This window comes from Podarcis vaucheri (genome assembly GCF_965113315.1).
Source record: "Podarcis vaucheri genome assembly, chromosome: 6".
NCBI classification, from domain to species: domain Eukaryota; kingdom Metazoa; phylum Chordata; class Lepidosauria; order Squamata; family Lacertidae; genus Podarcis; species Podarcis vaucheri.
Window position 1 is genome coordinate 39,771,180 of NC_138764.1, and position 72,089 is coordinate 39,843,268.

A 72,089-nucleotide genomic window follows, 5' to 3' on the forward strand; every position below is an offset into this window, starting at 1 on the left:
GTGGGAAACAGATATTAACTGAGTGTATGGGCTCCTGAGTTACCATTCATTTTATATTAATAGTCTAGGATGGCCGTTTAATGCTTTCTAAATAAAAGCTAATTAGGACATAGTTAGAAATTCCTCTCCATTGGAAAGCCATCAGAGCTTGGAGAAAGCAACACAATTGGAGCATTAGGAAAGGTGTGTGCAGGAAGAAACAGGAAATTGACAGGTTGCACAAAGTCAGATAGGGGGAGAAAGTCTCTCTCTCATAAAGAGAGAGAATGGAGACAGTTACATCCCTATTTTTATTTTTAATCTACACTTAGGAATTAATTATAAAGCAATAAAATAAGCATAAGAGTATTACAGAACACCACTAAAAGAGCAGAAAATCAGTAAAAGGCAAAATAATATTGCAGCAATGAAACAATACAACTGTAATTTTCAGCAGAGGCAATAAAAATCATTATCACTGTTCATTAAAAGCATGAGCAAATGAAAGTGTTTACATTTGCCACCTACAAGGCAATGAGGCTGATGCCAGGGAAACCATTGTGTTGTGTTGTGTTGTGTTGTGTTGTGTTGTTTTCAGACTGACCATGGACTCTTTAAAGAAAACAAAACCAATCTGTCTAACAGGAGAAGTGAAAGAAATCATAAAAACATTTATGAAGCTAGCTCAAAGCTATGCAAACATTAGTGGCTTAAAATGCAGTGAGGTTGTCCCTCTACCTTCGCCCCCACTGGGTTTCAGGTCATGTCACTGTACACACCAAAGGAGGGTTGTCTTCACCCATTACCTGTTTGGTTTCCATGCACATGCAGCATCCCCAACTCTGATTCATGATGCTGTCATCTGTCCATGAGCAATGGATGTGTCAAGATGGATTCCTATCCAGGAAGATGGATTCCTGGATAGTTGTGGTTCACAGGGACATTTAGAAGCAAGATCTGCAAAATTATCGAGCATATTCCAACACACAAATGAGAAATAATTGGGTAACCTGAGTAAATTTCCTTTGAGAGATTACAGCAAAAGCCTTCATCTGATTCATATTGGGTGTTTAGCAACATTCCCTATAATTCGCAACATTATATTTGTGGAGGAGGTAATTAATCTGCTGTGATTTCCTACCCTTGCTGTACACCAAGATAAATAAAGGCTGGGAGCTTTGTCTTGACCCCAAACATGGTAGCTGAGCTGTGTACAGTGCAAAAACTAGAGCAATCCACCAAGTGCACATTTTCTTGAACTTCTGTCACCTTTCCAACCCACAGAGAGACCATCACCACTTGAAACCATTCCTAAAAGAAATAAATGAAATCTGCCACAATGGAGACATTGGGTAAAACACATTATATGATTCCCCCGTTAATAAATTAAGCAATTCCGCTTCCTTTTTTAAAACTGAGGCTCATTGTTCCCAGAAACTGCCCTGGTGATTTCACCACCTTCTGATATTCAGGTCATGTGGTTGTGTTTTTCAAAAGCCAGTTGTGAATGGTCACTGGGGCTTACTGTAAAAGTTAACTTTGTGTAGTTGTATGAATGATATCTTCCCTGGAATGCTATTAGATCAGTTATGAGAATGGGACTACTGGGAAATTTGAAAACTTCTACTCAAGGTCCAGTACACTGAATGAAGGATTGTACCAAGCACAATCTTTCTTGAGTCTTCCTTGTTTGGAAACGTGACAAAGGTAGATGTACACAGGGGGAAAGAAGAGCAGAAATGATGATTAGGTGTTCCAGTAAAACAATTCAAGGATCGCTAAGTACTTAAAATCAGCTGTTCTTGTTACTATTACCTTTTTTCTTTATTCATTAACCTGATCGTGTTCTAATGCAGATAATAGTATTATAATTACCTTACAGATTTCTTATTTCACCAAGGACAATCTGAGCCTCATCAGTGTGATTTGTCTCCAACCATGGAATCAGTCAAGTTATCTTTTTAAATCCATAAAGAATACAATTGTTGGCTCTCTACCATTTCCCCATCTGGTTTCACTCCACACGGAAAATATGTAGATGAGATTTGTCAGAGAGAAGAGCTTTTGCTATTAGCCAGTTTTCATCAAATCCAGCTGCCCTCCCCTCCCCCCACCCAGATGTTTTGTGATATTGGTTTCAAGAACTTTTCTCATATGCAGTCAAGCCAGACATGCTGTATTACCATTGTTAAGTTCGACGTCCATGAGGGGAACCTCAGCTGTTGAAGCATCTTGGTTGCAATAACAAAATGTTGAGGTAAACAGTTAGGCAGGCAGGCACATTAAGCATGTGTGTGAGTTCAGCAACAGAGCAAGAAATAAGTTCAGCAACTGTGAAACTTCCTACCCTTGGTCTTCATAACTTAGCTTTGCAAGTAAAGATTTCTGAATAATAAAACTGTTATGAAGGTAGGAAGTCAGCAAAGATGTGAGGCTTAGCCAGTGTATTCTACTGTCCTATGTATGTCTATCTGCCAGCCAGACAAAATCATAGATGAGTATTCAGTTAAATGGGTTCCTGACTCTCGGGTAATCTTAACACCAAGGACTTGGAGAAGCTGAGAGGTTTCTTACAAGGCCTTCAAACTGTCATAGCAGCATCCAACTCCCAGGGTGATGATGGGTCTTCTGCCATGGAGAATGAGGCTCTCAGGGAAGAACAGTATCCCGCTGAGGAAAAGAATACTTCATGAGAAAGAACCTCTTGAGGGACAACATGGTGTTGTGTACCAAGGATACACTTCCAGTAGGGAGCTCTGAGGAGTAGATGATTCAGTCACAAGAAACACAACGAGAAGTGGGATATGGTTCTCTCTGAATACACACTGAATATGCAGATTGGGCTCCTTGCAGGGAGGTAGAGTTTCCCTCTGCAGTGGTACTGATCCATACTGGGCTTCCTATTTGCATCAGGAAAATGTCCATAGGAATGAATGGGAAATTTTCTTCCAATCGCAAACCAAGTGTAGGGGTCCAGATACAGATCTGGGTCCTGCCAGGGTCCCAATCTGGAGCAGGCCCCCATACACTTGCTGTTACTTTCAAAAAGCCTCTCGCACAATAGCTAATTCTGTCGATGGCATCTCAGCTAATTTTGCCCTGAGTGATATACGGAAGTGTATATAAAACACTTGATTATATTTACTCAATCTTTCATGGAACTACTACAGAGAATATTTTTTAACACATGTGTTTTCTGACTTTCTTTCTTTTGATGAGATTTATAGCAGATTCACTGGTTGTTTTTGGCTGTAGACAAGTCACCATGAATTGATTACGCATTAGTTTCATATGGCAAACATGAGTCTCGACTAGAGTTTGTTATGCAAAGAGCTATCATTCACTGTGCTAAAATGAAGCAAGTTGTTTCGCTTTCAACTAGTGACCTTTTTCTTTAGCTTGATGTGCACCTGTAGTTTAGCATTGTCCTGTCACAGTACATATCCATGCAGACAGTCCCAGGTTTAAGCACTAGTATTTCCAGTTAAAAGCATCAGTTGGCTGGTGATAGGAAAGAACTCTGCCAGAGAAATGCTTCTAGTCATTCTGCAGCTATTGAAATAGACCCTAATCAATGACAGGTTAAGTCATAATGCATTTTTTAAAGTGCTTGTTGGTTTTGCTGCAATAGGCTAACAGAGTTGCCTCTCTGACAGAAAGATGACAAACACATACATACTTCTTGCACAAAATGCACATGAAATAGTGGCAGTGGAGTCAATGGGAGAATCTAAACCAGTCTCACACTGATTTAAATTTAGGGAGGTGGGTGTACAGTGAGGAAAGCCCAAGACCCACTGAATCCAAACTTTTTCATAGATCTTGAGCTTTGATTGTGCTGCAAAGCTGTAGCTTCAGAAAACCTGCATGTCATTTCATTTGACCCATAAACTGAAAGCACATCACTTGGGAAGGCAGGTGAACTAATGTCAGTGTACTGGAAGAAGCAAAGATCACCAGTGTTGAAGCAATGAATCTTCAACATCAACTCCATTGGACTGGTAATGTTGCTCAGATGCCTGATTATCGTCTTCCAAAGCAACTATTCTATTCCCAACTCAAGAATGGAAATACCAGTGGACAACAAAAGAGGTTTAAAGATGCTCTCAAGGCAAATCTTTAAAAATGTAACATAAGCACTGATAACTGATAAACATTGGCCTGAGAGTACACCAGCTGGAGAATAGCCTTTACAAAAGGCATCAATGGACTTTGAAGAAGCAGAACTCAGGGCGAAAAGGAGAAACGAGCTAAGAGGAATGCATGTGTGGCAAACCCTCTCTGTGATCTACTCCCACCCAGAAACCTATGTCCCCACTGTGGAAGGATGTGTGGATTCAGTACTGGCCTCCACAGTCACTTACAGACTCACCGTTAAGACCATGTTCATGGAAGACAATCTTACTTGGCTGCAAGTGATTGCCAAAGAAGAAGAAACTTAAAGCAAGAGAGGTTACTGTGCATAACTATGCCAAATTCCCATTAAAGCAAGTGGTGCTTCAGAGCACCAAATTGTCCTCCATGTGAAATAAATTCCTGTGCACAGGAAACTAGTAAATCAAGGGAAAATGCTAGGCTCTAGTATGTGAAGTTTCCTATATGAGAATTATTTGCATAAAGGAGCATTGTAAGATTCCACAAGTGGTCTGAGGTGATATATTCCAAACACGGTATTTCCTATCAATGCCCACGAAGACAAATTTCTTCAGAATACAGGATTGTATACATAGACTAGGAAGATACAGAAACAAATTTCAGTGACAGATGAGATAGCATTCTACCTAGATACATAGGAACACACAGGAGAATGGTGTGTTTAAAGGCATTTAGTTACATTACTGAAAATGTAAAATGATGGTGGTGGCTGGTAGTACTGTAGTATGGTTTTGAATGTGAAAGCTGTATTGTATTTCTTATAGTGATTTTGTAGAATGCTTAGAGAGTTCTCTTGAAATGTGAAACGGTACATAAATTAAATACTACTCTCTCTTTTTTTGTCCAAGGACAAAGCTTCAAAAGAAGCAAACTTTATTTACAAGCACATAGTGAACAACTTTAAATCTGTAAACCATACAAGCTACCCAGACTGTTTCTAATACTTATGACTTTCACAGCACAGACTTTTCTCAGCACTTGAGAACCACTCCAAAAGAATCATTGCTCTAGTCACATGGCAATAAGTTTAAATGAGGCACTGCATCTTACATTCATTCTGTATCAATACATAGAAGAAAACAAATATACATACATTTTTTAAAAACCATTAGCCACAAAGAAAAATATCTACATAACATTTATTCACATGGCAAAATAATGCTCTCTTTTTTTTTGTTAGTCAAGCATTTCTACAATTGTATGGTTGAACACCAGTCTGCTGTCATTGAAGCAAACTTCTTGCCCAGAAGGATGAAAAACTGAAGGAAGTTATTAAATGCCGACATTGTGACCTGTACAATAAAATGTCCAATTTTACATTTTACTCACCAAGTTATTTCAGTGGCACCATACAGAGTGCTAGCATTGATTTGGTATTAAGGCCCTATTGTAATCTATCAAAAAATAAAGCCTAGTGTGTCCCAGGGCCTGTGATAGAAGTGCTAATGACCCCTTCATATGACAATTCAATGGTGTGTGTTTTTTTACAAAATGCTATTTTCTCCACCTTCTATTAACCCTGTCAATCCATCTTTACTATGCCTGCACAACTTGTAGGAGCCACCAAGGCAGGTGTCTAACCAGAGCAAATACAACCCACCAGCATTCAGAGATAAAAGGTAATTAAAGCTCCTGGTCACATCAGTTATGCTGCCTGTTTGGATACAAAAACAGGAAGTCACCTGACAAGGACACAATAAATGGTTGGTGGGCTCCATTTGATATTACAAGTCTTAAATTGTTTGGCCCTAAGCTCTGCAAAACTCGTTTCGTTTGTCTAGTGTAGTCTATAAGCCTTTTGCAGGATGCTATTTCTGTACAGCACTGTGCAAGGTTCAAGAGCAGGCGGAGTAATAGTGATAGCAGCAGTAGCATCAAGTGGTACTATTTCAGGCATATTTTCTTTTTCTTTTACAAAAAAGGAGAGAGAAGCTATGACAGGCCTGGCTTGTGACTTCTGTAGGAATACCCACAAATGTTTCTGAGTATTCTACTCACAAATTACTTTTGCTTACAGACAAATGGTGGGAACAGATTTAACATCTCTGCTTTACCCATCACTACTCTTTTTCCATTAAAAAACAAACAAACCTGTGAAAGCATATACAAGGCAGGAAAAATCCTAGGCACTTAGTTGCCTGAGATCCTAGGAATGTTATGGGGCTTGAAATATTTATGCAGTACTGCATGGGCCTGGTATCTTAAACAATATGATACTAGATCTCAGAAATTTAAGGCTGATTATTAAGCAGACAGGTTATTACATTCTTAATAAAACCTTTCCCAAGTCTCTGTAAAATATTTTGCTTATGGAATGGAAACCACACTCCCTTCATCCTATCTAGTTTCTCTTCCAACCACTTGCTGAAACATTGGCTAATCAAAGGATTTGCCAAGCTCAGTATGCTCTGCACCACTATTTTCTTTTAAATTCAATCTACATAATTCTGTGCTACAATTATTACTATTTTAGCTCAACCCAAGTGTGCTGCAATTCTCATATTTGTATCAACCACTTTTTGTTTTTTTAAGAAACATCAACCCACACCTGAATATTGCTACATACTTGATTCTGACCTCAGTTTGAATGATCAAAATTAACATTTGGCACATATGTCACAAGAGGTGTTTTTTTTAATATGTAAATACATTTTTGAAGTTTCACCATACTTAAGAAGTTGTTTTCATAATCACGTGGTTATAATTGAAAGGTAAATGTGCTGTAATATCTGGTGAATTATTAGCCTTTAATGTAGCAGGGTAGATTTCCTGGATTGTAACAGTTAAATAAGTGTATCGACTCTTGTAGGTTTGTTTCTAGCTCCTTTTATATGTGGACTTCTTTTTTTAAGTTGTGAGAAGTTCAGCTTGCAAGGTCTTGAGTCCCTTCCTGAAGAAATTGACCTTCTACAACGCATGCGTTTCAGATTTGAGTGCTACATTTTCAAGAAAATGTGGAACAGTTATACTTGCAAGGCAAGGTGCATCTTCAAAGTTACGCTTAACAAACAAATTCAGTGCCACTTTCAACAATAAGGTGTTTGTTTGCTTCTTTTCTTTTTCCTAAGAACATTGAACAATATTCTTTCATTCAAAAGTATTTCCAAAGCTGCCAGCATCATCTTATATGCTTAACGTTCTGTTATGTTATAGAGTCACAAGTCTTCAGCCCCAGGTTTGATGGGCCGGTCACATAAATAGCAGTCTTTGGAAGGTAACCAGCAGCTCCATATTGTTACATTTCCAGAAATGGGCCAGCTTTCCTGTTTTGAAGAGGTGAAAAAACCCCAGCCCATTCACACTGTACCAATTTTTGAGCAGCTTAATTACCATTGCCCATTCATTTCATCGTTCTACGTGCTTCATTTTACTGCACTGCTGAACTGAGTAGCTGCTGATTTGTTTTCTTGGAACTGCTTGGTGAATCAGAAACTGCAGCAACTTTCAAAGAATTTTTAATGGAGCTAAGTTCCCATGTATGCAAGTTAATAAAATGCACACCACAAAATCTCCTGGCAATCTTGTAGAGTTTTTTAAGAACAGCTTTTCTCAGGAGAATGTATACCCATGGATCTAAAATTTGATTCCACGTTGCCATTCGGAGAGCAAATAGGATTGTTTCACAGGATTCCTGGGAATGATTTTCATTTATTCCAATATTGGCCATGGTCACCTGCAAATGGAAATAAATTCTATTAGATATCAGAACACATCATCTAATATAGCCGTATTAATCATCTTTCATTCTAAAGACTTTGTTATAATTTGCTTTCAGAATAATGAAAACTGCTGAATATCTGAAAACTAATGAGTTAGGTGGAATACAAACAGGTCGAAACAAAATAAATAGACTCACTAGATCTTCCTGGAAGTTGGTGGAGGGATGGAAAAGCATGATGTTAAAGGAGTGAACAATCACATACCAATGAATTTCGATGCAAACAGAAATAGGCCAGAGAATTAGGCAGAATGGGAGGAGGTTGGCTGGGTACTGGCATTAGAGAAAGGACCAAGCTGTGTGCTAGCATAAACAGCTTTCCCAGTTTCCCCAAACTTGCTTTTCTCCAAACCTGCATCTACTAGGTACCTTCTTTGACCCACCTAAAATTCACTAACTCCTTTGATTTCTGCATGCTACCTTTCTTAGTGGAGCATTTCCCATTTTATTTACTCAAAATTCCATGCTACAAACCTCATTTTACCAATTAGTACTTAATCATGCAAAACCTAATTACTCTTACTAAGAGTTAAAATTAGTATACAATTCAAAAATGATATCATTTGAAATGATATCCTGAACAGATATTGCCAACGTAATATAGGAATGGCTAGGCATTCCATTCTATGTATAACCATCTGTGTACATGAGAATCTCTTACATCCTAATATGGCTCCAAATGAAGATTTGTGATTTGAGATGTCACATAAAGAAGCAGAAGCTGATTTATTTATTGCATAAAGATTTATAACCTTCCCGTGAACCACTCAACTCCTTGTTTATTCAACTAATCTTAAAATTCATCTGTTTCCATTAAAGTGAGGAATCTTATGTGTTCAACCATTTAGAATTAATTGGAATTCAATATATCATGTTTAATGCTTCTCTTGGACATGGGTTCAGGTATGTTCTGGTCAGCGGCGTAGCGTGAGTTGACAGCACCCGGGGCAAGGCAAGTAATTTGCGCCCCCCCTAACCCCTAACCTGCGAGTTGCCGCTGGCGCTGCCGCCCAAACGACGCCGCTTGCCCGGAGGAGGGGGGGCAGAGAGGCGAGGAAAATGCAACGGCCCAGCAGCTGCAGCAGCACCGGCGGAGGCGGGGCTGTGAGGAGGGGCTGCCTGGCGCGTCCTCCGCGGCGAGCGCTGAGAGCCGCTGCCTGCCGGGCGCCTTCAGCCCGGACGCGCGCACAGCTCGTCGGTTCCGCGAGACATGCGGCTCCGCTACAGCCTGCGCCCGAGGCTCTTCGGCGACTCCGGAGGCAGCGAGCGCGCCCCCCCCAGATGTTGCGCCCGGTGCGGACGGCACCCCTGGCACCCCCCACGCTACGCCACTGGTTCTGGTTATCTTAAAAAGCAACATGCTTTTTCCCTGAAATCCAAGAATTTTAAATTAAAATTACACCAGTAATAATAGTCTCTTTTAATTGAATTACGTTTCCATTCCATTAGTGCTGAAGAAAATAGATTTGTACTAATTTGCATCCTATGATTATTAGGAAAGGCATATTAATATATGCCGTAAACGGCCTCGGCCCAGTATAGCTGAGGGAGCGGCTCCACCCCCATTGTTCTGCACAGACCCTGAGGTCCAGCACCAAGGGCCTTCTGGCGGTTCCCTCATTGCGAGAAGCAAAGCTACAGGGAACCAGGCAGAGGGCCTTCTCGGTAGTGGTGCCCGTCCTGTGGAACGCCCTCCCATCAGATGTCAAAGAGATAAACAACTACCTGACATTTAGAAGACATCTGAAGGCAGCCCTGTTCAGGGAAGTTTTTAATGTGTGACATTTTAATGTATTTTTAATATTTGTTGGAAGCTGCCCAGAGTGGCTGGGGAAACCCAGGCAGATGGGAGGGTACAAATAATAAATTTATTTTATGATGATGATGATGATGATGATGATGATGATGATGATGTTTGGCTCTTCTCAAATAATGAGCTCCATTGCCATGGTCTTATCTGACAAGAATTGTGGGTAGTGCCAAGTGGCCACATTAAATTCCCCTCAGTGACACCTACATTGGGTGTTCTGTGTTTGTCACTGAGCACAGACGTGCCAAGACACCTATCAATTCCAGGGGACCTTGCCATGGTGCCAGGTGTTGATGCCACATCTTTCAAAAAATATTGCTGAGGACCAATGCATTTAAGTGGGAACAGAAAATGGGTTGATGTACTATTACTACAATCAATAAATTCATAGCATTAGAAAGTGATTCCCAAAGTAAATTACAAAAGTGATGATTTTTTTTCTAGCCACTGACAAATGCAAAACTCTCTTAAATCAACTCTTCTCATGTGGTGAAGACATTTAATATTCTCTCCTACCAATGTAAGAATGTTCAAGAAGGTGCTTAGAGAGAAAGGAAAACAAGGCTATGTTTGCAAAGTCTCCCATCAGCAATATATTTTCCCATAACCAATGCCTGCAGTGGCACAAAAAGATAATGAGTCAGAACACATTTATAGTTCATGGCTGAGTAACTCAAATCCTTGGAACACAATGAAGTGATGTAGAGATCTATCCAGGTGGATTTCAAAAGAATAAGGAGATGGGATTCAAATTAAAATCCATATAACTATTTGAAAATTGAAAGCCTGCTTTGGATAACCTTTCTGGGCACTTAAATTAGCCCAATCCATCTAGAATCCCATTAATCATGATTAGCTTATTCCATTAGTTTTAAAAGCAGCTCATCATGACTAACTTCAGCTACAGTCCATGCAGAACAGTTAGATTAGCCACACACCAGCTTTGATCACATCAGATCAAAATCAATTTGAAAAAAGACAAACAGATAAACACAGGCTATTGGCTTTGAAATCCCATTACTTCTACTAAATGCAACGAAATAGCAGGGCCTTTAGAGTTAAGAGTTATAATTTCATTAGGGTATAACTGCTTAAATCATTGAAGCATTGCATCTGAGAAAAATATTTATGTTTAGTCTTAGGCAATAAGGACTGATTGAGACCAAGGGAAAATAGCTGGCAAATCTGTGTGCAAGTTTCATCAAGATGCTAGCACAGTGAATCAGTTTGACGTGATGGCTCTGAGCTGACTGCCAGATTTGTGAGAGTGCAAAGTTGAGATTTCCAAAAAGACTGCAAGGCAAACTACAAATCATTCCTTAGAGTATGCACACGTCTATGGCCACATCCTGTTTAGTCATGAAAGTTCAGAAGTCAGTGCATAAAACACCCCTGAATGTGTTGCCCCATACTTGAGAGTAGCTTTGAATAGGAATCACATCCAAACCATGATTCCATATGCATGTTCTTATGGATCAGCTCATGTTTTCTGGCACTGACATACAGATAGTATGCAATTATCTAAGTCCACTCCTGCCAGCTGTGAAACTCTGTGTCTGGGAGCATTTTTCTGGATGGAGAGACTATCGTCTGGGGGCAGGGATCATTGGCTTTATAAGCTTTGACCAGGCCCCTAAATTGCCTCTTTGGGACATTTGTCTTACCCAACCCATCCTCTTTTTTAATATAGGATAACCAGTGCTTTATTTTCAGCCAGAACCTCTCAGGTGGGCGCCATTGCCATTCTAAGAGAACAAAGGAGGTGTTCATGGTGAGTTCCAGCTCCTCTTTTTCTAGAAAAATAGTACTGAAGATAGCCAATCACTTTGTAGCTGAGTAGGAGTGTTTTGCAACCCTCCACAGGTAAGCAGGTTTTTTCACCTAGTCTGTATTGGGTTCAGAGGGGGTTGGTGTTTAGGTTGAATTATTATTATTGTTGTTGTTGTTGTTTTAAAAAAATTAATCCAACCTATCTAAGTTTCTCCAGCCACTCTGGGTAGCTTACAGCATATATAAAAAAGTAATAAAACATCAAACATTGAAAAACAGAATATCTTATACAGATTATAAATAAACCAATAAATTAATAGAGGAGAAGAAGAAGGAGAAGAAGAAGAAGACATTTACAGTTATACCCAAATTAAAATAACCACCAACACCAACTAAACATTTAACCAAACCCAACCCAACAAAAACAAAACAGAGGGACCAAAATTACAACCATTTAAAACATGTTAAAATATGATAGCCAGTTGCCCCAACCCAATAGGTTGGTTTGGTTAAGTTGGTTTCATGGTTAAGTTGGTCACATGGTTGGCAGGCAGATGCAGGAAAGGCTGTGGTGAGGTGTGGCATGTGAGCAGCCTTATGCACCTTTGAAAGTGAAGGGCATTTTCAGAGACAAGTTGCTTTGGGTTTTGAGGCCCTTAGCCTGGAAATGGAATGTTATTGAGACTAATCTGGCACACCTGCCCAGAGTTGTGGGATCCAGGAGGGGGTGGGACAGGAAAGGCTCCCTATTCACCATAAGGTTTTGGGTCTATGATATAGCATATGCCTTAGAAGGGCACAGCTTGGCTCACCAAGGTTGAAATTAAGTTAGGTTCCCAATCTTCTCTTTGTTTATTTATTAAATCTGTATACTGCCCTTCATTTGAAGATCACAACATAAAAATACAAAATGAGAACATAAAAAGACAAAAACCAAGCCAATAGCTCCCACACCCTCTCACAAACACATTTAAAATGACATTGAATGTTAATCAGATAAGACCTGGTGATAGAGAAACATTTTCGCCTGCACCTGAAGATATATAATGAAGACACCAACCAAATCTCCCTGGGAAGAGCATACCACAGATGGGGAGCCACTGCAGAAAAGGCCCAATCTCATGTTGCCACCCGCCGGACCTCTCATTTCTGCTGCAGATGTAGTTTAAATAAAATGTGGTCCTACCTATTCATTGTACAGTTGTACCTTGGATCTCAAATGCCTTGGCTCCTGATGATCGAAACCTGGAAGTGAGTGTTCTGGTTTTCGAACGATTTACGGAAGCCGAATGTCCAATGTGACTTCCGCAGCTTCTGATTGGCTGCAGGATGCTCCTGCAACCAATCAGAAGCTGCACCTTGGTTTTCAAACAGTTCCTGGAGTAAAACAGACTCCCGTAATACGTTCTGTTCGAGAACCAAGGTATGGCTGGATTTATATCATGCCTTTTTCTCCAAGGAGCTCAAGGTGGAATACAGTACATGGTTCTCCCAAATCCCATTTAATTCCCACAACAACTCTGTAGGGATAAAACTCTCAGATTAGTCTGAGGGGCAGTGAGCTTCATGGCCGAGTGCATATTTGAACCCTAGTCTCCCAAGTTCTAATTGGACACTAACTCCTACACCATACAGTGGTACCTTGTGTTATGTACCATCCCCCTTACGAATGCTTCGGGTTATGCGCTCCACTAACCCAGTAGTAGATGCCCCTTGTTGCGAACTTTGCCCTGGGATGCGAGCGGAAGTCACACTCCAGCGGCGTAGCAGCAGCAGGAGGCACCATTAGTGAAAGCCCGCCTCATGTTATGAGCGGTTTCCAGTTATGAACGGACCTCCGGAACAGATTAAGTACATAACACAAGGTACCACTGCATTTCAAACTCATTCCTTGTGTCTTACTTCTTTACTCCTGTGTCCAGTAACTTATTACAGTGTAGCTTAGTGGCACAAGAATAGACTCAAATTGTACAGAAAAACACTAAGTAGCCTTAGTGTTTTTCTACACTACGTTATTTGATACTAAGTAGTATCATCCAAAATATGAGCAACCTTGTGCCTGCATACACACAGCCCCTTCCCTCTTCCCTTCAGATAACACTATAACAAAGCCTGGAAGCCTTCAATTAACCAGGAAGGTTAATTATAAGAAAGCACAACTGGAACAGTAAAGCAAAATCCGACTACCCTAGTCTTCATAATTTAAAGTCATTTTGGTGAGCACATGAACGAACGAACAAAATAATCTGGAAGCTCTCAACCTGGAAGGAAAAGCTAACAAGAGATAAGAGTCCTTACAACCCTTTCGGCAAATGGCTAATTTGCAATGCCCAGAACTAAGGCTACAACATTGTCCAAAACTGGACTTCTCGTTTCCCACTATCCCAAATATAGATGCTCCAAATATTCATAGATAGGAATAAGTCATGTGTCTTCCCACCAGAGGCATGCCTTAGTGCAACAAATACACATAACTCGTATAAACAGTATGTTACTCATGTTTCTTCCATTCAGTTTTTACTTCCTAGTGCAGGGAGAGCTAACTAGCAATGGCAAGAAATTACAGTAATAATATATTTCTACTGGTAAACTTTCAGTTGTATATAGGCCAGCTGTAGCATGCTGGTAAATTGATAACTGGGAAGTGCAAAAAAAAATGTGCAATTTTATTTATTCCTCATGCAGGCACTCGCAGTAAAATCAACTATTTTGCTCCATTGGCTATCTAAAATTACTGGTGGGAATATAGCTAGCATTTTAATTGTCTCATTAAAAATAGCATAATTTAACATTTCTACTCTCTGAGGAGAAATAGTATAAAATATCCAATTTACATTCTTTCAGATTACACAAGCTGGTGAAAGAAAGTTTGGTCTAGGAAAAAAATTAAACCTAATCAGACAACATCTTAACCTTCATTTCAGAGACTGAGACATCCCATGAGCCAGGGCATGAATTCTTTGGCACTAGTGGAATATCTATGCCCATCAGGTAACACTTATTTAGGGTGCAATCCTACCTAGCAGAGCAATAAACTAGCAGAGCAAAAATTATGGCAGTGGGGTCGAGCTCAGGATCAGCTCAGCCAATCCCCCCACCCAGAATGTGTTGTGTTAGGTCTTTCCACTGACTGGCACATTAGTCATCCCAGCAGCAGCATTTCTGCCCGCCCACATGTTCAGTGAACATAATGTGGGTGGGAGTGGTGTTTCGCATCAGTAGAATAATGCCAACTTCACTTTGCAGGCAGGGCCCAGAAGGTTGGGCAGAGCGATACCTCCAAATCCAGCACAGAGGGGTTTGAACCACACCCTTAGGATACCAGCTAAAGTTAAGCACATTTAAATCTCATAGGTTTCAGTGGGATATATTGGGTGATGTCCAACTAAATTCTACTCACAGCTGATCTATTGAAAATAATAAAATAATGAACTAAGTTAGGTCCATAAATTTCAATTAAGCCCATGAATTCCCAAGTATTCTTCATTGCGGAATTTTATTCTACCCAAAAAACAAAATTTTGGAAGGAAATTGCATATAAATAGGACTACAAAGGTCATTAGTCCACAACTGTTGGAGCTGTCTACCTATCCACAGTCATTTGTAGTTTAAGAAGAGGAGGAGGGGTGAACTAGTAAGTCACCTGATTTACAATTATTACTAGTCCAAAGCCATCAGATATTAACAAGACAGGACCATACAAAAAATAAAATAATATTCCATAACTAATGCCAAATTATCCATTATTAAGAATTGTAAAGAAATTCTCCTTCTGTTAGGAAATGTATTCCAAGTACCATTTATCTTCACTTTCCAGTGAGACTAGGAATTATTAATAACAACAAATGGGACCATTTCTCTTTTTCTAAAAAGTTGGGAAGAAACAAGGCGTGAAAAAGTAATAAGAGAACATGAGTGATAGTAATCTTTGAAAACCACAAGTAGAAAGTGTCAGACCCTGCAGAGTTTTGACATAAAAGATTCCCTCCTTTGGTCAGAAATAAAGTTCACTTCCTAATAGGCAGCACATAATTAGGATTTTGTTAGAAATATTAATCTAAACCACATAGTAGAAATGATAGTAGTAATTACTTTTGGGGTTTTCTCATCTCAAATTAATGGGTTTTTCCCTTTTTAAAAATAGGTCCTCTCACAAAAGAGCAATGTTGAATAGTTGAATAAGATCTTTCCTCAAATGCATTCTTTTCCATTCCACCACCATATTATTCTGTCTCTCTCTCTTTCTCTCTCTGCAATCCCAACTAAATAACTGCTGATGCACAAGAGCTCTTGGGACACTTCAAAATAACAAAGTAAGAAAAGACTTGTAATGAGAAGGTTTCTTCTTCTTCTTCTGATTATATTTTCTACACAGAATTCAAAAGAAATAGAAATCTCCATTTCTTGTGACTTCGGGGCATTTTCATTCTCTTAACTTTGTTACAGGAATATCTCCCATGAAAAAAACACCAAAACACTAAAGTATTAGTCAACGAGCTCTCCAGTCTTCCTACAAATGGAGGTATTAGTTCCCAAAAAAAATGAGTCAGATGGAACCATATCGTGAAATAAAACTGCTTTTAACAGATCAGTGGGAAAGAGAAATAAAACAGGAACAGGGCTGTTTAGATAACAAAACAGTACTATTATAAACATTATGGAATTCTGCATGTGACATTTCAAAATAACACAAGAAAATAAATCAGCTCACATATGAATCTGGAAGAGAACCTTTCAGGATTACATGACAATATATGAAGTCCAGTTCCAAGCACTAAGCCACCAAACACATGCACAAATCCCAATTAATGGACCTCTTTGAGTGGGTATGTCACTACATTTCCTTCAACTGATGGCCAGCAGTGATTGCAGGATGGTTTACATGGACAAATACAACAATCCCATAACTGGAAATGAATCAACATAAAATATACCTAACACACATTTACTGGGGAGACCTTCTGATTTCAACAAAACATCCATATAAGACTTGCTTAGGACCTCTACTTTAAATGAATCCTTCAGCTGAAACCCCATTTTACTCCTATCCTACACAGATAGCATATTAAAAACGAATGTCATTCCCAATGACTTCACAGTCAAAAGAAATACCGAAATATTAAATAAAAGTAACAACATTTGACAATTAGCTCATATAACATTGTTTGCAAATTCATTTCTGTTTTGTTTTAAAACCTAGATGCGCAGATTTGAAGTTGCCAGACAACATGATGGTACACAAAGCATTTTTTTAAAATATCTTAGCTGGAAGACATCTGTTTGGAGTTCATTGAACTTTGCTTTTAATTTGAAAATCACAATGAATGTCTAATACCCTTGTAGTTAAGGAGAAAGTATTGAAAACATCACTGCTGTGCTCATTCTAAGCAGCTGAAGACTACTGCTAGGTACATTTTCAATTCTGCTATGCACCCCTAATAAGCTGGCCAGCGGCAGAAGACCCCAAAAGTAAGCAAATTTAGACTTTCAGCTTTAAATCTTGATTCCCCTTTCAAAAAAAAAAAGTTTTATCAGCATTGGCATTATTGTCACATTAGCATGTCAACATTAACAGAAAAGCAAAAACAAATATAGAACCCAGATCTTTCTGACTTGTCTAATATTGCAATGTGCAAGCTTCACCAGGTTCTATTTCTTATCATTGGAGATTACATTATTTATTATAGACGTTAGTTTGATTCAATAACCTTCATTGTACAAAACCACCAACCAATGTGTGCTAAAGGCAAGATTGCAATCCTGCTTGGCTTTGTCGCACCCATTCTCCCAGGGTAGGAAAAAGGCTATGTTCATGAGTTCAACCCATGTGTGTCATGTTGTCAAGAAAAGGTACCTATATAAGGAAGGTAAGAGAAAATAAGTAGAACAAACCAGGTTCCAAGGGGGTAAAAAATAAAAATAAACCTATCATTTAATACAAGTCCCTTTTGTGTATCAACAGACTCAGGGCTGCCAAAGAGGTTCCTGTTCCTTTTAAGTGGTTTGGTTAATGGTACAATTCCTTTTTATAGATAGCTCTTAAGTGACCGTATTTCTATCTTAGCTTAGTAAACTCTGTGAAGCCTGAAGAACTGCTGCCTGTCAGTGTTAACAGCACTGAGCTAGTGCTAGCATCTTGTGTTCCTATGTGAAGCCTCTAAGGGTTTGTCTACACCTGGGTTTACTGTGTATTTGTGTTTCCCTTTTAAGTAGTGTCGTCCATGTGACATCCCCCTCAAACAGCTCCTATCAAGCTGTAGATTCAACTTCCCCAATCCAGGGATAATCCTATAACTTCTGAAAAATATGGCCCCAAACCAATCCACTTAAGACAGCAGGTGCATGGACTGCTTTTTAAAGAGAGTGGATCAAGCACTACTAATTTCACTACTCCCCTTTCCACACACACTACATCCCACCAACTGTGCTTATGCTGATTTCCAATGAGCTCCACAGACATGTTAAAAAAGTGCAATACAGGAAAACTGAATAATGATTATTTCTGCAGATCTCCCTGCACCTAGACTCAGTAACTGTATCAGCTACTTTGCTCATGAACCCATCAAGAAAAGTCAGCAAATCCCACCCTAGGAGGAGCAACTTGCAAAGTAACTGCGTACTTAGAAGTAGGAAAGAACCTAAACGAACCTTGTTACTCAAGTAATTTGCATCTCACCAAAATATTCCTGCATGCAGTTATACCCATAGAGAAAACTAACAATGGTGCACGGTTGGAATTGTAAAAAGACTTAGAGGACTTTCTTTCCTCTTGGGTTCCTTTGTTCTTGCTTCCTAAACACTGAATTATTTGCCCCTCACCAATTCTATTTTCCTGACAGAAGATTATTTGAAGTTATGGTGTGTTATCATCCAGCACAAAAGTTCCTATTTCTGATATGGTCTAGTCTCCTTCGGTTCAGTAATGCTGAATTCTCAGTAACTTTTGACAGTATTTTTATTTTCATTGTCTACACACACCTCATTACTCCCCAACTAAAGTTAAAGTAATACAGCGATGGGAAATGGTGTGGTGCCTTTTGAGTTGTTTGAAATAGAGCAAATGTGACTCACAATTCAAGATAATAACTTCCAAAAGAAAAATACAAATAGGATCACAATCCTCTATAGATTTATGCAGGTGTGTGTGAGTCTGCATTCACAAGTATTCCCACTCACTTCTGTGAAAATAATTATGGGCATAAATCTAGATTATCATTTTCATGTGCTCAAAATAAGACTGTCATAGCCATCCATGGAGGATACAGACTATGAATTTCAAACTGTTTAAAATGAGAATTTGTCCTTAATAGTTTTAATCCCCTTTGAAATCAATAGAATGAAGCCAGTTGATGTGATTTGTAGTTTGTAGCTGCAGTGATTTGTAGTTTGTAGCCATAAATAAGTAAAGGCGGCAGCTGCCACCCTAGCCCAAATGTTAAGCATTCTAGCATTAAATAGAAAGCTGCTTAGGTGCATGCATTACTAAAGTCCGTCACCATCACAATAAATTGAACTGAAATTAAGAACCAGTTCACACAATAAGCCTTGCAGACTGAAGAGTCATCATCACCATGACTCCATGCACAGTAAATATAATGTGTTAATTGTGAATACATGAGGACAGGCCTTGAAAAATAACCAGCCCGATTTCATAGCAAGGCAGATCTGCCAGTTCTTCTAATTTAAAATATATACAGAAAGGACTATTTGCAAAACGTGATATATGAACAGCTTCCAAAAGAAAAACTGCAACTGCTTAAGATGTACATAATTCCACAACTTCTAGCACCATAGGTCACTGAAATTTGGTCCATAGCTCTCTTGGTTCTCTTTGACCCTGGAGAATCAAATTGTTTGGGTGATTTCATACCTGGGTTGGAAGAATCCCATGCCTGTCGTGACCCTAAGCAGTTGTGGCACTGAGAAGCTTTTGCGGCCGTTCAGGAAATGAAGGGGACTGGCAAGTAGCTTCAGCATACAGATTAATGCTGCAGCAATGCTGGGAAGGGGGCAGGATTGATGTGAGGGCTATTTAACCCCTGCCCTCCTTTCCCTTCCTCCCCCACAACAAACACTCTGTGAGGTGAGTGGGGCTGAGAGACTTCAGAGAAGTGTGACTGGCCCAAGGTCACCCAGCAGCTGCATGTGGAGGAGCGGAGACGCGAACCCAGTTCCCCAGATTACGTGACTACTGCTCTTAACCACTACACCACACTGGCTCTCTGTAATCTTTGTATCTCTCTTTATAAAATCGAATAAAACTTTTTTTAAAAAAAGAAACAAGTCCATTAAATTAGGCTAGCTGCTTTACTGTGTGATATATTACAGCTATTCTCATTTTGCATATAAAAGGAGGCACAGAAGCCTTACTCAAAGCCAGTGTGTAAGAAGTTGCTTGAACAGACTCCATCCTATTATGCTAAATTGCATTTTAATAATAATAAAAAAGTCTCATATAATGGTTAAATTCTAATCCTTAAGAGTATCTACTGTCTCTTTTCAGAATCAGTTCAGAAAAATTGGAATCAGTTCAAGAAAAAAAAGAGACAAAGAAGGGGTGACTAGTGCATATTAACTCAGACCATAGCATTCCAGGAGAAATACGCATAGCTAAATGAAAAACAGGCTTCTGTTACATCACATTTATTGTTTTGTTCGCAGCCTTAGCTTCATTTTGATTTCTTGTTGAATGTACACTGTAATTAATGAAATGTTTCTGCTTTGAACTATAATAAGAGGGGGCCTTTTTCATATCAGTTTAATTTTCGCGTCCACGTTGATCCTGCTTATATCATTCCCAAGCCAGGTACGCAACATGAATATTTGTAAGTCAGATTTGACTATGGTTGTCTTGCTCTTGTTGACACTCCAGCACTGTAAAGCACAGCTAAATGTGATATGAATTAGTAAACACTGAATTTCTGCAACAACCAAAAAGCACTAAAGTATTGCAAAATTCACACATATAAAAAAGAGTATAATGTAACCTATATCTGTCTATCACTCATACGTATACAAAGAAAAGTAAATGAAGGCACTCTATAAATAAACATTGTAACCAGTCCCATTATGCATTCTTACACCATTCTGTTTTAGTCATAGTGATATGGATTACCAAACTATTCACACAACTTTAACTTACTGCATTGCTGCAATATCAGTCTTTATGTTTTCGTGCATTCTGCAGCTACTTTTGTTTCTTGGATCCCTTTAAATACAGTATTTTCATCTAAAAAAAATATTGCTAATCTGATGCTAGTCTACCGAATGATGCAGTCCTATAACCAAGTTGTTGAATTTAATGTGCACTGACTGTTTCTGTTGTACCTATGTATTTTACCAGTTTTCCTTCTGCCAAAAACCTCAGCGGTAATAAATAAAGCAGGCATGCAATCCACAGACTTGTGCAGCTGTTTGACATTTAGTCTTTAACACCCTTTTGAGACATTGCCTGCTTTGAGAGAACACACTGCAGTGGGATGAGACTGTGGCAGCAGAACCCACACCCGACCTATATTCATTTGAAGTTCGTAGTACAGCCTCATGGAATACAACTGAAAAAGCAAGGTGAAGGGAAGCCTAACACAAGTACAGCTGTATGATGATGGCTTCTCCCACTATTCAAATGAGCATGAGTAGGTTTAGCCAGAGACAATGTGTGGAATCCCATTCCATTCCCCTGAACCCCATTATACATGTTTATTCACCATAGACACCATAAGTTAGGGTTGCCATATGTCTGGAATTTCCCAGGCATACCCGGAATACTGCAGTCGGAAGAAGTGTCCAGGCATAAATCAGCAAAAACGTATGGGAAAATCTGGAAATCTGTACATATGGCAATCCATCTCGGCAATGTCGTTTTTGATAATTTTCCTTTAAAACAGCTCAAAATCACCAATTTCTTGCGATTTTGCCAAAATAGATCAACAACTTTTGTATCCTGATTTTCACTTTTTGAAATATGGCAACCCTACCATAAGTAGAAAAGGACATTATCAAAGATCCTAAGGCAGGCATAGGCAAACTCCGGCCCTCCAGATGTTTTGAGACTACAATTCCCATCATCCCTGACCACTGGTCCTGTTACCTACGGATGATAGGAATTGTATTTCCAAAACATCTGGAGGGCCAGAGTTTGCCTATGCCTGTCCTAAGGCATTGCACAAACTGATCTCGAAGACATATATAGCAAATGCAATCTAGTCAAATAATAACTTTTACACCACATACAATGGGATCTAAATTTGGGCTAGATCAGATTCATAGTGAAAACTATATGGTATTTATAAATACAAAGACCTGCGTTCCACTAGGATATGTTACTGAAAACAATAATGTGAGTTCTAATATCAGGAGCATCCATTTCTGTTGTCCATTATGCATTTTAATAAAACATGTGGCTAAAAATGAGGAACACCATACATTAAACATGCAGTTAAAAAACTGGCAAAATAATTAACCTCTTACCAGGAATGGACTCCAGCAAATGCAAGAGACACACATTATAGCCAAGAGCTGAATGATCATTTCAAAATGGTGAGATCTGCCTTGTCTATGTTGACTTTTAAATTTGACTCTTAGAAGTGTAATCCCCGTGACAGCATTGCACAAAAATGAAATACCAAGGGCCAGTAAACCCAAGCATGAAAAAAGTAAGAGGTAAAATCTGTCTTCCCAGTCTTCAATTTGCTCAGTTTTATAGAAACACCAGGTCCTTGACGCCTGGATTTGATAAGGTCTTAGCTGAAGTATAGGCAGTAAAGCTATGAAAATGGCAAAGAGACATACCATAGTCAACATAATCTTTACATGTTTAGAAGTCATTTTTGTTGAATGAAATATCGGCTTGGTGACTCCAATGCAGCGTTCAACAGCCATCACACTGCCCAGAAAAAGGGGACATAGTCCAAAGAACACCATGCAGATGCCAAAAATGCTGCAGAGAACATTTGACTGGTTAAATCGAATCCAGTCTTTGTCAGAGGCATATACAAATACTGCAATGGTTCCGTTGATGAGGTGGCCCAACAGGTCTGTGATAACCAAGCCACTAGCAAGAAGCAAAAAAGATGCTTTTGATTTCTGTCTGAACCTCTGGTACGCCTTCATGAGAATTGCTATTGCAAGGCTGTTGGATAAAATCCCCACTGTCATGAAGATGACGGAAAAAAACACAGAGATCTTCTTTTCCGTGGGACAGGTAGTATTGGAGAATACACCAGTTCCAAGCAACGCTGATGGTTTTGAACTATTCATTGTTAGAAAGGCAAACTCAGCATTCAGAACATATCAGGAAAACACCAGGCATCTGTAAGACATTAAATTTAAAAAAAACTATTTAAAATGTAGGAAATGGCAATATATTGCTCAACTCAGCTGACATACACTGCAGAAACTCCAACATTTATGTAATAGTCATTGCATCTGCACAACTCTTTTGAGGTGTGATGTGGCACAGTATTTCAGAGCAGCTAACTAACTAATTATGGCTGCAAGCCCATGCATACTTACCTTGAAGTAAATCCCACTGTTCAGACAGTTGGGGGGTGGGGGAAGCACAAAAAGGAAAGTCAAATTGTATTCACTAGCCCTGTCCTCTACATATTCACTTGGTCATTTGCAGTGGAGCCTGTGCATAATTTGGAATTACATGGGTCACACATATGGAGTATTATATACGTTTAGGTGTTCACCATAGATAGGCCCTAGTGCCAATGAAACAGTGGGGAAAAAGACAGGACTGAGCAAGGGTGGAGGCAGCAACTGAGACACATGTAAACAAAGCATGTGTCACATTTGAAATCTTGAAACCAAAGTTGAGAAATACTTAAGTAGGAACAGAATTTACTACTAAAGGGCATTTCTTTTTTCCCAAAAAGTATACAGCAATATATCTGAAAGCTCTCATCTTTCAACTAAAGAATTTAGCTGAAATTGATATTCAAGCTGTGGTTGATGTTGCTTGTGTGGCCAAAAGGGCCCTATCCACATACGCAATAAAGAACTACTCAAAGTTTGATAATCATCATCGTTGTCATCTTCATCCTCTCTAAGGTAAAAATCTATAGTGGAACTTCCTAAAACCAATTCACTGATAACCAAGTGTGGACAGTGACCATGAAATGCTTACTTTTGGAAGGGAAAACAAAAAACCAGAGGCAGGTGGAATAGAGTGGAGTGGCTAGAATCCTGGACAGCAGCAGTCCACCCTGCTGCAACATTTTGTTGCAGGTCCCACTTGCATGCTAGCTAATGTAAATTTCATTTCCCCCAATATTCACATTTCACTAATGCAGAGAGTCTGATTATACAAGCAAACCTTTAGCTTGCTTTAAAAAGAAAAAAGAAAAAACTATCCTGAACCTAATCTGTGACATTTTTTTTAAAAACAACTCACAAAACACTATTTAAATGAGCAATCATGTAATAGAAGTCAAAATCGAGAACATATGGAGAAGATAGATACATAACTGTATCTTACTTTTCCATATGTTTAACTGTCTCGTCGTGAATACATCTGTCTGATGGTTTTGTCTCACAAGATTGGTCACACATCAGTCAGGCACAAATGAGAAGTTTCGTGGCTGGAATTTGTTTCCAGTCTTGGGAATCCTTCCAAATTTGGAAAGTGACAGGGAGGCCAATAGGAGTCTTTGCTGTATGACTCTGAATGCAAAGGAAGATATGCGAGGTTTATAACTGTGAGCTTAGCTGGACTAGCAGTAGTTTTTGAGGGAAGCGGGGAAGTGGGCAAAACACTGCTGCCTTTGGGATTCTGATGCAAGATCAGTAGCTGAATGATTTTACCGGTATTTACCTGTTCACCTTTGTAAATAAAATAAGTAATACAAAGATAACCTAAGTCTACAGTGTTCTCTTTCATCCAGGCAAAACTAAACTCTGTAGCATTATCCTTGGACTTACTACTAGCCGGGGGACTGGTTAGCAATATTATCATACTTAGACTTTGGGTTTAATCCCCAACCCACAAGACACTACTTGTTAGAGGAAGCAGGGAGGTCATGTTCTAGTTCTTCCTCCTCTTTGCATCCCCTGCAATTCCCAAAAATCTGTTCCGGAAGTTTGGGGGCAGGGTGGGAAGTGATGAGCAGAGCTGCAGGTGGAAAGTTGCCAAAATTGACATAAACCTCTCCTTCATCCACCAAGAGCTTGAGCATCCTTTCCAATGAACAGAAGAAGCCCTTGCACTCAAAGGGCAAGTCTGGATCCATCCCTGCGTTTGCAAGTTTATGTTAAGTAAATCATAAGGGTTTGAAAATGTAAATTGAAAACAATCTGAAATACTTTAAAGGTGGGATACAATTCTTCTATATAATTAGAAGAATTTCACCACACTTTTCATCTTGCAAAAAATTACCATGAGCCTCAAAACTATACTTGAATTATTCATAGTGATGGTTGAACCCAGCTTGTATTATGACTAAATGGGTTCAACAGTTAATGTGTGTTCAACAAGACTGTGTCTTCATGGAAATTAGCTGGATGAGACTTTTTTAGAAAAATAAATCTATTATTAGTTGGCAGAAATCAGTATTTGGGAAACTTTGGGCTGCTCATGCTGCTCAAACACCTACATATGTTGAGAACATAGAGACAGGGGAAATAGAATAAAAAAACAATTTTCATATAAATAATGGTGTGCTGATATATTGGAATGACCAAATCAATGCATTCTACTGCATTTGTAGTACACATCTTGAATAGCCAAGGGTTCCTTTAAGAGTCAGCGTACGTGAGCATGTTCTGCTTTGATTGATTGGCTCCCAAGAAACTGATGTATTTCTTGTTTATATTTATATGTATGATCTCTCGGGGTATAAAACTAGGACTTAATCTTACCTTAAACAATACATTGAAATACTATCATACATCGGCTGAGGCATAAGTGGATTGTTTAATATATGCAGTAAAATCGCAGGTCTAAATAATTCAGCTAATCTAGGAGCTGAAACTAGACCATAATGGTGACCCTATTGGCTGAGTAAATGTTTTGAAATACTGAACACATTTTTTTATTGAATCTTTCAGAATAATTCACATTGTTCAAAACTCCTAAAAATTAATTAACCTGCTTACCCATGGCAAAAACATATATGACATATCAATTGAGTAGAGGTATTCTATTCATCCGATTTCCTGTGGATGCAACTGAACAAAATGTGCCATGCTGTCTCTCCCACCACACAGATCAATCAATGAGTCTTTTGGCTCCTTAAAGACTAACATATTTATTATGGCATAAGTTGCTGTGGACCTAAGCCCACTTCATCAGATGCACGAGGTGGGCTTAAGTCCATGAAAGCTTATGCTACAATAAGTTTGTTAGTCTTTTGCAGCAAAACATTCAACTAGCCTCGGGGCACCTTAAACGTTAACACAACCTCGGGAGACACTTAACATGGTTTATGCAGTGCTTAGTGTGCATCCTACACATGAGGGTGTGAACAAATGAGAGAATATACATGATTTGCATTTATGCATGTGCATTACCTTTCCAGTAGACTACATAACATACATACAGTTGTATTTACACAGTCCCTTCATAGGATGCTCTTAGAGCCTCCATTCACCAAATGACCATGCAAGATCTATCATACTACAGTGGTGCCTCGCAAGACGAAAAGAATCCGTTCTGTGATTCTCTTCGTCTAGCGGTTTTTTCGTCTTGTGAAGCAAGCCCATTGACGGATTAGCGGATTAGCAGAATTAGCGCTATTAGCAGCTTTTAGCATCTTATCTGCTGATCGGATCAGCTGATAAGCGGCTTAGCGGCTTAGAAAAAGGGGGGAAAGGGAAAAAAACCAACAGGAACTCACAAGACATTGTCGTCTTGCGAAGCAAGCCCATAGGAAATTCGTTTTACTAAGCACCTCCAAAACTGAAAACTCTTTCGTCTAGCGAGTTTTCCGTCTTGCGAGGCATTCGTCTTGCGGGGCACCATTGTATATTGTTACACATCACCCCAATCTCCACGAGTGGTGTGAGATTCCAGGGGTTGCAGGCACACTTTATCCAGGGTTTGTGTTTCCTTTTGAACTATGGGGCACAGTGAAGACTGTGGTGTCTTTATGATACATGGTTTATTTACACATATATACAACCTGAGTTTAGAAGGAGGGAGTGCACAGCATTCACATTCCAGGAGGGTCTCTTGCTTCCCCCATAGGCACAGCAGGCTTGGGTCCAAGAACAGGGAAATCAGCCATGCCCTCTCTCTCTCTCTTGGTTAAAGCCTGTCCTTGTCAGTCCACATGGTGCTCTTTGCCCTCCTTCCTCTTCCTTGTTGCAGCTATCAGACTGAAAGGATTTCTCCCCAGCCTACATCAAGCAAACTGAAATCCTAAAACCTTTCTTTTCTCTGCCCGCTAACACAAAGTTGAAGAAAGGTTTCCACCCCTCTTTGGCAGAGAGTAACTGCTTTGTTAATCACCCATTATCTTCCTTCTGTTTTACATGATGGCTCTACTGCCAAGTTATCTCCTGATCAGAAAAAAACTCATTTAGCCTGTCTTTTAGCACTGCTATATCAAACATCTGTGACCTTTTCTTGTTAAATTCTAACTAAATCTAGGGAGCATGGGTGCCTTGCACCCACAAACTCTGGCACCCAATACCTATAACATTATACACTGCCTTGAGAGATGAAGGGGATTAGAGCACTATTCACAGCAACCATTCCCACAGGAAAAGAATTTGCTTAAAAAAGAAGCCATTCACCACAACACCCTGCCCCTCATTCATCAATAAAACTTCAGGGAAAGTGAGGTAAAAGCACAGTAGACCAAATTTATCTCCTCTAGCCTATTTAGGGGTCTGAGTAGGTACTGCAAAATATACATTTTCAAAAGCATATATAAATGCAGGAGAAACACCATGCTTTACAGTTGTAGGAAAACGGAGAGAATGATGCCAAATTTATTTACTTATTTATTTATAAAACTTGCTTCTCAAATTCCCCTTGAGGTAACTGTACTATATGGAATATTCTTGATTGATTTATTTTTTTAAAAAATGAAATCAGCGGTAAGATATACACACACACATATCAATTTTAGTATTTACTGTATTTTTTTTAAAAAAATACACAATGAAAACACAGAAACCCTATGGTAATGCTGGATGAGCGTTGTCGTGCATTTCTCCAAACAAGGGTAAGTGACCCAGGAGAATCTCACTGATGAGTTGACTGGCCATTTGCACAATCATTCCTTCCTCATTTCTCAGCCTACATATTCAATGCACTCCCTGATAATTCCTTGCAAAATACAGCAATATTATTCAACTTTCTGAATTTTAAGCTATAAATTGCTGGTGAAGAGCTGATACTATCTGTATTTAAATAATAAGATCAATCAGCTGAGTAGATTCTGACTAATTAGCTCCCCTTCTGGGCCATAATGATTGCAATATACATGATTCCGCTTTGATTAGGTCAGTTTAAGAGTAGGACTTCCAGGAGATAATCACTATAATATGCAAGCCTCAACATGCTTTGATTAGGGGTACAACGTCAATGGAAATTATATAATTCAGGTGCAAGTTTGCCAATTCAGTAGTGGGAGAGTTCTGATACAAATACACTTAGTACTAAGCATTTATTTCTCTCCAGGAACATATCAGGCACTGTCCTGAATGCAGTGGTGCGCTTCCTAGCACAGAGAACTTACAGCCCACAGTTGACTGATAAGGAGAGGAAAAAAATGTTTTGTTTCTAGCATTTCAACTTACGGGGGAGCATAAGTTGAAGTATGCAAGCATGCAACCTTAAACAATTAAAGGCAAGTAAAGCAGCAACATAAAAATAATCATTATGCAGGGATTGCTTCTGTATAAAACATATCACTTGTGAAGTCTGTGGATGAGTTACATAGGTTACCTTTCTTGAAATGTAGGTTGTTTCTCATTTAATCTGGCTATATAGGAGCTTCAAAAGCTTTTCCTATTATCATTTTCAAAGACACCCTTTGTTTTGTGTCATTTCCCATACACATACACAATCAGGTTGCAAGACACCCATTATATTAAGAAGCTCCATGGTATGCCATTCAACAGACATTCTTATTTCTGGACATAGCACCACTGAATTGCACATAACCAGTGCTTTAAAGTAAAGTATGTGCCAGTACTCACCATGAAGTTGCCACACTTTTAACGTTTGCAGGAGGAGGGGAAATGTGCCAGTACTGCGTACCCTTGAATGTCCCCAGAAAACAATCACTGCACATAACATATGCTAGCAATATTCTTAGCAATATTCTAAGCAATATTCTAAGCTGCTATTCCACCAACCAGACAGGTTACCTAGAAGGTATGCACCAATCCCAGCCAAACTGATGTGGCCAGAAAAGAGCAATCATGTGAAAGTTTTCTCAAAAGTAAATCCCAATGTAATCAATGGAGCTTACTCCCAGGTAAGGGGGCTCAAGATTGCAGCCTCAAGAAAGAATTCTGATGTGGATGGATGGATGACATGCTTCAGTACCAACTCAATTTACAGGACTCAGAATATTTCAAAAACTAATACATACCACAAGATAATAGGTATAACTGGAGGTTAAAGTGATGGGCAGTTACTGATGAGGGAGTGAAGGATCAATAGGAATCGTTTAGTATGGAGAGGGGAAAGGGAGGATAAGAAGAAAGGGGAAAGAAGGAAAGGGGGTCAAAATTCTGAGGAGATGGGGAAAATGAGTAAGGAATTCGGAATCCACTAGCTGAATCGTATTGTGGCAATCCTGTGGCTGCGTCGTGCTAAGAAAGGTGTAACTATACAAAAGTTAAGGAGAACTTGGGGAAAAGGCTAAGTAATGGAGAAGTGAGATGAACAGTGGGGAAGGAATAGGGCTGATGAGAAAGCGATTAACCATGGAAAGATCATGATGTTGAGAAACGTAGGACGTTATCGAAGAACAGATGGCAATAAGTTAAGGAAGCTGGAGGGGGGAGAGAGAAATTAACTGGGTTTGCGGGTGGGAAATGCGGGAGGAGTGGCCAACACTAATGTGCAGAGACAGTGTTCCGCATCTCTCACAAAGCAGCCTTTACCGAGCCGGACCATTGATCCATCTAGTGTTGCCTGCACTGACTGGCAAGCTCTCCATGCATGCAAAGCAGATCACAGAATGGCAGAGCTGGAAAGGACCCCGAGGGTCATCCAGCCCAGCCCTCTGCAATGCAGGGATCCTGCCCGCAGCTTTTCCCAGGATGGGCTCGCTCTGCTACTGAGCTAACTCTCAGCACTACTGGGGCTTAGTCTCAGATAAGAGGCTGCAATCCGGTGGCCATCTCCATTCATCCGGGAATGTTTTAAATTCACACACGCGCTCTGCAAAGTTGAGCGTCATAGAGTCATCGCGTTGGAAGGGACCCCGAGGATCATCCAGCCCAACCCCCTGCCAGGCAGGAACGCGCAGCTGCCCCACACCTCGGCATCCTCAGCGCCCCGCTCTAACCGAGGGAGCTATCCGGGCTGCAGTCAAGCCAGGCTGGGTCCCGCTACCTGTGAGCAAGAGGAGCCAAGCCGTGTGCTCACCTGCAGCCCTCAAAGACCGGGGCGGGAAGCGCCCCCTTAACACACTGACTCGGGAACAAGCCCCCCAAGGAACGCGGGAGGACTTCCAAGTAACACGGCTAGAGCTCCTTCCCGACTGGGGGCTTCTTCCCGCCCGGCTGCTGCCGCCCTTGAAACCGAAGTTTGCCGGGCGCGGGGAGGCTGTTTACCTCAGCTCCTTCCTCCGCTCCCGTCCGCCGTGTCTCGCCTGGTCCGTTCATGGCAGCCGCCGCCGCCCCCAGGCTGCTCCGCCAGCTGCTTCCCGCTCATCCTGCGAAGCGGGCGGACTGAGGCGGCAGCTCCGGCTGCCTTGACCCCTAGGCTCGCCCACATTCCCGCCCCTTTCAGCGGGCGCGAGCGTCACGCTTCTTGTCGGCTCGCTCCCGCGCGCCCTGGACGAGCCCTCCAACTCTCCTGTGAGGCGGGGGAGAGTTCTCTCCGCTGTCTCTTTTCCAGTCAGGCAGGCGCTGCCAGAGGCCAAGCAACATACACCTGGCGGGAAGGAGCGGGCCAGGGAGACGGGAGAGACAGTTTTTCCACCACACAAGTGACAATAAACAGACCCACTCCCCGCGCTTTCCAAAGATTTAACGAGATGGGCTTCGGTCTCCGCGGAACGGCGCAGATGTGCTTCCCTTGGAAGCGCTTTAACCCCAAATATCCTCAGAGCTAAGGAGCGGATTGTTCCCTCGGTCTGGCACTCGCTCTGAGGTTTCCATATAAAAATGCTTAGCCCCTGACATCTTCACGAGGCTGAGCTACGTCAAGCCACGGGGGATGAGACAGATCTCACTTGGGAGAGATCTGGTGTCACCTTCATGGTGGGGGGAGTCCAAGAGAAGGGGAGACACTAAGGCTGAAAACCTCAAACACTTAGGTGGGCTTTTTCCAGAGGAAGTGGTTGAAAAGAGCAGCAGACAGAGCTGGCCCTACCAGTGGGCAAGGTGAGGCAATAGCCTCAGATGATAGATGGACAGGAACCATCTGTCTATTCTTTGTAAGCACTCCAGCCATTTCCCACTGTTGGAGGACAGGGCTGGGTTGTTTCGTTTTTTGATACATAGCCTTCAACCCACCACCCAAAAAACCCATTGCCTACTGCCCTCAGGTACCATAGAAGATGCTCTCCCATCACCAGTGTTTAAGTACCGTTCATCTGACAGCAAACAAGTGCATTGGACCGGTTGGTTACTGCTAGTGTAAACCTGCCTTCCACTTGACACCCACACTGATCTACCAGAAGATATTGCCTCATGTGCTTGGGCTATGGGATATTCATGGAAGCAGAGAGTTGGAAGGGACACTGAGGATCATCTAGTCCAACCCCTTGCAATGCAGAAATTTGCAGCTGTCCCATGCAAGGATGTAACTGATTTAATCCAGTACAGGGCACAAAATGTAGTGGCATAGCTTTTATGACAGTGGGCTATGGACAGTATGCTTTCCAAAATGCTTTCCAACAAAAACTTCTGTGTAAAAACAAACCAATGGCTCCTTCCAACTTCTGAGAAATTGAGAGCGGGAATATACACAAATGTATAATGGGAATTGAGTGGGTTTGCATCAGCAAGCAAATACTGGTAAGGATAAAACTGATTTATGGTTCAAATTCCAAAGATACCTGACACATATAGTAATGGCTCGGCAGAAGGACTTCTGTGCTTTTTTATCTAACATGTGCCTGGTTTGAGCTTTGACTTTAAGAAGTGCATCGTAAGATAAGGTCCAGCTCTTGACTCACACTCTCTCTGCTCTAGAGTTGTCAACTATTCAGCTGGCCTCTATAGCTAAATAGAAGCTTGGTATACAATTTTGGAAGATGTCTATCCCTGTGCTGTGCAAAGCTTCACCTGCTGATTCCAAACATCAAACTGTTATTTAAAGGCACAGAAGCAAACTAGATTCTTCGCCCTGCCCCCCAGTCAGTTGGCAACTCTACTTTGCTTGCAATGGTTAAGTGCCTCCTGTGGCAGCTCAGTAGATAAATTGAAGAAGTCTATCCTTTTCAGTGGAGGCTGGTCAATGGGCCACTGTCCCACCAACCGTAATCTGTCCTCAGCTAGTTCCTGCCTACCTGCCTTGTTACAACTAACCCAGGAGTAAGTGCTGGCTGTCAGCTTCTTCTGCCTTTGCCTTCTTTGTGCCCTCAAAGACCTCAAGAGGGAAAAAAGGATAGGGACAAAACGAAAATTAGTTTACTCCACCCCTACCATTGCCTTCCCTGCCCTCTGCCCCATCAGTCCCGATTTGCACCAGCATGATTCTTCCACTACAAACCGAACCTGCAGTTTTGTAGGCTACCAAAAACTTCATTAATGTGATTAATTCTCACAACAAAGGATTAAGGCTTCCCTAGTGGCTATTCAGGAAGATTTTTTTAAACTCACAGTTTAATCCCTACTGAAACAGAATATCCATTCCTTAAGGAATTCACATTCATAGAATTGTAGCGTTGGAAGGATCATCTAGTCCAACCCCCTGCAATACGGGAATATATGCATGAAACAATTATATTCAGTGCAATGCATTAGAAGAAAGCCTAGCAAAGCCCATTCCAAATATCTATGTGCCCACCATATTTAGGACGCAGAATTTTTGGAATTCAACATTAACACATGAACTATTTTAATAAAAGAAAGAATTTAAAACACAAGGTAACAGAAATAAATTATTGATCTTAATTAGCACAAGGAAACCACACAAAAGCTAATGAAATAAGCTGCTGTTTGTAGACATAGATTGCTCCTGTAAGGACAGACGAATGAAGATACATGGAATTTTGTTTCACCTGCAGTTCTGGAGTAGTTAAGGGAGTTGAGGGATTATTATTATTTTTAATCCAAGTGCTTGAATGCAAAGTAGGCATGTGAGAATCATTTAGAAATCATTAGATCATGTGTGTAGCTCATATAAATTGCAATTTAATTCAGTGGAATCATGGGTGCTTCCAGACAGGTGTTTATTATGAGATTGGTGAAGTTCATGCATGCAGATTTTTTAATAGCATCCATACAATATTGTCTGCATCAAAATACCAGGTCATATTTTTCCCATTTATTCCAGATCCACCTTTTTGGCAGGAAATAATATTAGTATATACCTACTGCTAATTATGACGTTTGCCTTTTTTTAATGACATCTTTGCAGTATTAAGCCCGCCTCTAGAAGCACTCTAATTCATTTGCTGTCTTTCAAGCTTGTGTTCAACCTTGTAGACAAGCTGTGGCTTTCTGGTCTGAAGAGTTATAAAACTAGGTGTGCTGCTTTGCTTTGTAAGGGTCATTCAACTGCTTTGTTTGTCCTTGACAAATACTACTTATACTTTTAGAAATACACGAGGATGTACAGGTATTTCTTTAGCTACAATATAAACTGAATGTGACTTTTTGTGGCACATTTCTGGTCTGATCTGGTGGGGCATTTCCTCACACACACACACAAGCTACTTCTATACGATTTATCACCTTTTCTGTATGATTCTCAACCCATTTGGGTCCACATCATTACATAATCCATTGCATCCTACCTTTTCCTTATGACTTGGCATTCACATGTTATTACCTCTAGCTCCCTTGATCTCAGTCTATTGGGGGGGCGAGCAGGCCAGATGGAAGTGGTCCTGAGAGCTGCCAGATGAGCTAAGCTTCGTTTATTTAGATTTATAATCCACCTCACCAAAACCTTGAGACAAATGAAAGCCAGTTCTCATTTATATTTTTCAGGCTGTGAGCTAAACAAAATGAATACCTTCTTGCACTTACAAAGATTTATGGCATAATAAATGTGTTAATCATTAAAGTGACATCTCTTCTAAGAAAGTGGACACACTATTGAAGATGAAATCTAAATCAACTGTTTTGAAAAGATTGGCTAAGCACCTTCTCAAGGTTGGCACAACCTTGAAGCTTACACCCCCAGCTATCTTGTGATGGACAACAATATATGATCTCTCAACCCTGATGAATTTCTGGCTACATCTCAGTGCCAAGCCACGCTCCCTTGCCACTAGTGTCAGTTGCCTTACTAACCAGCCTTTGCCCACCTGCTCCAGTAGAAGAAGAGGAGGAGGAGTTTGGATTTGATATCCCACTTTATCACTACCTGAAGGAGTCTCAAAGCGGCTAACATTCTCCTTTCCCTTCCTCCCCCACAACAAACACTCTGTGAGGTGAGTGGGGCTGAGAGACTTCAAAGAAGTGTGACTAGCCCAAGGTCACCCAGCAGCTGCATGTGGAAGAGCAGAGACGCGAACCCGGTTCACCAGATTATGAGTCTACCGCTCTTAACCACTACACCACACTGGCTCTCAACTATCACCCCTACCAGCAGAGTGTCTCCTCCACTTTCTTTGATGGGAGTCTCCTCTGCCAGACCTCCTCATCCAACCCTCCGCACCAATGGAGCAACTGGGAGCCAAGCCCAAGAGGGGCCATTACTCATGGTTCCACAAATGGACTGACACCCACACCTACAATGACTGCAGCAAGAACTATACCAAGAACTCCCACCCGAAGGCACATCTGTGGATCCACACATAGTGAAAAAGAAGTCAAGATTAAAAACCATGAAAGATCTTGCTGCCTGGGAATGTGCTGCCTGTTGCGCTGAGGGAAGAAAACGACCCTTCCCAGAGAGAGGATACTATCCAGCCCAGGGCTCAGTAGCTCTTTCCGATATTTTGAGTTACTATGACTTTATTGAATCGTATCAATTGTTTTTGTAAAATTGTTGTCATTGTTTACTTTATACATTACTGTGTTTCATATTTTAGTGATTGCTACTATTGTTTTTAATGGTATTGTGATTATTGTGAGCTGCTTTGTGCTCAATGCATGGGACGCGGGTGGCGCTGTGGGTTAAACCACAGAGCCTAGGGCTTGCCGATCAGAAGGTCGGTGGTTCAAATCTCCGCGACAGAGTGAGCTCCCGTTGCTCAGTCCCTGCTCCTGCCAACCTAGCAGTTTGAAAGCACGTCAAAGTGCAAGTAGATAAATAGGTACCACTCCGGCGGGAAGGTAAACAGTGTTTCTGTGTGCTCTGGTTTTTGTCATAGTGTCCCATCGCACCAGAAGTGGTTTAGTCATGCTGGCCACATGACCCGGAAAGCTGTCTGTGGACAGATACTGGCTCCTTCAGCCTGAAGCGAGATGAGCACTGCAGCCCATAGTCACCTTTGACTAGACTTAACCATCCAGATGTCCTTTACCTTTTACCTTTGGCAGTGCTATTTTTCTAGAAAAAGATGTGCCGGAACTCACCATAAACACCTCCCTCATTCTCTTAGAATAGCAATGTTGCCCACCTGTGAGGTGCTAGACTGAGTTCCAGCAAGTTCTGGCTAAGAAAAGCCCTGCTCCTTGGGTTATATCATAAAATTCCTTAAAATACACACAAAGCAAGCCTGTTTCCAGTCCAACTGACAATACTATGATGCATTCTTGGCTTAAACAAAGACATCTCTCTTTAAGGATGGGGTTGAGAAGAGGAGGGATTAACAATTAAAGAACCATTTTTCACATTCAGCTAATGATGTTGTGATATAAGAGAGCAGATTAAACTAATTGCATCTACTAGAAAAAAATAATGTTATTGCCTTTATGGAAAGATTAAGAGGCCTTCTTAAGGATGCTTCCCACACAAATAAACTAAATACCTTGCTCTGATGTCAAATACAGTTTATATACAATGATGACTTGACAACAAAAGGCCACAAGTAATTAAATTAGTTCTAAAGAGGCAATGAAGCAAAGACAAATGCAAGCCCAAATTAATTAAATTCCAACACAAATCTTGATGACTCAATGTGTATAAATAGGCACATGCTAAACCAGGCTTCCTCATACTCAGCCCTCCAGATGTTCTTGGACTACAACTCCCATGATCCCTAGCTAGCAGGACCAGTGGTCAGGGATGATGGGAACTGTAGTCTCAAAACATATGGAGGGCCGAGTTTGAGGAAGCCTGTGCTAAACCATAGAATAGGGTCTTTCTCTGTGTTTTTGTGTTTTTTATATGCCTCTCTATACCCGGAGGTCTAAGGGCAGTCCGCAGAACAAATGTATAACTTATTCATTTATTCATTGTGGAATATCCAAGTATCTTCACCTAAGGCAGCACTTATGTTGCAGAGATATCACATTATCCTAGCATTAAGAGAGCCAATACAGATGCTGTGAAATGAATTTGTTCCCCCAGATAGTGCTGCAATTTCAAATGTGATTGCCATGAAGATTGTATCTCTGCAAATGTCCCTGGGTAATGGCTGTGATGACACTAATGACAAGTATCAGAAACTAACCTACCACTGCACAGCAATTTGCATAGCTTTTCAAGTATCCTTTTTTTCCTTTACAAATCTTTGCTGGACAAGTGTCCCAAATTTACAGATAGCTGCAGAAAGAAAAGTTAATCTAGATGCTTGTTTAAAAGGGATCTGCTTAGCTGAACCAAGCGGGTGGGGTGCACGTCAGAAGGGAAAATGGAGCAGGGCTGACATTACTATTTCCCTAAAGCAAGACTTTCGCCGCTTACCATACTTTCCCATGGTGACTGGATGTAGCATAAAGAAATGCCTGAAGATTCCATACAAAGAAAAATACACTGGAAGTGCACTTTGCCTACTTGTATAGATGACCCTGTATATTTTAATATTGATTTATGCTCAATTTACTTATTTAGGCCTGGATTCAACAAATCCATTAAGCATACTAAAGGAGGGGGGATATGTCCAAATTATTGTCAAATGCACAAAATAAATGGAAGAAAATAGGAGACTACTAGACAAACAAATGACTATAAATACACAGTATGTGATCCAACAAAATTTTAAGCACTTTAATTCCTATTCGTAGAGTTTAACGGTAGAGTTAAACTCATGTGTATTTCTCTATAATGTAGTACTGGGACATTAATGTGTTGTTGTTTTTTTGCTGGATTGTATTCTTTAAACTTACATAACACTTCTTTAAAATATAGATGTTTTGTACCAACCACAGAATGGCATGGCATAGTTCTGAAAAGCCATGGACAGAAGGATAAAAAGCATCACTGCTGTTCAATGTACCCTTATGCAAGGGCTAGAAGAAAACTCACATTATCCTACACACTTCAGTATGTTGTTGTTTGAATTTATATACCGCTCTATACCCACAGGTCTCAAGACGGTTCACAGAAATTTGGCTGTTTGTAGTGTTACAATAAGAGAAATGTGGTGAATAAGGAAGATATAGGCTGAAGCACAGAAACTCTACAGAAGAGCTTTGAACAGAGCTGGGGAAATCAGAACTTCTCTGGATTTGAGATCACTTTTCTCAGAACAGATGCATAACAAAGGCATTCAGCTTATATCCAATGTAACACCAAGTAAAGTCCCATTGGTCCAAGGATTTCCTTTTGTGGAAAAGGACCTTGTCCCTTTCTCCTTCCTGTGTACACCCCCAGATTGTCCCCTGGGGTTTTCTCCAATGCTCCAGAGCAGGTCTGGGGAGGGTGTGAGTGTACGTATTAGGAGGAGAGTGAGGAAAGTTTTGTTGTGCAAAAAATAATCCTTACACAGATGGCACAAGTAAGTGGATACTGCTCTTAAGTCTTTAAGGTGGCATAAGGTTGTTGTTTTTGCGGCAAAAGTCTAACATAGCTACTCAGTGCTTATTTTTATAGAAAAATATGTGCCAGAACTCACCACGAACACCTCCCTTGTTCTCTTATAATGGCAATGGCACCTACCTGAGAGGTGCCGGAACTGAGTTCTGGTGAGTTCCAGCTGGAAAAAAGCCCTGAAGCTACTCCTCTGAAAAGTTCCCTCCCCCAATCCAATAGAAAAAATGTATTCTAAATCATCAAGCTGATTATGTTGGAGTATAGAGCATGAATGTGTAAATATGACAGCTAATATTGTGAAAGTTTCATCAGTCAGTGCCAAGGTTTTCTATTTATCAGTGCATCATCTCTCAGACACCTAAGCATCTGTGGATGAAGAGAGATGTATTACTTAAAAAACCAATTCTCTCTAGGTCCTTAACCATAGCTTCCTATCAGCTTCCCAGCTTGAATGGCCCAAAAAAGCTTTAATCAGAATTGATCCATGATGGCAAAGTAGCTCCTTAGCTTCACAGCAAAGACAGAGACTGCTGCCTTAACAAGTTTAGGCTGAAGCTCAAGAGGGGAAAGGCTAACAGAAATTCAATGAGAAAATAATATGTCCAGGTTCCACTTGTTCTGATTATTACCCCTTCACTGCCAATTTAGAAATCACAATCTTCAAGTGTTGGATGTGGCACATTATGTAGAAAAAAAGTATGCCAATTTGTTTTCTGCACAGCGTAGCTGCAGATAACCAGTGCAACTTGAGCTATTCATATGTGCAGGAGGGAGAAAGAGAGAGGCAATCTTGCCCAGGTCATATTTACACTGCTTCCTCCTAGCCTATTATTGCATACTTTCCCCAGGGTTTCCATGAAGCATAAAATTTGTTCCTACCCCTTTTATGATTCACCGCAGTTTGGATAGGAGAAGCAAACTGGACAAGGAGTTCTGCCTTCTCTTTACATTCCCAATGCTTCCTCTGCAAAAATAGAATGGGCAGCCTCAGTGGAGATGAAATTAGAATTAAACAGAGTCTGCTTCCAATATACTTCCACATTCTATAAATCTGTCTTCACCTAAACCCAAAAGTTGGGTGGGTGGTGAAATGAGAGGTGGGACCACTGAATATCCATATCTACTTTTTATTGCGAATATAATGGCAAATGCTTTCTACTAATTAAATATTTGCCTTCTGGTGGTTTCACAGACACCGATTGTTTATCTCATTCATGTTGTAATCACCTCTCTTCTTAAGAAAGTTTTACATTCCCCATTCTACCTTTAGGGCAGTTTAATTTGCATACATTCTTTAAGTCAAGAGACTGTTGCATCAGACAGACTCAATTATGTCCAGATCTGTTGATATACTTTAACAGTCTCACTGCAAACCTTGGCTTCCAATGACTCAGAATATTGTCAGATCCACTAATCTCCTTTTGCTTACTAGCACAAAAATAATAGAATAGCCACATCTGAAACAGATGGAAAGTGTTGTCTCAGTAGGAACAATTGCTGCTCCTGCTACCAGCCATGCTGAGATGCTTGAATGCATCTTGTGTTTTCTATGAACGTATCATTTGAGCATGGAATGGCACCATTAAGAGATCTACTGCATAATGAATGGTGCATAGTAAATACGAGCTTCCAATCTCTTTCAGAGTGTCTTCTAACAAACACACATCCTTATAATATATTTTATCCCTAATGCTTCTAATTGCTTATAATTACAGACTTCGTTGGTTTGTACCTTCTGATCCCTTTTGGAGCTATTAATACTACATCCAGCAATGCACTTTGATCCACACGTATTGACAGTCATAGTTTAATATGTTTAATAGTTTCATAGTCTAATTACTACAAAAACTAATGGCATGAAATCAAGGCGATATTTAATAAGGCTTCTAAATTTTTACAGCCTCTTATTATGAACAGAACCATGAGTTCTAAGAAATGAAAGCTAGTGGTCTTTAGAACATTTAATACTTTCTTTTAATAAGAGATAATTGTGTAGTTGCTGGAGTTGCTTAATACAGGGGGGAGGGAATCTCTAAGCAGTTTGGATTTTTACAGTTTTATGCAAACAGCAACATTCAATAAAAAGCCTTAAAACTAGATAAAAGCAAACCACAACTATATCTCAAAAATAAAACTGAGGATTGTATAAAAAAAGTAAAAATAAGATTCAGAATCTAGGAAACCTGCCGCTGTGATACTAGCTGCTTCAAATAAATGTTCATGGGAAATATTAAAATGTAAAGTACAAAAAGTGCCTGACAAACTACATGTGATAAATTTTCCTATGCAATATCCTTCTATGCATGCTAATGCAGAAGTAACAGTATGTCCACCTGTGTTCAATGGAACTAACTCTTAATGAACACTTGGGAGAAATTACTTCATGGTCTTCCCATAAATCAGCCTCCCCACAATTTTAAGTTTAGCAACAGAAGCCCTTCTCAGCTATAAGAACAGTTAGATTGTTGAGGGGCCTTTTCTTCAGTGGCCCCACACTTTTGGACTGCATTGCCATTTGGGGTCTATCAAGCCACATTATTACAGGTCCTAATACCAATTCTAAAAAGCAGAGACATTACCTTGCCAACAAAAGTCCGTATAGTGAAAGCTATGGTTTTCCCAGTAGTGATGAATGGAAGTGAGAGCTGGACCATAAAGAAGGCCGATCGCCGAAGAATTGATGCTTTTGAATTATGGTGCTGGAGAAGACTCTTGAGAGTCCCATAGACTGCAAGAAGATAAAACCTATCCATTTTTAAGGAAATCAGTCCTGAGTGCTCACTGGAAGGACAGATCCTGAAGCTAAGACTCCAATACTGTGGCCACCTCATGAGAAGAGAAGACTCCCTGGAAAAGACCCTGGTGTTGGGAAAGATTGAGGGCACCAGGAGAAGGGGATGACAGAGGACGAGATGGTTGGACAGTGTTCTCGAAGCTACCAGCATGAGTTTGACCAAACTGCGGGAGGCAGTGGAAGACAGGAGCGCCTGGCGTGCTCTGGTCCATGGAGTCATGAAGAGTCGGACAACAATACCAATTCTTTGTGGACTCCACCTTCTACCTCCCTCTATCCAGAGAGCTGTCAATTTATTTCTACTCCATGCTTCCTGCAACTTAATAAATTCCTGATCCACCACAGGACTTTTATTGTAAAGCTGGCCTGCAAATAGGCAATAAGAACCTTACTCACAGACCAAATATATCGTCAGGCTTACAGTCAATGTGGTTTTGAGAGTCTGGCATCAGCCCTTGTTCCCGAAGAAGAGTTTGGATTTGATATCCCGCTTTATCACTACCCTAAGGAGTCTCAAAGAGGCTAACATTCTCCTTTCCCTTCCTCCCCCACAACAAACAGGAGGAGAATAATTCTGTACTGTGGGCTATTGAACTAAAGCTTGAGCTATGTTGGGAGCTGGAGGAGGCAGCTGTGGATTATTGACTTATCTGCTGGTGCTTCATAAGATTTTTTTATGTACACCACAGGACCACAGAATAACAAGGGTGCTTGATCAATGCTCTTGCACCAGCACCCAATGCAGAACCTGCTCAGGCTGCCAGGAATCAAGGCCGCAACTTTTGGCATTTCTAGTATAGAATACTTTATATGGTTGCGCCAGTCCTTGGCAGTCTGATAGCATATCTGCAAGTAATACAAGTTAGCGAATATTTCAAAATCTTCAATATATACATTTTAATGAATGAAATGTTAATACCGTAATTGCCCTGCAATCAGTTTACTAAAATGGAAAATGACATTTCTGGCAAAGGAGCACACGCTACTAAGAACTTCCTGAATATTTCCAGATTGTATTAGATCCTAATAAAACCCTGAGCTAAGCTATCTTATTTTGAAACTCATTGACCAAAAGGAGTAAACTGTATAGTTCAGTGGACAAGGAAATATTTATACTCATCAGCTGGGATGTGTCAGATTTATTGAGAGTAACTAGTTATAAATCACAGATAAATCTTATTTATAGTGTGTGTGTATCCCTGATCCCATATCTCAACATATTGTCTGTCATACATCTTGATGCTGTTGACAGTTTACCATATAAGATCTCACAGTATTAGAGTAAATTGAAATATGCTGTGCACAATGAAAATCAAACATGACACTGCCAGATCCTTAAATGTCATTTGCTACCATGGATAATATTGTTGTTGTTGTTGTTTAGTCGTTTAGTCGTGTCCGACTCTTCGTGACCCCATGGACCAGAGCACGCCAGGCACTCCTGTCTTCCACTGCCTCCCGCAGTTTGATCAAACTCATGCTGGTAGCTTCAAGAACACCATCCAACCATCTCATTCTCTGTCGTCCCCTTCTCCTTGTGCCCTCCATCTTTCCCAGGGTCTTTTCCAGTGAGTCTTCTCTTCCCATGAGGTGGCCAAAGTATTGGAGCCTCAGTTTCACGATCTGTCCTTCCAGTGAGCGCTCAGGGCTGATTTCCTTCAGAATGGAGAGGTTTGATCTTCTTGCAGTCCATGGGACTCTCAAGAGTCTCCTCCAGCACCATAATTCAAAAGCATCAATTCTTCGTCATGAACAATTATGTGTCAATATTTGAAATTGAAAATCACGTTATTTGACTGTACTTGAATCTCAATTTCTCAAATCATTAAATAAAAGAGAAAGGCCAATTAAAGGGCTAATCTTTTTTAAAGAAAGGCCAAGGGCGATAAAAGAAAGCTCTCTTTGATACTTAGTCATTTCAGTTCACAGTCCTTAGAAGTTACTTTCATTATAAACTTCATTTTTAAAAAATTGGCTGAAGAATAAAAAGAAAACGCATACATTTCGGGGTTACTATTTATTTTGAAAAGTGGTCTGTCTGTCTGCCTCTCAACATATCATTGCCAAACTCAAGCATGGTGATTCCTGAGATGGGGTGGCAGTCTTAAATTATTATGCACTATTGCATATGAAAAATTGTGTGTTGGGAGAAATTACAATGCTGATGAATTTTCATGAGAATTTTAAGAATTAAAAAAAATGCAAACTGGCATAGAGAAGTGAAGTTTGGAAAAATGAGAAATGGAGAGAAACAATTACCGACAAGATTGGCCATCCCTAACAATTATGCAAGGGCAGAATAAATTGTACTTGACAGTCCCCACCACAGCTCAACATCTACCACCTCAGACCTAAAAGACCACCCAAACCAGAGTTTTTCTAATGAGTAAAAAGCATGACATCATGTAAAGTTCTTTGCCTACTTCTTTACTACTTTGAATCTAGTCCCCTACCTTATACTTTGGAATTCGTTCCGGACACTTCATCTAAATATTAGGTTCAAATTTCATAATCCCATTGCTAGTGCCACTCCCAACCACCAGGTTACCCAAACCAAGCACCCATTTAGGATGGACAATAGACAATGCAAGCCAAAAGTTATTTAAAAAAAAGAAGATTTAAAATTTGAACATAGGCACAGCAGAACGATCTCATGCACATCAACTGAGAAGCAAGTCTTGCTTGGTTGAATCACATTAACTCTTAGGTAAGTGTGCATTGGATGAAAGGTAGCAACCTTGAATGTCCAACTCCGATTTAAAATATGGCAATTAAATGGTAAAAGAGCTAATATGAATCCCCCTGCCCCACCCCCAATAAACTTTCTATCTGAATACAATATCAATCCACTGGTACTAGAATACTAGGCATTTGGAGACTGTAGCTCTGTTTAGGTATTCAGAAACAAGTGGCAATAATCACATAAGGGCACTGATGTGATTATTCTGATGGCACTTGTTACACACACACACCAAAAAAAAACCCTACCACCTTGCCCAGCACTGTCCCCCTCCCAGCCCTATCCATGGGCAAGGTAGTCTACTGAATAAGCATAGGCTGGGGCCTTCTAATGAAGGCTGGGCAAGAATTTTTATAAGTAAAATATATTTCCTCTTAGAATCAACCATGACAGCTTCATGGAAGATATGAGCCCACCATACAGATGATGCCCAGTAACTCTGATGCCTCATGAACACAGTTCCACTCCCTAAATAATAAAGGCTGATATCATGCAAATCCTGCACAACTGTGTGTCTGCATGGAGTACATAAATGATGGGAAACAGGGAACTGTGTGCGCAATAGACACCTGATAGCAATTTGTTCTTAAGCACAGTTTTCAACTGTCTTTGAACAATTTTTCCTCCTACTCTTCTCAGATGCTTTTCACTTCTGGAGTCTTTCAAAGGACCTGACCAAATGCATGAAAGTGTAGACTGGTGATATATATCATTTAAGTGAGATCTGGGAGTTTTGAAACACCTCATTCATCTTATGATGGTGTGTGTGTACGCGCGCGCACACACATACACACACACACACACACACACACACTTGTATTTTAAAATATAAGCCTCTCACAGAAAAGCTTTTTTGTGAAAAAAGTCCTTTTATGGAAGCTAAGCATGGCACCCAGATGACATGAAATCCATCATGCAACTTATGGAAGGATGACAATTGCTATAAATCTTTCTAGCATCTCCAGATCACTGCCCACAAAATAAAAATTCTGTTATTTTAAGGGCTGATATATTAAGGCATTTTCAGAATTAGGAATTAAGCTGGAAACCAAATTTTACAGTTGTATCTGTTGTACGTAGGGTTAAGAGATAATTAATGTCATGTTGCAATCCTATATGTATTCTCATGTGAATCCTATATGTATTTTCATTTCTGAGTAGACATGCATTGGATTGCACTGCCAGTGCCCCAGTTCACACTTAACTCCCAAAACATGCTTAAATGTGAACATCCCAGTGGAGTGAAAATAATCTTAATAAATCAAATGTATTTAATCCATTATAAATGGGAAATTGATCAGTCTGGAACTCTGGAAACCCTGTATAAGAATTACATGAATCTGGAGTGGAAATCAGGTATCATTGAAGCCTGACTTCATTTTCACATAACACTAAGTGAAACCATGGCTGGAATTACACACAGAAAATAAAACACTATTCATAAATCGCTGTAAGAAAAAAACTCCAAATGTAAAATCTCATAGGCGATTTTTGGCTGCTTTACAGTGCCATCTGGTGTCACATGTTTATAACGCAGTTATAACGTTATAAAATGACAAGTGTAGCCGAGTCCCATGACTAGCATGGAAAAGTGAGTGTGCAAATGCAAGTATGAACAGGACTTTTCTATGATTCTCTGTCTCTAAACTCAAAACTGTCAATGCCTTCCTGACACACCCCTAAAGAACTATAACCCCATAACCACACCCACTGCTTGAAGCTCCGTTTACAACAGTTGTGTTTTCAAAACACGTTATCATCCCTACTAAAATATACCCTGAATAACATTTCCTCTACATCCCAAAAGGGTGAGGAAATTCCAGCCTTATTCTGTTTCATTAGTTCATCAAAGGTTATATTTATCTCTGAATGTGGACTGGGACAGATGATTCACTGAAGCATTTAATGCTTTAAGAAAATGAGCCATGCTTGGATGCACAAACCAATTAGTACACCCAAACCATTGTACATTTGTAGGGGAACTTGATAGGGCCGCTGTTTTATAGTTTGCTGTGTTACTTAAAATGCACCTTTGCTTTTATAATACCTCATTTAAAAAATCAATTTCATGCGACATGAATTTTTCTTTGGTATCTTCTGACAAAGCTTTAAAACAGTCAATCAAACATTTAAGCAAATAATTTCTTTGAGAACAACCATTTTTGTCAATAGCATTATTGCAGCAATATAAATTTGACTGCTGTGCCATTGGCTGGCCTTGAAAAAGTTTCTTTCCACATACAAGTCAGATTTGAATACTAACAATCAGAAATAAACCCTGTGGAACTGGTACTTAAAAGCTGCTCTAGTGTCCTATCTGCACCATTGATCTCTTCTTGCAATTTTTTCTTTGGTGATCTTAAAAGCGTTGACACTGAGGATGCTTTAGAGATGTAAAAGGCTTCAAGTACCTCTAGCATAAAAATAGGGCACTTTCCTTAAAGAACAATGGGCTTCCTTATCTCTTGGAGGCTGAAGATTGCAATTTGGGTTATCTATAAAAGCAGCGTGTTCATGTACAGTTAACTTCTCCAGCTTTTGCTCTCCCTATGCCAGTGTTTCTGAATTTTCATTTTCTTTGCCTATTTTATATGTTGCCTTTGTGTGTTGTGTCACTCGGTGTAAAGGAAACTTGCATTTAATCTCCAGCCTATTCCTCTCTGGTGTTTGACTAAGTACAGTGGTACCTCGGGTTACATTCGCCTCGGGTTACATACGCTTCAGGTTATAGACTCCGCTAACCCAGAAACAGTGCTTTAGGTTAAGAACTTTGCTTCAGGTTGAGAACAGAAATCGTGCTCCGGCGGCGCAGCAGCAGCAGGATGCCCCATTAGCTAAAGTGGTGCTTCAGGTTAAGAACAGTTTCAGGTTAAGTATGGACCTCCGGAATGAATTAAGTACTCAACCCGAGGTACCACTGCATTACCACAATTCCCTCTAAGTGTAGCCTAACGACACCATCCACACTCAAGAGGGAGACAAGGCCACTTCCGCCTTAGGAGGAGGTGGGGTTGAGGGCACTCATGACTGTGAAGAGAATCAGAACTTACAGGGTTAACAGTTCTGAGTGACGTCTCACATCATGAGGCATGGCTATGTTCACATACGGGAATCTTTCTCTGTGTGTGAGTTCTCTTTCGGATTTGACCGAGAGGCGAAAGATGTGCACTTTGTCGCCGGGCTGAATTTACGATGTTTTTCTACACGATTAAAGACTGTTGCAGATAAGCAAGAAAGCCTGCGTGCAGTCTGATTTATTACCCACACACTGCAACAGTTTCTACCGCTGTGTATACTCTGCTAAAGGGCCAAAGAGGCTGGAAGAGGTTTTGACCGGCACGGACAGCACAGTGGCGCAGCTGAGAAGAGTGCCGGATGCCATCTTGGCCCCATGTGCGCATGGAAGTGGTCAGCCCTGCGCAATTGGGGGGGATTCCCGCTGTGTCACTGCCCAGGCAACCAAGACAATTGCTCTGCGATGTGTGGCCTGCTTGATTTAAGCAGGACATGACGGGAATCTCACCCCTTTTCACACTTCCAGGTGCTCCACACTCGAGAGACAGACAATAGCAGTCATGAGGGGAACCCCAAATTCTACAGAAGTGAGGGGGGTGGAAATAACAAAAAAAAATAGTCCAATGAGTACTGAGCATGATCAGTGGCCATGGAATGCTAGCTGTTGGTGAATGGGGTGGGGGGAGGAAAACTAAACAAGCAAAAAAGAAATGTCTGGTAGATTCTGGATTTCTTTGCTGTAGTGGTCTACTCTCCTCAGGGAGGCTTGCCTGGCCCCTTTGTTACATATCTTTAGGCACCAGCCAAAAACATTCCTCTTCTCCCAGGCCTTTGGCTAATGAGACAATCATGGCCTTTTAAACTATAGAGCTTACTGTTTTTGTTTACCATATGCTATGTATTTTTGTTTTTTTAATATTGTAAGCCACCCTGTGATTCTCAGATGAACGGCGGTATAGAAATTTAATAATGATAATTATAAAACAATGCAGATTTATATCAGTGGACTCATAATGATTGCTCTTCAAAATTTCAGTCAATAAAAGTATCACTTATGTAATCAAAATTGGGAACTAAGTTGGATCTGCTGTGAGAATTCCAGCACTTCCCCAACAGAGGAAGGTGACCCCTATCTACAATCTGTATTTAAAAAGCTGGTATTAATTTGCTTATCTCCAGATGGAAGTTTTGATGTATCTTGGATGTTTTCCATTGTGTTCCCTCATCATACTTATAATAGGTCTAGCCCATTTAGTTCACCATAATGGAGTAGCAATTTTCATGGAACAGAATCCAAATAGCTACTTTAAGTGAGCCCAAGGGCTCAGCGTAATTTTTGACTTGCTTTTGTTGAGTAGCAAATCCCTACTACCTCACTGGCAAAATTGCTGTTGAAAGTCACTTCGGTTTCAAAAATAGCTTGCCATCTAACACTGAGAAGGCTGCCCAAGAAACAGAAACTTAACTCCTGGGGCATATAGACATTTCCATTTTCCTCTGCATCCTGGGCTTTAGGTGTTTGAGCACCGTTTTCTTTTTTTTCTTTTTTAAAATTTTTATTTATAAAATTTTCAAATATAACAATAAAGGAAAAACATTCCCTTCAAAATATACATCCAATTCTAATCTTTCCACCTTGAGACTTCCTTCAGCCTATCTGGAAATTTTCCATGTTATCACAATTATTCACATTTCTTCCATCTGTATTGTTTTTTGTTTTAACCAGATTAATCTTAATTATTATAAAACAATATTTCTTTCCATTATTATCACAGAGCTTCTTGAAAGCCTACAAACGATAATTGTCCTTCACATATATTATTGATATACTCTGTAAATTTTTTCCAGTCTTCGGTAAATCTTTGGTCTCGCCGGTTCCGAATTCTCCCCGTTAGTTTGTCTAATTCTGCATATTCCATCAGCATTCTCCATTCTTCTTTCGTCGGGATTTCTTCCTGTTTCCATTTTTGTGCCACCAAGATTCTTGCCGCTGTTACTGCATATAGAAACAACTTCTCATCCTTCTGTTTTATGTCATTTCTTAGTATTCCTAACAGAAAAGCTTCTGGTTTCTTAACAAAAGTATATTTCAACATTTTTTTCAATTCATTATAAATCATTTCCCAGAAACCTTTCATTTTTTTACATTACCACCACATATGATAAAATGTTCCTTCTTTCTCCTGACATTTCCAACATTTATTACTGACTTTATACATCTTTCCAAGTTTTACTGGTGTAACATACCATCTATATAACATTTTCATAACATTTTCTTTTATTGTAGTACATGCAGTAAATTTCATTCCTTCTTTCCACAATCTTATCCAGTCATCAAATTGAATATTATAACCAAAATCTTTGGCCCATTGAATCATTGCAACTTTAACCTCTTCATCCTTAGTATGCCACTCAAGTAATAATTTGTACATTCTAAATAAAATTTTACCATCATTATTCACGATTTCTTTTTGAAATCTAGATTTTTCATCTTGAAAGCCTCTTTCCAGCAACTCTTTTTTAAACATCGCATTCACTTGGAAGTAATGTAACCAATCATACACATATTCTTTAACTTCATCATATGGTTTCAATTTCCATTTATTTCCTTCTTTTATAATTAAATTCTCATATGTAATCCAGTTCCCCGTCATATTGATCTTCTTAACACTCATTACCTCCAATGGCGACAGCCAAAATGGAGTTTTAAACTCTAATATATTTTTGTACCTATCCCATACGTCAATGAGCACCATTTTCATTTGCCTGCAATGTTCTTAACACAATCTGTCTAGAGTTGTGGATGCCAGCCAACCAGCCCCACTTTTATCTAAAATTGGGAATGCACAATCTTTACGCTTACAAGTTGTATGCAGATAGCATCTCTCTTTATGATTTTGGAAAGTGGGTTGTTGTAGGGTGTGTGGTGTGTGTGTGTGTGTGTGTGTGTGTGTGTTTTGCAAAAGTGGGTGGCAAACTGGGGGCACTGCTTCCCATCTAATGTCTAGTTGGTTGCATTCCCATTGCTTTCTGGACAGGGGAAGTGACAGTGAGGGTAGCATGAAACAAATGCACTAGAGGGAGAATCAGAGCAGCTGTGACATGACTGACCAGAGGTCAGGTGAGTGATGAATGCTGTCAGCAAGTCCTTGTATGCATGTTGGCTCTGCTGCCAAGAATAAAGGAGAGAGAAGGGCAGATACAGCTCCTATGTGGCCTGTCCACACGTTCATATTGTATGAATGGGGCTCATGACAACCAATGCAGGCAGGCACACTTCCTTCTGCAGAATATCTGTGCCTCACAACACTGAGGGGGGGCCACTAGGGGGCGCATTGGAAGATGGCTGACAATAACATCTCTCCGACCCACACGAGGTAATTTGGAGGCTATGATGGGGGTAATTAGCCTCCTTAACCCCCCCCCCCGGATTGTGGGGGGGGGGACAGCCCTTGCCTGCTGTGCCCTATACCACCCCCGAATTTGTGGGGGTGGGGGCACTAGGCACAAAGCCCTCCTGTGGGATTTCGGCACTCCTGAACGCCGTCCCTGATTCGCGCCACTAGATGCAGAACTTCAAAGGAAACAATTTGGATGAAAGGAATGCACATATTTCAAGAAAGAAGGGGGAGTAAAGACTGCTAACAGAAGAGATCTCTGACAAAACAAGATAAGAATAAAACATGAGAAGATACGCCAAAACAAGGTACGGCAAATGACTGATGGGGGAGGGGGGAAAACTCTCCCTTCTTTCCCTATGTGATTAAACAAGAATCCCCTCCCCTCATGAGTCAGAAATGTTGTTTTAAGGACTTAAGCTGTGGATTTAAGGCTGTGTGGAGATAAACTTTCGAACCAAAGCACGTTTTAAGAAGAGCGTGGAATGTGTAAGTGTTTTGGAATGACGCAGTTAAAAATGCCGTCGCCATATTGGGAAGTTCTGTCGGAGGTCTTGAGTCTGGGAGGAGAAAGAGAGAAATAGAGGTGTTTATACATTGTGGGTTAAACTCCTCAGTGGGACTTCAGAGCCACAGTTTTACGAGACTATGATGGAAAGAGTGATGTTATCTATCAAGGAGACGATATATGGAAACCATCTCGATTTGAGGATTGGAAGAACGGAAAATTCACACAGGACTATTAATACTATTGGTGTTTATCGGCTTAAGGAGACTATCAGAAGAGATCATAAAGAAAAAAGAGAAAATATATGAACAAGATGTGATGTGGAAACAGAAAGATAAGATGGGATAGAACTATGAACTTTGTTTGGACTGATTGGGACTGATTGGGACATTAACGTAGCAGCAAGAAGATGATCAGAATCCCCCTTCGGATCTTGAATATGGGTCCCCCCAACAAAATTTAAAATTCGGCTATGTAATTTGGAATTTATGTGATATGATTTAATTTTATGTGATTGGCCAGTTAATAAAAATCATTTTAAAAAAAACAAAAAAAACCCCCACAACACTGAAAGTTCATGACTCCAAGGAGTTAAACAAGCCAACTTCGCATCTGCTCGGCTTGTTTTGATATGGACTAGAGTTTGTGATAAACCACAACCTAAGGTTTGTGTTTAATGATAAACTGGGATCAGGGGGAAATGAAGCAAAACACTTCACAAGTTTCTCCTGGCTAAGTGCGAGGAGAACTGGTGAATGTGCTTGTTCCAATTCATGCAGATAGTGTAGCATGTGAATGCAGCAATTATGACCCTGTATTTATTCAAACTCACCCAACTGAGAAGCATCCACCAAATGAACTGCTAAAAGGAGAAACCATGGGCAGATTTGTGCCATACGAACATTTAAAGCACCTTTTTCAAGGCCAACCAATGGCACAGCAGTCAAATTTATATTGCTACAATAATGCTATTGACAACATGGCTGTCCTCAAAGAAATTATTTGCTTAAATGTTTGATTGGATGCTTTAAAGCTTTATCAGAACATACCAAAGAAAAATTCATGTCGCATGAAATTGATTTTTTAAATGAGGTATTATAAAAGCAAAGGTGCATTTTAAGTAAAAACAGCAAGCTATAAAACAGCGGCACTATCACGTTCCCCTACAAATGTACAATGGTTTGGGTGTAGTAAAAGGCAGCATTTACAGCTCCCCAACCACAGTGATGGTTCGGAGGCCGGTGCGGAAAATGCTGTGCGCACTCATGTCTCTGCATGTGTGCAAGAGTGTATATATGCATACATACGTGGGTCACACTCACTACTGGCACATGACCCTAAGAAAGGTGACCAGCTGTCAATGCATTCCTTTAGCTGAAAAGAGTTAGCCACACGTGTTGGCAACATATACAGGATACTTATTTACAGATGAAAACACAATAAAACCATACCGTAATAAAAATACAAGCCATCAAACAAGCCATATAAAAGCCAGTGCAATAAAGTACTGTACAAAGCAGAGAAATAAAACAACCCTCAAACAAAACACTAAAACAAAAGAAGATGCCCAAGGGTGTGAGAAACAACAATGTCACAGAAACGCCCCCAAAGCAACGAATGTGTAAAGGAACTTAGACATGATCTCCTGGATTGCAAGCTGTTTCATATTTCCTCGGAAACAAAGCTGGATAATTTCCCACATTTAGCAACTGTAGATCCTCTAATAGTATCTGGTTTTAACACACTGTGGAGGAGGCCTCAACAGGTTGCTGCATTTCAAACCACATGGATCAAACACGCGACTCTTGAGTTCCTATACCAATAATTTAGGAACTTTCACCACTGTAATTAAGCAGAGTTTTACTGCCTGTGCAATTTTTCTGAATACTGTATGGAAAGGCACATGAATCTGACCTTTTGTTGTAAGTAAACCATTTTTTAGCTTTCCAAATGCCTGGCCTTTTTCTATGATAGAGGAAGAGGGATGTTTTGGGACTCAGAAGGGCATATTTTAAAGGTCCAGCAGTCTATATTTCCACACTTTGCTGCATGTTCCATGATTTTAAATCTCTGCTGGAGTTCTCTAACTAAAGAATACTTGCCCCAAACCTGGATCTTGTCCTCAAGGGAATTATTTTTTCTTCATATAGATTCTTCCTTGCACCAACATAATATACTAATGTCTTTTATGCTTCAATTTGAGCAGAATCAAAAATTTAAGGAGGAATAAAACACCAGTACAGATTAAATACCTGGTATTGTTCTCCTATAAAACTTTAAATCACTTGGCCCTATAGCACAATATATTTGTTGCTCCCAAAGACTATCTTGTAAAGAGACCATTTGCTTATCATAAATCCTTCTAACATGACATAAAAAGTTTGCATAGTGTAAAAATACAAACCTATGATCCAAAGGTAACATTTCCTACTTTGAAATCGGACGACTCTCTGCTTTTGTTGTTTAAGATAAGGCTGTTGCTTGCAATTTGAGGCTATCACTAAGGTCTTATATAGGGAAATGGAAATCAGCTGTCAGTTCATACATTACCAACAGATGTGGTTCTCAAAGTAGACATTTAAGTAGAACTATTACTCATAAGTAGTACTAATTTACATCTGCAGTTTTTAAGAGTCAGGGAAATGCTGATGAAAACACTTATAGAAATACAGATGAATCCTTTTTGTCACTTAAACCAGCAAGGAACATGGTGTTTAAGCTGTGTATCCAAAACATAACAAGTCCAAGGGAAATGTTTTGTATGGAATAGCATGATAAAATAAAAAACAGAAGCTTTGTAAATACAGATGTAAATACAGTATTGAATGTCTAGTAGTCCTATCAGTTCTTAACATGGACTCTAAAGTTACCCCTTTTGATAAACCCTTATTGTGTAGGTCTTGAGAGCTGATCATTCATTGAGAATTGAGATTTATGAACTTTATCCCGTGAATGCAATACTCCATATGCTAACCATACCTTATTACATATCATCCCAAAGCACTTTACAATGAAATACAATAATCAATAGTTGGATCTGCAGCACCAGCTTCTTACAATAAGCAGTGGAAGGGATTCTGTTCGTTTCTTTTCAGGGTATTCTTGTTGGACCTATTTAGACATAGCGTTCCTCATAGACCATTCTAAATGAGTCACAGGGTATGCAGAGGATCCCAGCAATAGCTATTCAGGATCCAGTGACCTCAGTCTGAGTTCATGTAGCCATATAATGGATAAACAACAAGATAATGATGTTCCTGTAAGACAGGTGACTATGCTTATTCTATCTTGATGGCGGCACCGATTCCTATTGTTTACAATGCATTTGCATTTAGTCATCTGGTCCTTCCTCTGTTTCTGTCTGGAAAATGGTATCCTGAGCCTGAGCTATTTGGAAGCAACTGCTGTCTCCAGTGATTTACAGGCATGGTTTACGTTAAAATCCTATATACATTTTACAGGGAGGAAGTCTTAGCCCTATAGTAGCATTCTAACTTGAGTGAGGATGCCCTCTGGAGCTCAAGTGATATAGTTTAATGAGCTATACCAAATCCCAGTGGAATCAGAGACTTGGTTTGAACAGAATCCATGATCTCATTTCATCTGGCCCCATTATTTTTCCTACAGGCAATGCTCTTGGAGTAGCTGCCGGTGCTGATGATGCCAGATGCACTTCTCAAATGTAATTCAGAACCGCAGTGATATCAGCAAAGCACTCTCAGGGCTACAGCTAGCAGTCAGGAACAGCAGAATCTTTTAAATGAACTGAATCACTTGTGGAATCATTTCAAGAAGACATTGATGGCATTATTGTCTTATCTCCAGGCATACTAATAATACTCACACATTACCTTAACTCTCCCCCAAGCATTGGGGCAGGGCAGTGCACCAATAACATATCACGAGACAATCTCTCTTTTTTTAAGAAGGAGAGTTTTAAAACATAAATAGCAGCTATGGGGGAGCCTGAGCAGTCTGGGACTATGAAAGTAGAAAATGGGAAGTTTACTTCCTCCCCCCCATGGTCCCAACAAAAATCGCCTCTGTAAAGTAGTTGTTTGTAGTTAAAGCAGAGCTGAGAAGTCTGTGGTTCTCCAAATGCTGCTGAACTACAACTCTAATCATTCCTAGCCACTGGCCTCTCTTGCTGGGACTGATGGGAGTTGCAATTCAGCAACATCCGGGGGCCCAAAGATTTCCCATAACTGATGTAAAGAGAAGCATTATTGGTATGAATGGGAACTTTCCTTGGTATGCAAACAGCACCTTCCAAAATGTGGAACATACCAATTCAGATCATTAGTTCTTCTGCCTTAATACTGACTATACTAAGTGCAGCGGCGACCCGACCCATTTCACCACCTGTATCAAAACAGGAAGGTGCCAATCCACCATTGCATTCATGCCAAAGCCTGCCTTACCTGGGTCACACGATGATGGCGGTTTCCCATGACATCTTGTGGAGTCTTCTGCTTCTGCTGAACTATTGTCCTTTGCTAGGACCCCAGCATGGAAGAAAAAATAGATCAGTCCCACTCCTTACCGCCCATTATTCCAAATCTTGCTCAGGCTTCCTTGTGGCTATTTACATAATGCACATTTTTGTTAACAAGATTATCATTAGGTCTAATTTGGCCCCTAGCTCATGCCTGAGGAGTGCAAACTGAGGTGCAAAAGGAAAGACATCTGTCAAAGTCTCATTTGCTATTCCCATTGAAGATGATGATGGTTACAGAATTGTCTGTGATATTTCATCGCTCTAAGAGGATAGAAGTCAATAGTGCTGGTTCTTCCATTTACAAATGGGATTTAAATAAACAAAGTTGCAAATCACTCATTAATGGCACATCTAACAGTACCTTTAACATAAACCTCCCACATCTTTGTTCAGCTACTCAAATGTTTTCACCTCTATTTGGCTTCTGTTATATAAGAAACTTAGCATATTTCTGTCTTGAGCTAATAAAAGAATAGCATAATGCAAGACCTGTACTCTTTGCCTTATTTAGCAGCAGACATCAATACAAAAGTCTAGCATCAATTACTTCAGTTCTACCACTATTAAAATGAGATAAGCATCACTCCAATACACTTAAGAAGTGTGAAGAGCTGTTTCTTGATCAAGTATTGGAAGATGTACTAAATCAATTATCTGAAGTGTTTGGGTTGTTTTGTTTTGTTTTTAAAAAAGAGAATTGATTCATAGTCATTAAGCAACCAGAGTTCCCTTGAGTACAGAGCGTTACTTTTAGAAAAATTATCCACTGGAGAGAGCACTCAGGAAGTGAGGAAACTGAGTGGAAAGAGCTCCTGCCTTTCTAACGTAGCCCAAGCATGCTTGCCTTACACAAATAGACCTATTTTGGCTTCCGCAGGCCTGGGCAGGCCGGGTCATCCTCTTATATACCTGCTGGGATTGACAAGGCATCTGACCCTCACCTGAATCTCATAGCTCTCCTGACGAGTGATTTGGTCTGCAGGATGAGATTGCCCACCAGGCACTCTACTATTCATATTAGACCCTAGTGTTTTTCTTACAATCCCCTTCTCAATGAATTAATCAATTTTAATCTAGCATATAAATTCTCAGAACTTTCTTATTTGTTAATTTGAGCAAGTAAACTACTGCTCTCACTTCATTACAAACAGTGTTTCTACCTGCAACACACTTGAGCAAACCTCCTCCTCCTCTTTTCACAGATATTTTGTTGCCATTTGCCACTGTAGCTGTCTCTGATGAGTTGTCATTTAACTCTTGGGGGGGATTAGCATCACATGTCCGAATAAATTAGGCAACTAGAAGGGTTACTGTTAATAGCACCAGTTTTCCTATAACTTTATATTGCTGGATAGTTCTGATTAACTGCAAAAGCGTTTTTAATTTGCTTTCTGTTGCCACCTTGGAACTTTTCTTTATTAGTGCCACTTTGTACATCCTGGCCTGGATGCAATTTACGAGCTTTCTCTATTATCTGCACAGCAGGGGTTGTTCAGTCAACAGTACAAAGGCTGAGCTGGTTACCTGCTTTCTGCAATAGGGGTTGCTGTTTGGTAGTACCCAGTTGTTTTGCTGTCAGATTCTAGAGCTCCCTATTGGTGGCTCTTAGGTAATTATCAAAATACAGAGTCCATTCATAAAACACAGTGTTCATTCATAAAGCAGTAACATAAATCTCCATTGGTATATATTGGGTGTATATTTCAGCGGTTGAACATACAGGTTTATGACCGTGCTGTAGTGTAGTGCTTATGAGACTGTGGATAAAAGCTGGCTGGGCTCATCGTCCCAGGATTTGGAGGGGGTGGGAGGTGACAAAACTGATTTCCAATAAGTGCCCCCTCTTTATTTCCGTAACAAGTCCTTGAGTCTGTACTCTGAATAGTGATACCAGCGACCTAGAAGGTGCAGGGCTTGTCAGTCCAGCCCCTGCACAGTCTCATCAAGGCTGACCTTAAGGCAATCGGAGCAATTGGGCCAAATTGGGCCCAGCGGGGCCCAATTTGCCCACACACCAGGACAATCTAGATAGATTTTATTTATATCTATAAGATTTTGCAGACTTTGGGTGTGAACTGGGGCCCTACCAAAAATATATATATATCAAGTTGGGCCCCACTGCTTCAAACTGAGCCCCACGGGCTAGCCCTGAGTCTCACAGTTGCTGGGCCCAAGTTGCCCTGTCCTTGCATAAAGTCTTAGGTTTGCAATTTTGGGAGAGGGGAGACTGCCCAATGGGGAGCGGGTGGGCTGGTGAGGCCCCCTAGATTTAGAGGTTCTAGGCTTCAGCCTACTTAGCCTATGCATAAATCCGGCACTGCTTGCAAGATAAGGTTAAGAAGTATGTAAAATGGTGGCACTTTTCTGAACTTACAGTACTTTGCAGAACAAGGTGACCTTGTCAGCCAAACAGTAAGAGTTGCCAGGGATTTGTCATAATAAAATATTCTAATCTATATACTGCTTGAGTGGCCAAAAGAAACAGTTTTTTCAGTGGCACTGTAGATATATACAGTGGTGCTTCGCAAGACGAAATTAATCCGTTCCGCGAGTCTCTTCGTCTTGCGGTTTTTTCGTCTTGCGAAGCACAGCTATTAGCGGCTTAGCGGCTTAGCGGCTATTAACGGCTTAGCAGCTTAGCAGCTTAGCGGCTATTAATGGTTTAGCGGCTTAAAGAAAAAGGAAACAAACTCGCAAGAACTCGCAAGACGTTTCGTCTTGCGAAGCAAGCCCATAGGGAAATTCGTCTTGCGGAACGACTCAAAAAACGGAAAACTCTTTCGTCTTGCGCGTTTTTCATCTTGCAAGGCATTCGTCTTGCGAGGTACCACTGTAAACAGTTTATTAAGTACTTATAACTCGTTGTCTCAAAAGAGAATCAGAATAGGTGATGCTAAATATACAGTCCAGTGGTTATTGGTTTCCATTGGGGCTGGTAGAGCAAAAGTCTGCAGTTAATGAAATAATGTGTTTCCCTTAATGGATTGTCCTTGCTGGGTTAAGGATCTCTACGGCTGAAGATTAGTTACAATTTAGGGAACCCTCAAAATACAGGAAGAGGCTGATACTGGTCAGATACAAAGAATTTGGGTTCCCCCTTGCTTTAGTCAATTGAGCAAACTCATAATGAAGAAAATTCATAACAAAACCACTGGTATGTATCATACAGTCATTCTCCTTTAAATTCCATCCCCATGGCATAAAGAGAAGGGGAAATATTCAAGCTTTTACTTCCAAAGAAAGTAGAGTCACTGATGCCAGCTGGCTACGCTTTTTTTTTCTATGTGATATTTATGGCTCTACAGTAAATGTCGCTGGTTACTCAATTTTCTCTTTCTAGTGGATTATGGTTTGTGGAATTGGCACGTCTCTCTCCACAAAATCAAATCAGTCTGCATTGCAGAATATGAAAAGGAATATATTAAAAAGGTAACATCCATTCCAAAAGGTAGCATCCCTCCTAGATTACACCAAGATCTCCTCCAATATTACAACAGGAGGCTAAAGTGCAACTCTTTGACTCTGAAGTGCTGTTCAAATGCCCAATAAATGCATGAAGAAGAGTGATCATGTTCACTGGCCCCAAGCCCACCCTCATGAGTTCAAAAGTCCAGTGTGCACAGAACCTATATTTTATTAGATTTTAATTATCCATTTTTATATTGTTGTAAACACACCATGGGTTGGTGAAAGGCACGTAGGAAATCCAAATAAGAACACATGAAGAGCCTGCTGCTTCAGGCTAGTATCCTGTTGTCACAGTGGCCAACCAGATGCCGATGGGAAGCCCATAAGAACAGCACTCTTCCCATTTGTGATTCCTAGGTTCTGCTTGCCAACCCCACTGCCAGTCCTCCACTTTCCCCCAACTCTCCCCTTCCATTCTCCAGCTCCCACTCATGATTCCCAGCTACTGCCATTCAGAGGCATAGGCATACTGCCTCCGACAGTGAAGGGAAAACACCAGTCATGCACAGTGGATCCACCCTGCTGTGGAGTTGCAGGGGCCTTCTCCATGATCTCTGCCTGGTTTGGCAGTGGTTCCGAGTCCACACTAATTTTCTTTCCTTTTCAGCCATAAGGATTGCATATGGAGTCTCTAGCTTCCCCTGGTCACAGTCAATCAAATTTCTTGACATAATGGAGGAAATTCAGTGCTTAAGGTCCACATCAACTTCAAGGTTCAAGGATTTATTTCCTGCAAATAAACTGCTCTTTCCCAATGTACCTAGGGAAGCACACGAAGCATAGGGGAATATGTTTATTTCCTATTGTTTCCAAAGAAAGAAGATGCCCCGGGGTTGTTGGCTATGCGTTTCCAATTATATTTTTAGTTTTGCAGTAAAGGTAGCCAGCCATTCAGTTTTCCCTTTCCATTTGATTAAGATGTATAGAACTGGTATCTTTCTACTGCAAAATATAAGCCCACATTGCAGAAGTTGCAGAGCCTTAATGAAAGAGCAAGGGGGGGGCTGAAAGAAGCAGGACATTCATTTTGCAGCAGAATAATTTAGTGCTTTTATAATTCATTGCATCTTAGGTCTGGAAGCAGTGACTTCACACACCATAGAAATCTGATTCCAAAACAAATGATTGTCAATTGCAACCAAATAAAATCTACGCCCGTACATGATAGTACTCATTTTTTAAAACACCTGTACAGCACTTTGGAAGATTTTATTTAGTTCTACACTAATTTGAAGTTAAGCCACCATTTGTTTTACACTATTTATTGCTATGCATGTGGTAATGAACAATCACTGGAGTTTTATTAGCTGCCTTTTGCTGGTAATGATAAATCTCATGCAGAAGTGAAAACTTTGTTTTATGACACAGCATCTCTTTTATGATATATCTAACCACTGAGCAGGTCTCCTTCTGTGCAGCAAGGGACAGCAGCTTTAATCATGCAATCAAACTTGGAAGAAAGAAAATACTATTATTAACTAGCGCTTTTATGTAGGTTTCATGATGCTTCAAGAATTATTGCCGTCAAGGGCTGGGTGAAAACCCTTCATACTCTGGTTCATATCTTTGAACAGGGAGATGCCATGTGCTGTTCCTCATCTCTTTCCTGACTTATTTATGCAGTGTTTCCTTGGCTTCTGAAACTATGGCTGACTTCGGTGAGGTCACTGTCTGTTTTCGAATGATCCTATCTTGGCTTAATAAGTAGCCTGGTTCAGGTTATTGCATTCCGACTTAATGAAGTGAGATACAGAAGAGTCTCCGATTAAGCTCAGCTAGTGTGAGGGACTTATGCTAGAGTATCTCTGGCGATGGTGAGGGATTTACACTTGCATAGCTCCAGCTCAGCCAGGAAAGCCCAAGATCTGCTGGATCCAAAAGTTCTCTTACTGACAGCACTTGGGTTAATATTTTTACATCCAGAATGCTCTTTATTATTTGTTGATTTATATTCTGCCATGCTACACCGGACTCACAATGTAACGTCTATTAAGCAGATGGGCTTAAACAGAGACATATCTTCCTGGCTGGCAACTGAATTCTCACCCTGCCGCCCCCATCCCAACTTTGTCGATGTAAAGGGGGGGAAACTCACGCACAAACACACAGCCTCTCTCCATCCCATGCACAGCTTTTTCTGTTTATGAACTCAAATTCCTGATTGCCAATAGAAATTCTATTCGCACAATCTTCAAATTTGGGTCTGATTAAAGTGTGCAGAACCCTCCAGAGTGAAACTCCCACAATTCACCATGCCATCCCATATGCGGCTTGGCGGGCTTTCCGCTGGAGTGCTAGCTGCTTTTATGAGGCAATAATAATAATATATATAGTTATCAAGCGCCTAGAAGACTAGGCACTGTACAAAAGTTAATTGTCACATAGTCCTCGCCCCCACAGGCTCACAGTTAAAATCAGACAAGACACATAAAGATCACAGAGAGTGAAGGGAAATGAAAAACAGGTGGCAAGGCATAGAGCCGATACAAAGCATATGAAAGGCAAGGATACATTTTGAGGCAAATTTTGCAAGAAGGTGCATGATTCTAGAAAGGTGCGGGGAAATTATCACAGTAAAATGGCACAAGAAAAAATGGATACATATTAAAAACAAAAATTGAGGAAAACTTAAAATATTGTATTTCTCAGGCATCAAGGTGCCTTGAAAATAGCCAAGAAATACCTCATGAACACTGAAGAGCAGGGCAACATCCTATGGAATGTTTAGCTTGTCCTGGCGGCCATATTTTCTTTGTACTGGAGACCCCAATTTGCAGTACTAGATTCTTGAAAGCCCCTTCATTTCTAAAAGACGTCTCTTAACATTCGAAAAACTATCCTCATAAGCCAGGGATGCATTTTTTTCAAAACAATAGCTGAAATGAGGCATATGTATGATGTACCAGACATAAGATCCTATTTAGTATTATGACGGTGAAGCTGCAGAGATCCCCAGCAAACACAAAAGAGCTGTCTATTTTACTGTAGAAGGATAGTTGGAGTCTCTCAGCATCTAGAGGGCTGCAGATTCCTCATTAGTGGGCTAGAATGAAGAGATGGTGTACACAGTTAAGTGTTTATTCAATGAAGAAACAGCTTGCTTTTAAAAAAAAGAAAGAAGAGGTTTTAAGGTTATTATAGGTCTCTGCTAATGCCAAGATCCAATTGAACTGAGACTTCCAATGCTTCACTGAGAACCCTCAGTACTTAAGGGGGGGGACACCCAGTGTTTTAAGATTATTTAATTTCTAGCAGTCTAAACAAGAGCAGGGATGAGATCAAAAGGCACTAGAAGAGTTCCTGACTTTATAAAACTCTGTTAGCTGGCATCAGTAATGGATTTTTTCCTCTCTTGGAAGCCAACTTAAATAGCATGGGCAGATGGGCTTAAATAGAGACATACCAATGATGCAAAGTTTTTAAAAGGTACCGGATGTCATTTGGAATGTGCTAGGCAATTTACACTTTGCTTCAAAACTGACTCTTCTCTCTTGGATCATTTTTTGTCCTTCTTACTAAAGCGTCTAAAGGTCTTTTTTAAAAGGGCACATGGCATTTATCCAGTGTAGCTTGAAGCAGCATCTAGTGTGGAAGAGTCAAACATCCATTCATCAAAACTTGGGTTTTGTTCCCCTTTTTTCTGCTGAACTTCAGTGCAGCATTGAGCCTTCAGTAATAAACAACTGAACTCCAAATTAAAGAGTTGTCTTGAACTTCATATGTATTGTAAAAGATGGGTCCCCTTCAGTTTTATAAACTCCCTCTGTCAAAGGCCAGGAGACTATTAACTTTTTTTAAAAAGGGGGGGGGCATATCCATGCAGTGGTGACTGATAACATTTTGACTTGTTAGGGTTGCAGCTTTTTAATTTTTATGTTTTCTGCACAATAGGATGTGTGCAGCACTTATTAAGTCTATTTTCTTCACATTGAAATGATCTATTATCCTCTGCACATCTATAGACAAGGAAAGAGCTTCCATGCAGAGGATCCAAGTATGATTTTCAAACATGATTGACTCATGGGTCGTGGGTTCGAGCCCCACATTGGGCAAAAGATTCCTGCATTGCAGAGAGTCTCCTGACCTTAACCATCTTTATGGTTTTACTTACTGTTTTAACTGCTTTAAAAGTGTTGTTTTGGAGGGCTTGTTTTATTGATCATTTTAATTGTAGGTATTTATTTTCATGTTCTGATGAAATTGTTTAACTGAATATTTTAATTATGTGTGGCTGTCTGTAATTGGCTTTACACATGTAAACCACTTGGAAGTCGCCTTGGCAATTAAGCCAGGTGGTGTGTAAGTCACTATTATTTCCATTTTACATTCCCCTCCCCCTCTAGAACAGCCCTAGAAGCTGACTGTACAATTTTTGCAATATGAGCTGGTCCCGGTCATCCCTGTCCACGCATCTCTTTGGATGCACTGGGGAATCAGCACATCATGAAGCCTATGGGGGGACAGAGGGGGGACGGGTGGGGGGACTCCCTGGTCCTGAATGGGGTAGCTGTGCCCCTGAAGGACCAGGTGTGCAACCTGGGTGTCATTTTGGACTCACAGCTGTTCATGGAGGCACAGGTCAATTCTTTGTCCAGGGCGGCTGTCTACCAGCTCCATCTGGTACAAAGGCTGAGACCCTACCGGCCTGCGGACTGTCTCGCCAGAGTGGTGCATGCTCTAGTTATCTCCCGCTTGGACTACTGCAATGCGCTCTACGTGGGGCTACCTTTGAAGGTGACCCGGAAACTGCAATTAATCTAGAATGCAGCAGCTAGACTGGTGACTGGGAGTGGCCACCGGTACCATATAACACAAGTCCTGAGAGATCTGCATTGGCTCCTAGTATGTTTCTGAGCACAATTCAAAGTGTTGGTGCTGACCTTTAAAGCCCTAAATGGCCTCTGCCAAGTATATCTGAAGGAGTGTCTCCTCCCCCATCATTCAGCCCGGACACTGAGATCCAGCGCCAAGGGTCTTCTGGCGGTTCCCTCCTTCTGAGAAGTGAGGTTACAGGGAACCAGACAGAGGGCCTTCTTGGTAGCAGCGCCCACCCTGTGGAACACCCTCCCCTAAGATGTCAAGGAAATAATCAACTATCCTATTTTTAAAAGACATCTGAAGGCAGCCCTGTTTATGGAAGTTTTTAATATTTAGTGTTGTTTTGTTTTTAACACTCGATTGGGAGCCGCCCAGAGTGTCTTGGGAATCTCAGCCAGATGGGCGGGGTATGAATAATAAATTGTTGTTGTTGTTGTTGCTGTTATAGATCATATGGCCTGTGGCAGTCAGGTGCACCTCATGATTCGACCCTATTCCCAGTGAAGATGAGCACCTTGACAGGTTACTAGCAGCCCACTGGAAGTCAACAAGAGATGAGACCATGGATTTAAAAAGCAATGTGGGATGCATCATGCCTGGAATAATTCATTGATTCTTGTTTCACAATCAAAGACAGGCAACAAAAGAAAGATGTTTCTAATGAGGAAATGGAAGCATGCACTCCTCCATTATTACTTAAGATGAACAGTTGAGCAACGTCTTGCAAGGAAATTCCTGATTATGAGAAATCATTTCCTAAGGGATTTTGTATGCTTTTAAATATATTACATGCGTTTGTTGGGGAAGCATGTCAAATGCTTCAAAGCAGCTGGATATTTTTTTTCCTTGTTAAAGATTTTAAAGGGTAAATTAAAATAATATAAACAATGGTTTGCCCAGAGGCTTACAATGTAAGAATGACCCCATTATATACCTAGACAATGATGTTCTGAGAGTTAGCCTCCCTTTTTTTTAGGTTGGGGCCTAAATGAAGCTAACTGTCTTAGATTACTTCTGTTAATTTCTGCTGCCTATGTGATGCGGACTGGAAATTATCCCAAACTCATTATGTCAACACGAGCCTTTTAGTTCATTTCAGTGAGCTCATTTGTTGACAGACTTCCATCGCAAAGAACTGAGCCATGCATGCTAAGCGTGAGAAAGACTAGGAAACACACCACAATGTTTACTAAGCTGCTATAATTATTAATGTTTGGGATTTACACACCCACTCACAGCAAATGATATGTCATCAATTGATGCTGCATGCACCATTGTTTAATAGAAAGATAAGCTAAGAATGATAAGAATGGCTCAATAAGCCATATTGTGCACAAGCTGTGTGCTAAGACATACAGCCTAATTGCTCTCACTTCACTTCTCCCATGGCTTGAGCAGGTAAACAAACAAGGAATGGGATAGCTTAACATTATGTCCAAAGCACTGAGTGTAGTTTGTTCTGCTCAAATAAGCCGAGATTCATAAGCCAACAATGAGCCATCATTTAAGGCTGCCTAGCAATTCTGGTTCATTAGGGCAAAACAAACCACAGTCTTGTGGTACCAATGTGACTTCTTTTTTTGCTTTGGCCACCATTTCAGCACTACTAAAGGTGATACTGGTCTTGGAGGACAGGCCTAGGAGTAGCTGTAGGCATTGAGAGCTAAAACATGAACCCCACTATCAACTGGTGAGGTTGGCTAACTTTTCGCCCCTTGAAAACTGCATAGCACTAATGGAGGAAGTTGAAAGGGTAGTGTTCTTTTCTATTTCCTCTTTCAACTCTATGTCCCCTAGCATCTATGATAAGGAGAAAGTGGTGGAAATAAATTCCTTGACTTCCAGTTCTTAAGCTGTGTCTGTAGACATAGAAATTAATAACATCAGGTCATTGTTAGACGTAACAAGTGAAATACAGTAATCAAGATGGTTTCTCAGCATAGTATTTTTATGGACTGAGTGAGTAGCACTCAGTTCCCATTAAAATCAATGGGACTGAAGTTATGACTAAGTCCTTCCATTAATTCCAATGGGATCTAAGTTCAACTAACGTAATCAGAATCTGGCCTCTTTGTACACATATGGTTACTTTAATAAACGTTTTTTTATTCAAAAAAATCCATATTAGTTCAATAGCGTGGAAAGGAAGTTCACTACAGCAGCTTGTGTTTCGAAAAAAGAAGAAACACTATGTTCTGGCTGTCACAACGGAGGTATGTTATTCCAATGTGCCATTTCACAGAACAGAAAGCAGGTCTGCTATTAATTTTTAATTCAACAGGCGTTTGACGGAAATAGTTATTTGTGTAGAACTAGAGCTTTAATGCTAAATTTATTTTCTACTTAGGGAGCAACAGTGGCGTAGAATGGGTTGTCAGCACCCGGGGCAAGGCAAGTAATTTGCACCCCCTCCCCATTTGCGCCCCCTCCCCAGATAGTCCCTCGCTCTCTCTCCGCACCGCACGCCTGGCACCCCCCACACACACACACAGTGGGCGGTGACCTGGCGGCTCGGATCGGATTCGCACAGCCAGCACTGCAGTGAGAGAGAGTGAGTGAGCCAGGTAGGGGCAGAGAGCTGTGAGTGCGAGCGCGCCCCCCCCCCAGATGTTGCGCCCGGTGCAGCCGCCCCCCCCCGCTACACCACTGGGGAGCAATCCTAACTCTGTACCTCAGCCCAATGGGGCTTTATTTAGCTGCAGGGTCACTGCTACAGCTCTGCCTCACACAGTAGTTGGGGTGGAAGATGGGAACAGGCAGATCACTGAGCCAGCCTGGAGTGCTATTTCATTTAACTGCCAAACTAAAAAGAAACAACAAGCTGACCAACAGAGGAGGAACAACAACTGGGAGCTGTTGGAGGAATACCAGAAAAATAACAAGATGGCCCTGCAATTCCTTAGTTGGAATTGTAATGGGATGAACAGCCCTTTGAAGAGACGACAAATATTCCATATTTTGAACAGAGAACAACTGGACTTGATTTGCTTACAGGAAACCCATATAACCAGAGCACACAGGAGACTGCTTATGAATAAAAAATTGGGACAAGAATTTATTTCGTCGGACAAAGTTAAAAAAAGAGGAGTTGTGATTTATGTAAAAGAGAAGTGGGCTCCAAAAATGATGTTTAAAGATGAACAAGGAAGATATTTAGCGGTGGAGATTCAGGTACAAGGAGAAAAATTTTTGATAATTGGGATCTATGCGCCAAATGAAGGTAAAGCAGAATTTTTCAAAAAACTTCATGAAACTTTGACGGATTATTTGGAATACAATATGATAATTATGGGAGATATGAATGGTGTAGTTTCTACAAACATGGACAAGACACAAAGACTGACTCTTACTAAAGAAGGGAGACTCCCGAAGACTTTCTTCGAAATGACTGAAAATATGGACTTAATAGACATTTGGAGAACAAGGAACCCTCTTGAAAGAGAGGGAACCTTTTTCTCCCATGCAAAGATGACCTGGACCAGAATCGACCAAATCTGGGTTACTAGTGGAATGGCTCCGAAGATTAAGAAGGTAGAAATCTGCCCAAAAACCTGTTCCGACCATAACGCCGTGAAGATGGAAATGAAATTTACAACAACTGGTCAGTTTAGATGGAGAATGAATGACACCCTATTTCGAGATAGAGAGATCCACATGAAGGCCCAAAAAACTCTAAAGGACTATTTTGAAATCAATCTAAAGGGCGATGTGGAAAAAAGAGTGATCTGGGACGCAAGTAAAGCTGTGATGCGAGGATTTTTGATTCAACAAAATTCAATAAAGAAGAGAAAACAGAATGAGAAAAAGGAAAAAATTTTGGAAAAGATAAAAGAAGGAGAGAAAAAATTAAGAACAAAACCAAAGTCCCAGGAGATTTTGAGGGAGATTAAGTTGTATCAAACACAATATATGGAATTGATGAACCAAGAGATAGAATGGAAAATAAAGCAAATGAAACAAAAGACATTTGAGTCCGCAGACAAATGTGGTAAACTTCTGGCATGGCAACTTAAGAAAAGACAGAAATTAAATACAGTCACAAGTCTAGAAGTGGATGGAAAAAATATATCTAAACCCAACGAGATAAGAAATTGTTTTGTGAGTTATTTTAAAAAACTCTATTCCCAAGGATTACAAAATGAAGAGGACATAGATAAATTCCTTAATAAATATGGATTACAAAAAATCTCTCATCATAGCAAGGTGGAGCTAAACCAGAGAATAACAGAACAAGAGATAGAGGGTGCCATCCAGGATATGCAACTGGGCAAATCTCCAGGGCCAGATGGACTGACTTCCAGATACTACAAATTTTTAAAGGAATGGCTAATACAACCGTTAAAGGAAGTTTGTAACGAGATCTTAGAGGGAAAAAAAGCACCCGAATCGTGGAAAGAAGCATATATCTCACTCATACCAAAGACAGAGACTGAAAAGACTCAACTGAAGAACTACCGCCCAATTTCGTTATTGAATGTGGATTACAAAATTTTTGCAGACATTTTAGCAAAAAGATTTAAAAGAGTACTGATGGAGAAGATTCACAGAGACCAAGCAGGCTTTCTCCCAAAAAGACACCTCTCAGACAATGTTAGGAACATAATAGACATTTTGGAAAAGTTAGAGGTGAATATAAATACTAAAGCAGTTTTGATATTTGTGGATGCGGAGAAAGCCTTTGACAATATTTCGTGGAGTTTTATGAAAAAGAATCTTCATGGGATGGGGGTAGGACAAGGATTTGAGAATGGTATGGGTGCAATATATTCCGAACAAAAAGCTAAGCTGATTGTAAACAATGTAATAACTGAGGAACTTAAGATAGAAAAAGGAACACGACAGGGGTGCCCAATTTCCCCATTGCTTTTTATTTCGGTCCTGGAGGTGTTGCTGAACATGATTAGAGATGACCAGCAAGTTAAAGGTGTACAGGTCGGAACTAAACACTATAAGTTAAGAGCGTTCGCAGATGACCTTGTATTGACTTTGCAGGAGCCAAACACTAGTACAAAAAGAGTGTTGGAAATAATCCAACAATTTGGGCAGGTAGCCGGATTTAAATTGAATAAACAAAAAACTAAAGTCTTAGGGAAAAATCTAACAGATATGGAAAAGAATAAGTTTCAAGAAGAGACAGGTTTGACGGTGGTTAAGAAGGTGAAATATCTAGGGGTTAATTTAACATCTAAAAACTTGAATCTGTATAAGGACAATTATGAAAAATGCTGGTCAGAAATTAAAAAAGATCTAGAAATTTGGTCAAATTTGAGATTGTCAATGTTAGGCCGAATTGCAGTGATTAAGATGAATGTATTGCCTAGAATGTTATTTTTATTTCAAACTTTGCAGATTATTGACAAGATGGACTGTTTCAAGAGGTGGCAGAAAGACATTGCGAAATTTGTCTGGCAGGGCAAAAAGCCCAGAATAAAATATAAAATATTAACAGATGCAAAAGAAAGAGGGGGATTTGCCCTGCCGGACTTAAAATTGTACTATGAAGCAGCAGCATTCTGCTGGCTGAAAGAGTGGATGCTCCTCGAGAATACAGATATCTTGGACTTAGAAGGTTTCAATAATGCATTTGGCTGGCATGCATATCTATGGTATGACAAAATCAAAGTGCATAGTGCCTTTAAAAATCATATTGTAAGGAAAGCGTTGTTTAATGTTTGGATGAGATATAAAGATCTGTTGGAAAACAAAACCCCTAGATGGTTGTCACCCTTAGAGGCTAAGGCCCACAAGAAAGTTAATATGGAGGACGGATGGCCAAAGTATTGTGAGATCTTAGAACAGGATGGAGAGAAACTGAAATTAAAGAGCCATGAAAAACTAAAACCCAAAGTACAAGATTGGCTCCACTATTATCAAATAATGGAGGTTTTCAAACAAGACAGGAAAATTGGCTTCCAGGTGGAAAAATCAAAACTTGAGACAGAATTGTTAGAACCCAATACTAAAAATTTGTCAAGAATGTATAACTTGCTGTTGAAATGGAATACACAAGATGAAACAGTTAAATCAGTTATGATTAAGTGGGCACAGGATATTGGTCATAATATTATGTCTGCTGACTGGGAAAGGTTGTGGAACACTGGTATTAAATTTACGGCATGTAGTGCTTTAAAGGAAAATGTTATGAAAATGGTCTATAGGTGGTACATGACCCCAGTTAAGCTAGCAAAAATTTACCATCTGCCTGATAACAAATGTTGGAAATGTAAGGAAACTGAAGGTACTTTTTATCATCTTTGGTGGACATGCCCGAAGATTAAGGCTTTCTGGGAGATGATATATAATGAAATGAAAAAGGTATTTAAATATACCTTCCTTAAGAAACCAGAGGCCTTTCTCTTGGGTATTGTCGGCCAATTGGTGCCAAAAAAGGATAGAACCTTTTTCATGTATGCAACAACAGCAGCAAGAATACTGATCGCAAAGTATTGGAAGACACAAGATTTACCCACCTTGGAAGAATGGCAGATGAAAGTGATTGACTATATGACATTGGCGGAAATGACAAGCAGAATTCGTGACCAGGGAAAGGAGACTGCGGAAGAAGATTGGAAGAAATTTAAGATTTATCTTAAGAACTATTATAAACTTGATGAAGCTTAGAATGTCGAGATTTTACAGAGAGAAAGGGTTGCAGTAATATAAGATCAGATTAAGAAAGGACTATGATGAATTAGGATGGGAAAGAACATTTATAAGTTGCTATAAAATTTGGACATGAGGATGCAGAAAGGGGAGGTATGGGGAAGTCCGAGGAAAAAAGTCTATGAAAGGATATTTTGAAATTATATTTGTTTGTTTGTCTGTTTTTCTTTTATGTTTGTTTGTTATAAAAACTTTTGTAAAACTAATAAAAATTTTATATATAAAAAAAAAGAAACAACAAGCTGAATTGCTAAGATTTAAGGCTGTTCCACTGCATTGGAGTCATGGGGGTGGGGGTGGGAAATATTAGTTCAAAAGCTGCACTCCAGCACTGAAATCAATGTACGTAACTTTATGAATGCCGAGCTTTACGTTTGTACTGGATTGTGTACAAATACTCTTATTTAGTTATAGAGGTCATGCCTAACCATACAATTTTCTAGTTTCCTTCCAAATGTATTACAAGGGGATAGCCTTGAGTGAAGTAGGCCAGTGTTTCCCAACTTGGCATCTTCCAAATATTTGGGGCGACAATTCTCATTGGGGGGGCGGAGGCATGAAATGGAATTTGCTCCAACTCTGAATGACACAAAATGTGGGAAACTGCACAAGGCACCTTCCACACAATGAAAATATCATGGAAACCTTTAAGAGCTCTCACAAACGTTGGCTGTTGTTTTTTGGGTTTTATTTTATTTTATTGAATAGAAGGAAAAGTGTTTTGATGATTGCAGTATTACAGAGCAGTGATGGGATGATAGCACTGTTGTGTGGAAGCATGCAGAAAAATAAACCCTCAGCACGTATAGTACAGTACTACAAATGGTATGCATGAAAGGGCTCCAAGCATAAGTGCGACTGACATCAATCAAAGTCCCATAAAGGGGTGCACTTAAAAGCATGCAAGCACGGGCAAGCTTGGAATTCAGCCACTGAAATAAGTGCTGTGAAACGGGATGAAAAATCACACTAGACCTTTAAAAAGCAAGAACGGCCTTTTACATTCAATTTACAAGTCAATAAAATACATCTTGATGCAGTGTTCCAAGAACCATCCCAGGGCACAAATTCAATTTTGCCTCAGATTAGAATGTCATCTACCAAATTATGAGTAACATGGACTAGTGTTTGCACCATAATTTCAGAATAATAATAGAATACCATTCAGTTGTCACCATAACTTATATTTTGGAAGTTGCCGCTTCAGTGGCTAATATTATAAAGGAGCACACTCTCCACCTTTTGTTGAATAGTCAGGGTCTATGTGGTTTTATGCATAAGGACAATTTCCCCACGTGATCCTTTTGAGCTGTCTACAACATATGCATTTGTTAGAAGGGAACAGCAGAGCAGCAAAAGAACTGCGCAGAATATGAGCCAATTTGAAATGTAGGCCTCTTAAGCCTGCTTGTATCTTCACGTAAACCTGCAAGAGACCTATCAAGCTGATAGGGACATTATAAGTACCCCTATGCCAGTCTAATACAGCATGGTGTTGACAGAATTATAATGGTAATTACCTCTATTCCATAATAATACAGTACGGGGATGGAGCTCAGGGGAGGGAAAAGGGAATCTTAACACACAATAACAAGGCTATGCAGGTGGGGGAAAAGGAGTTTCATGGTACCATGTAATTTGAACTAAAAAGTACACTTGGAAGTTTGTTCTGAAATTATTTCCCCTAAAATAGGTCTGCTCCAAGGTGGCGTACCAAACTAGAACCAGAAATTGCTGGCAGCCTGCAAACTCCCTGCCATCTCCTATTGTTACAGGCCCAGGAAGGAGGGAGAAAAGACTGAAGGCTGTCCTGGCCAACTATAGAAGAACCCAAGTATGTTGCATAACTGGGCAAGTGCCAGGATCCCTGGGGCCTTGGGAAAAGAAGGTGGCAACTGCTGTCAAGGCAGTCTGTTCTCTTCACCACAACAAAATGTTGCAACAGGTGTTTCAGCACCAGCAGTTGTTTCTGTCGCCTTCCCAACGCACTATCCTGCTTCCCCAGCGGATAGATGCTGATCAGCAGCACTGATGCACTTTTTCCCTTTAAAGTCCCAGTGTTGGCAGAAGAACCTGGCCAGGTCGTTACAGCAGCCTGCATCCTTTTCACTGGGCAAAGACAGTCTACACAACAAACTCCACAACCAACTACATAGGCACACAATGACTTCTGAGAAAGCTCTCAGTCCATTTATCTGTCTAGTTAATTGGACTTTGCTAAGATGAAATCCCACTCAAGGCAGCCTGAAATAAAAACATAATTCACAAGAAAATTAAAAACAAAACTCATAAAATAATCCACAGTAAATCAATATCACAATGCATCTTAAAAACCAGCATAGCAGCAGCCCACAGATAGAGTTGTTGGGGCAGTCATTAAGTAAACTCAGATTATTTGTGGCAGAGTTAGGAACCCTATGGCCATCCAGATGTTGCTAGGCAACAGTTCCCATCATCCCTAACCTTTGTCCATGCTGACTTGCACTGATGGGCATTGGACTCAGGGTTTAACAGTCAACTCATCTTCCCAGAGAACTTTTGGAAGTGTACCTCTGTGAGGGGCATAGGGGTCAGCTAACAAC

The 72,089-nt window shown here is 40.3% G+C and overlaps 1 protein-coding gene and 1 long non-coding RNA gene across 3 annotated transcripts; one reads left to right on the top strand and one right to left on the bottom strand.

Moving 5' to 3' along the window:
- Positions 1–4,957: 4,957 nt before the first annotated feature.
- PTGFR (prostaglandin F receptor) lies at positions 4,958–30,674 on the bottom strand. Of its 2 annotated transcripts, none has more exons than XM_082228532.1 (3): positions 30,177–30,674; positions 21,903–22,743; positions 4,958–7,807 (listed from the first exon to the last, which is right to left on the bottom strand). In XM_082228532.1, exons 2-3 carry the CDS (start codon positions 22,689–22,691, stop codon positions 7,502–7,504), a joined length of 1,095 nt encoding a protein of 364 aa, XP_082084658.1. In that variant the 5' UTR covers positions 22,692–22,743; positions 30,177–30,674; the 3' UTR covers positions 4,958–7,501. The 2 variants fall into 2 exon arrangements, with proteins under 2 accessions (XP_082084658.1, XP_082084659.1); XM_082228533.1 differs by lacking the exon at positions 30,177–30,674 and adding an exon at positions 29,989–30,140.
- An 18,799-nt stretch (positions 30,675–49,473) lies between these two features.
- Positions 49,474–49,848, top strand: LOC309533803. The gene is made up of 2 exons (XR_014220477.1): positions 49,474–49,531; positions 49,721–49,848. It is a non-coding gene; the product is annotated as an uncharacterized lncRNA (long non-coding RNA).
- The last annotated feature ends 22,241 nt before the right edge of the window (positions 49,849–72,089 follow it).

Excerpts from the sequence above, each read along its gene's own strand:
- PTGFR (XM_082228532.1), bottom strand. The coding sequence starts at position 22,691 with ATGAATAGTTCAAAACCATCAGCGTTGCTTGGAACTGGTGTATTCTCC. Across the intron at positions 7,808-21,902 it reads TTTGCTGGAGTCCATTCCTG|GTGACCATGGCCAATATTGG; the intron begins GTAAGAGGTTAA and ends TTCCATTTGCAG.